At 34.0% G+C, this 72,089-nt stretch overlaps 2 long non-coding RNA genes across 3 annotated transcripts; one reads left to right on the top strand and one right to left on the bottom strand.

Annotated features, from left to right (window-relative positions):
• Positions 1-22,268: 22,268 nt before the first annotated feature.
• LOC144301602 (uncharacterized) lies at positions 22,269-51,029 on the bottom strand. Of its 2 annotated transcripts, none has more exons than XR_013368365.1 (6): positions 50,920-51,029; positions 48,687-48,894; positions 39,949-40,214; positions 32,514-32,643; positions 23,554-23,651; positions 22,269-22,350 (listed from the first exon to the last, which is right to left on the bottom strand). It is a non-coding gene; the product is annotated as an uncharacterized LOC144301602 (long non-coding RNA). The 2 variants fall into 2 exon arrangements; XR_013368364.1 differs by having other exon boundaries at positions 32,514-32,637.
• On the top strand, positions 50,820-61,677 carry LOC144301603 (uncharacterized). Its single transcript, XR_013368366.1, has 3 exons — positions 50,820-50,904; positions 56,582-56,707; positions 60,881-61,677. It is a non-coding gene; the product is annotated as an uncharacterized LOC144301603 (long non-coding RNA).
• Positions 61,678-72,089: the final 10,412 nt, after the last annotated feature.

Genomic DNA, 72,089 nt, shown 5'->3' with positions numbered 1-72,089 from the left:
TTCAATTTTGGCATGTGGTAAAGATTACCAGTTGATTCCCAGTTGACAGGTGGATAATCACATGTAAGGCTAGAAAGAGATAGCTGGGTTGGAAATATAGATTCCAAATCATACAATCATACATACATATAGGTGGAGCCATGAAAATGGAGAACATTTCTGAGGAAAAGTTTGCAGAGTGAAGTTGTAGAGATCTGTGCTAAGAATAATGGTGGTAAGCAAACGTAAAGGGTGGACAAAGAAAATTATTATCGTGAAGAAAATAGTTTTTAAGAATATATAGAAATATCTAATAATGCTGGAACTTGATTATGATATCCCTAATTTCCAATTCCCTCTTCTGCTGAGCATACAGTGGACTGTACTCCTTGTTCCCAATGAACCAAGGACAGTCAACAAACTTGGTTTGATCAGTGAAATGTGAATAATAAAGACATTTACTTCCAAGTTAAAGCTGGTAACTGTCCAACTTACCTCATCCCTCAACTTTGGTATGCTATTTACAGAAGTATTTCTTGAGATGAAGCCTCAAAAGCTTGCGATATTGTCTATTATGTATAGCCAATGAGTATTATTGTTTCAAGGGAATTTTTAATACTATAGCAAATCTTAGCTCATTAAGGAACTGTCAGTATTTATTAGAAAATTCATCATGATTCTGGCAGGACAGTTTTGGAAACTAGTAAGAGAAGTCAAACTTGAGTGCATCTAGGAGCTTAACAGGTATGATACAGTCAACATAATATGTGTAATTTGCTATTTTATGAACTTTGGAAGGGCAAGAGAGAAACTGGAAGGTATATCTAGGGAACTATAAAGACAGGATCCAGTTTGGCATGGATGAATGAATTGAAGAAATTCAGGCAATGTAGACACTGAGGGAAGGGAACCAGTTAAAATAGGAAAAACAAAACAAAACACACACACACACACGCACACACACACAAGGGAGCATTCAATGAAGCCTATTTTCTACAAGAGCCAGGAGATGATGGGGAAAAACAAAAACAAAAAAACAAAGAGGGAGAACGACTTAGGATGTTAAAGTGCACAGAAAGGTTTTAAACAGAAAGATAGTCTAGACAAGGAGCTATAGGAGATAGAAAGAAAGGAATTAAGGAAAGATGGAAAGATGCCACATTTAGTTACAGTAAACAAACAAAACAACACATAGGTGCTATGCCTCTGTGTTATGTGAGATATTGAGTGGTTGGTTGATATGAAATTATGTTTTCAGAGGATACAGTATAAATTTTGGAGATGGGGCAATAAGAAAAAAGATAGGAGAATACAGCTTAAGATCAGTTAGAGAATAATTAGAAGAAAACTGGCAGAAATGGATTCTTTCATTTACAAATTGATGATAGACATAAGGAACTTTTCACATCTTTTACTTTTGTCTGAAGTCATTTTAGTGATAAAACTACTCAGTATCCTAAGTAATAGCTGCTCTGGTGTTAGTGAATCTGCCATATGTTTTAAACATTATTATTTGACCAAAACATGTTGACTATGTGAGTTTTCTGAAGCCTTATAGTACCGTAATTATTCAACTGTAGAATAAACTAAAGCAATAACTCTATTAAACAAATGCATGTGCAGTATCTTAGGGTAATTTTCTTTGCCTAGTATCATAGTTTATACCTTAACAAATTGCATTCTCTCTATTGGTATGTATCAAATAACCACAACCTAAGGGGCTTAAAACAATCCAAATATATTATCTCACAGTTTTTATTGGTCAGGAGCCTGGCATGATCTGGCTAAGTGAGTTCTTTGCTCTTGTTCTGAAACAGAAGTGTTGGGTGGGGCTGCTAACTCATCTGAAGCTTAAAGTCCTCTTCCAAGCTCATTCTTATAAATAAATAATCAGTTTCTTTGGACCATTGGACTGATGTTCCGATTTTCTTACTGGCTGTTGGTTAGAGACCATTCTCAGCATTGAGAGGCTGCCTGCTGTTTCCTAAATCCTCTCTATAATATGGTAGTTGCTCCTTTAAAGCTTTGACTCTCATTTCTCTCACTCTTTCAGACCCAAATTTAAAAAGCTCATGTAAAGGGTGCCTGGGTGGCTCAGTTGGTTAGGTGTCTGCCTTTGACTCAGGTCATGATCCCAGGGTCCTGAGATTGAGCCCTGCATTGGGCTCCGTGCTTAGTGGAGTGTCTGCTTCTTCCTCTTCCTCCCCCAACTGTGCTCTCTATCCCAAATAAATAAATAAAATCTTTAATAAACAAAAAAATAAATAAAAATTTCATGTAAGTAGGTCCACTCATATAATTTCCCATTTGATCCACTCAAGGTAACTGACTGGTAACCTTAATTATATTTACATCTGTAAAATCTCCTTTGTCATCTAACATAACAAATCATGAGAGTGATATTCCATCAAATTCACAGGTTCTGAACATACTAAAGATGAGGGGATAACAGAGGCTTGCAAACCAAAGAATGGCAATCTTGGGAGCCATCTTGGAGTTGTAATTATGTGAAAAATACTGATATCAATCAATATACTTAATGTATGAATTATTGAATATAGTTCAAAAATATTAAAATATGGTATCTCTAGCCCACCTTGTTGTATTATCTAATACTATCATCTCTCTGGTAACTTTTCTTTCATGTTTTCTCCAACAATGAATCCAATGCATACTGTAGCTTGAAATCCATAAAAATCATTTTGAAAACTGATTTGGAAGAAATAGCATGAGAGCACAAAGACATGCATGGGAGAACATATTTTTTACATAAATGAAATTAATGATTCTGTGTGCTCCTATAAGAGACCTGAGTACTATTTTTTAATCTCTTGTAGCCGTGGGGCTGATACAAAGAAAAAGCAGAAAAAATTTTGATTTGCAAATAAAAGATTACAATGCAAATGAAATATACAGAAGAACTCTCTACAGCTCTTAAGTAGAGTGAGAAGGATGATTAGGAAAATGTATAATCCTAAAAATTAGAATGGCAGAATGTATATGCATTATTATAGATATTATAATTTATACCACCACTTCCAATCCTCTTTAATTATGCTTTTAAAAGAAAAAAAAAAAAAACAACAACTCTTATTCCAACTGAACTTGTTAGTGTTCCTTTGGTTGAAGACCCTTTAATAACCTCATTTGATACAGATGCCTTTCAAAGGTATGCTGATTATATCTAAGATTCACAAGTACCATCTCTCATGTCTTCTCAACCTAGAATTAAATGACCAGCATGCCCTCAGAATAATTAAGATGAATTATGACCTGAGAGATTGAGAAAAATCTGGCAAATCATTTGTGTGTGTTTTTTTAAAACAAAACCTGGGAGTTCACTTAAGAAAGAATTAAAAGAATTATGTATGTGTTATTTTAGGAAGGAAAAATGGTAACATTAGATGAAGTCAAATTATTTATATGAATCATAGCTTGAGCAGCAATAAGTGTCTCTAAAAAGTTACTTGGTGGATAACTAAAATCTAGACCCAGTATTGGCTTATATTAAATGAGGTTGAGATATTGAAACTCAATTGGTATATAATGCAGGGGGGAATGATAGTGCTTAGAGAGAAAGGCTATCTAAAGAGGATTCCTCATGGGTTATTCACTCATCCAAATTAATCATATTCCCAAGAGGGGCCCTTTAATTGCTTTCCCTTCTCCTTCAATCCTTTTATTTTCTCTGACTCTGAGCTATATGCATGGTATGTATGTTCAACACCATGACAAAGGGCCCTTGTTTCTGTAGAATGCAAGGCCAGAAGCAACAAGAAAAGGTATGATTTTCATTCTGTTCTGTGGTTCCAGCCTTCTTGTTATGTTCTCTTCCTGCCTATAGACTTCAGCCTCTAGCATTAGAAGCAGAAACACTCTTGAAAAAAAATAGTCAACTGTCTCATACTTACATAAACCATTTCCTATAATAAATACACCACTGATGCTGCTCCTCTGATTGAACCCTGACTAAAACAAAGGGAAATATAGTGGATTTTTCTTTAATATATAGAATAGAAAGATAAATTCTGACAAATCTAAGGGGAAGACACCTGAGGTGAGCCATCAAGTTGGAGAATCCAATGGGCTCTAACCTAATTTCCAGGCTAATTATAACCAATATGCAGACTCTGAGCTCCTGGAATAAAGCAGAAACTACAATCCTTTAAAGATGAGATGGATCCTGGCAACAAAAAATGAAAATATGCAATGGAATTAGTCTTTCCAGTTTTCCCAAGAGGGACCTGTGAACACTTTCAGGGTAACTTGCTTTGGACAAAGAGAAATATCCAGACCTTTTTAGTATTTCTCAGTGCAGAGCTCTGAACTGACATGAATTTTTGATCATCCAAAAAGCCACTGCACTCTTCTACTCAGAGTGCTTATGAAGGTCAGTTGAGAAATAAAACATTGGCCTGAATCCATTTCTTAGTGGGCTTGGTAAATCTTCAAAAATACTCTGTAGTTATCTCTCCAAATTCCAATGCATAGTTGAGATATCTGTACTCCAGAGGTGACTGAATCCCCACATTTGTTACCTGGCCCATGGGGTAAAGGCTTCTATGGTACAAAGGAAAAGTCAAGATCTCTGATCTCATTATATCTATAAAGGAAAAAAAAAAAGTACATCACCTGTGATGCAATCTCAAAGAATTATGCCACTACCAAAGGCTTTAGAAAGACAAGAAGTCTACTATATCCCCATTTAAAAAGCCACTTTTGTGAAGAAATGTCAGTGTTGGAGAATGAAAGGAAATTATTGTAGTGCAATTAGGAATTACTTCCAAAAGTAGCTGTGATTTTAGATGTGCTCTACAGATTGGCACAAATAGCATGAAGGTTGGTATAAAGCTATTACTATGGCAAATACTTGCACTTATGTATCAATTAGGAAGGACCCCCAGAGAATTTACTTTGACATGGCATGGAAGGCAGCACATTTTCACAGTATTAACTTAGAAATATCTAAGCTTTCTTGTGTCATTACATAGTACACAGGAACCTTGATTGTTTCACCATCTGAACATAGTACCCTCTGAATATAGTACCAGTCTACCATACTGATAACATTTTAGGACTTGGATATAGTGGTCAAGATCTAGCAAATAACCTCTGGGAATATTTGTAAGTGGTATGTGCCTAATGGTGGGAGATAAGTCCTATGAAAATTCAGAAAAGATAAATATTCATGAAACCAATAAGAAGGATTTCTCTTAAAGTAGGGTCTGTCTAGCTGAGTGACCAATCTCCAAATGCAAAGACCAATCCCAAATTCCTAATAGGATATCATTTTCCAAGAGGACCACTCTGATACCTGTTAAATTATGTTCAATCTCTTTCATCACATTAGGGAGGAGGATAGAGACAATAACTCATCTTCCTTAAAATGGCACTCTGGTTCTAAATATTTTTGCCTGTCCCAAATTCATTCAGCACCACCCACAATCGGACTTACTGAATACGTCACTCAAAATCATGGAATTCATACAACAGTGTTTCTGAACAAGGAAATCATTTTACATCCAAAGAAACAAGAGAATCAGCTTACTATCATAATATTCATTGCTCTTGATATTGATTCCCATTTCTAGAAGCAGCTGGACTAACACAAATTGAGATGACTTACCAAAAACTTAGTTAAAATGTTAGTTGGATAATAACTTGCTATGCTAACATGACTACTGTATCAGTGGAAAAGGGTTGCCCCCAAGAAGAACCCAGAGTTTAAAAGGTTACAATAAATATTTTAAATTTAATTAGTTTTACATAGAATGCTATTTAAAAAAAGGCATCCGGGGGATCCCTGGGTGGCGTGGCGGTTTGGCGCCTGCCTTTGGCCCAGGGTGCGATCCTGGAGACCCGGGATCGAATCCCACGTCGGGCTCCCGGTGCATGGAGCCTGCTTCTCCCTCTGCCTATGTCTCTGCCTCTCTCACTCTCTGTGTGTGCCTATCATAAATAAATAAAATTTAAAAAATAAAATAAAATAAAATAAATAAATAAATAAATAAATAAATAAATAAATAAAGGCATCCGGAAAAAAAAAAAAAGCATCTGAGAAACTTGTGAATATTAGGTGATTATGTATAGTTATTAGTGGCTATCAGCATAACTGTGATTTCACCTATCAATTACTTTATTTCTTATGTGAACATGTTTTACATTTTTACATGTTGACCTTTTAACCATTAAATCACTTTAATGTGTTTCATATATATATATATATATATATATATATATATATATATATATATATAAAGTGTTTCTGTTTTTATATATATAAACTTTTTGCTTATAATGGTCAAAGTTAGTAAAATTATTAACGGTTTGGGACAAATTTCATGTTTTGCAAAAGTTTTGAATAATTTTGAATTTACTAAACTTTAAAAGAACTTGATGATTGAAAAAATGATTAATATACAGTAAGATCCATGGTTCTAGTGAGTAATGAAAAATGAACTCTTCTTTCATTTACGGTTGATTAAGGTCTCAAAGTAATCCTCTATTTTTGGCATGCAGGTGAAAATCAGAGTTGAATAATTATGATGGCAAAAGAAACAGCAGCTAAACATTCCAAAGTGAACATTATAAACCTAATAAAATATCAAGCTTTGGAAGTTAATGCTGGTACAGGATTTTTACATTATTAGGAAAAACTACTAAATAAAATTACAGAATATTAAAAAAATGTATTCATAATGATTCTGGACAAAGGATAACTATAAGACAACCAAAAGCACCTGCTCTGAACATTATAAATCATACATTATTGGATTTTAATCATGACTGCCTTTGACAAGACTAAGTAAATGCTGATAAGTTCTCAAAAACAGATCAACCTTAACAATGTGGGTGAGACAATCATACATTTCATTTATCTTCTGCTCATAGATTAATCTCAATGGAATTGATATTTTTTGAAAATTGGCTCTCTGCCAAAATGTTTGTCATTCACTGGAATTTTGTTGTCACATCTAGAATACTAAGTATAGTATAAAAGTATAAAGTAAAAGTATAGTATTAACATATATAGATATAATTTCTTCCTTCCTAAAATTTAGATACCTCTAAAGAGACCTGCTATATTGAGAATTACAGTCTTTTAAAGAGAAATAATCCTGCTATCTGCTTGGTGAAAATTTTATGTGAACAATTTCCACATTTAAGAAATGAATACATATATAGAGGTGGTCACCGAGGTCATCAGACTAGCAGTTGGTTTTTTCACTTAAGAAAGTGAGTTTTTGGGTCAGTAAGGTAGTGATTTGCTAATTTCTTTATTTGAAGTGTTCTTTCTGGTGTTCTTCAAATTGCGATAGAAACAGAAATTCAAAGTTACTATGGCTGGAATTTGAATGGGAGCTCTGTAGCCTTCTGTAGTAAGTCCAATTCCCAACAGGTTCTTGACCACACGTAAGAAACTCCAAGGGCTTGACAGAGTAGCATGAGGAGCTTAAAGAATTTTTTAGTGCTAAGCAGTAAGCAGTCCTGTCTCTTGCTCCAAAGAGAGGTGCTTTATCCCCCAAGGCTCTAAACAAACCTGCTTCTGCTTTACTGGTCAAAGGGAGAGTCACTTCTTTATCATCCAGGCTGTTTGCTGTACAGACTTCCTTGAAAAGATAGATTAGAACAAAAGCAGTTGTGCCTTGGCTTACAAGACATTCACAAACACAAGAGACCCATGAACAATTGCCTCCCAGTGACAACATCACCTTTTTTTTTAAATGTTCTGAAGATATTATCAGAGAAAAGCAAAATTATAAGAGTAACTTAAAAAAAAAAAAAACACCACAACTAAATATCAACTGATGATAGCAAACCATTATATTGTAACACTATAGTGGAAACATTCAGAAGTGAGCCCAAGAGAAACATATTCTACATACACATGTGAACACATTTAATAAATTAAAAATCAAAATGTGTAATGTCTCTATTATATGTTGCTATTACAGTCTTTACTTCTCTTATCATTTCGTGCAGCGCTTACCATTGTGATAGTGTCACCAACTAGACCCCACGGCCTCGCCTTTACTCTCCACCTGCTTATACTCACCGAACTTTATCCCACATTTTTCCTTAAGCCCTCCTTTCCAGCTCATCTCCTGCCTCAGGCAAAAGACCCAAGAGGCATAGCATCCCATGATGGAAACCGACACTACCCCTCATGTAATAAAAACTGCCAGGACAGAGATCCAACTGGCCCAGACCACCCAGGCCAGTTTGAATTTAACTCCCAACTCATACCTGTGCAGATGGGCCATGGAGTGACCCATGAGTGACTGACAGCTACCTTTACCTCATTATAATAATAAGATCTCCATGCAAGGAGGAGCACAAGCCTCACTTATATAATATATATATATATATATATTTATATAATGTTTATGTATAGGCATGTTTCCCTAAAGTGCTTGTGTCACCTTATGCCACCTTTACATACAATGACAATCTTCCCTAATCTAAATATTCATCCTAATCCTAAATAAAAGAAATCCATTCACCATTCCTCTGGGAATCATGGCTTTGGAAGTTATTTCTCATAATATCCTCATTTGTTGAGAATAAAGTTTCCTTTGTGGGACAACTCCATCAGGTATAGTTTCTGTCTGTGACTCACCAAGGCACAAACTCACCTTAGTTTGGTTACAATAAGGCTCATAATTGTCTCTTTCCATCAGAATGGGAAGCTTCATGAGATGAAGCAGCATGTTGATGTTCATGATGATTGGATCCCAAGCACTTTGCACAGTGCCTGATGAGGGTTCAATTAATATCAATGTAAAACATAAATATGTCACATGCAGTAGTTTATAAAACAATTATGATATTTGTAGAGTTCTAAAATTACTGAATTGACATTTCTAAGAGATGTCTGGGACTATAAAAATTTTGAGTACCTGAGTCTATAAAATTTTAAATTCTTTGAGAACTACTCAGTCAGCTGCCCACAGTGCAGACCACAATACAGGACCTGACACACAGTAGTTACTCAATGACACTTTTATAGGCCCCAATTAGCTGTATGCAACCTCTTGAGGAAACTGAAAACAAAAAAACCCCACAAAATTTGGATTGCAATGTGTTACAGAATCAGAGAGCTAGTTAGTGGCTAAATCATAGATTCCACATTTCACACTTTGATTTATAGAGCCATTATATCTTTTCTTTTTTTAACTTCAAGGCAGTTGTGCCTTCTCAGTCAACATTATTCTGAGTGTTATAATAAATGTTAATAGGACTCTCATGCTAACCTTTCCACAGTTTGCTTGAAATATTTTTAAAAGTAATTTTGAAGTAAAATATGTGTAATACAAAATAAGAATAATGAAACAGTAATTAAAATAAAACCTACTAAAAGATAAAATAGTATCTTTACACAAAAGAGAGAAAACTTCAGAAGGATTGTGTAGGAAGAATTCCAACATCACAGATGATGGTCAAGCATGACAAGACTACAAAAATAATAATTAGGTACACAAGGTTGGCTTGACTCTATGATCTGGTTACTTCAAGAAAAGGGGACAATGAGACTTAATGGATTGTAGCCAGATAATTTATTACTCAAAGCTCAACCAACATCAGGGGCCTCAGCATAGTTGTACTTACTCCTTAGCCCCCGATTCCTAGGGAAATCAACAGGCCCAGATGGATGCTATGCACATAGTTCATGCAGGATGAGGAATGCAGGACCAAGATTTCAGTACTTTTTGATCACACAGCAAATATTGTAGCAAGCAACAAATAAACCCAGGGAAGGAGCAATTACAAGTCCCACTGTGGTCACTTTGAACTACTTTGCTGCCTTTCTAATTACGGAAACCGCTCAGCATCAGGAGATAAACCTTGCCCTGTGACACACTCTGGGAGACAATGCCAGGGATGCTCAGAGATCCTGGAGGACTGTCTCTCTCAACAAGGGATTTAACTATCACCCCTTTAAACAATGCAATGTTAACACTAAATATATTTCTATAACTGTTTGCCACAAAAGATTCATCTTCTGAATTATTTTAAAAGTAAGGCTTTGCTTTATTATAACAATCATCCTGATATTCTCAATTCACTTTGACAACTTAATCTCTTTATTTCACAATCCAGTAATGTTTTATTGGGTAAAATCATACAGCAATAAGCCATTGTAATCAATAGCCCCAATATTAGAAATATTAAGAAACATTAACATATATTTTTCAATACCTGCCTTTGCATTCCAGTCAATACTTGTATATATATAACAGAATCAAATATTTTATATATATTACTAAGTATATCCTCGCAATCTGAGGCAAGGATCACATTACTAAGCCAGCAAGTCTCAGCATCATTTTTTGTAGCAAATATTACAGAGCATCATAATGGCTGTAGATAATTTTCTTTTATAATTTTGGGGAATTCTCTCTAGCTTTGACTTTCAAGGTTAAGTAAAATATGTAAAAATCTGCAAATATATTTTTAAATGGAGTTCATAATTGATTTAGGCTAACATTAAAATCACCTAATTGTTAGCTTTATAACTGATTCTTAATTGCTCATATAAGTACCTTAATTGCTAATCATCATAATGATACCACATTATTAACAAATTACATATTATTACATTTTAAATTTCTCATAATACCATGATCTGTGTCTCATTTTACTTTTTATACAACACTTGTAGGATACGTAGGACTTTGTCATACCATTTTGGAAATGGTGGAGACTAGCATAGATCATAGTTTTGCCTATCATGTTGGCAGTTAATTGAAGACTTAATGGATATGAATCTAACAAAACAAATCAGCTGATTCAAACCTGGTGTTTATATGCTTCTGCCATTTCCAATGGACCTTATTCACCAGAGCCTAGGAAACATGCTAGTACTGAGTTAGCAGTGCAGTTCTCACTGGCAGGGAAATATGCAATAGTTGATTATTTTTTTAAGAGCTGGAAAATTTTAGGATTCAGGAAAATAAACCTTCAGGCTGAATGAAGGTTGTCATGTTCCATAGAGGGCTTATTACATTTAAGAAAATACCATCCTGGGGCACCTGGATAGTTCAGTCAGTTGGGCATTCAACTCTTAGTTTTGGCTCTGTATGATCTCAGGGTCATGGGATCAAACCTTTGTGAGGTTCTCCACTTAGCCAGTAGTCTGCTGGAGATTCTCTCTCTCCTCATCTCCCTCTACCTCTGCTCCCCAGCGCCCTATGCTTGCTCTCTCTCTCTCTCTCAAATAAATAAATAAATAAATAAATAAATAAATAAAATCTTTAAAAACCCAAAACCAAAACAAAGCAAAACAAATAAAAAATACCCTTCTTCCAAATAGCTAGAGACCAGGGGCCTATGGGGCTGTTAGGTACTATGAAGCAGATGATCTAAGCCCTCAACACAAGACCTGTTATTTTTAAACTTGCAAAACCAACACAGATTTATTTACTTCATAATGCTGACAGAAATTTGGCTCATTTCAGGAATTTGATTAAGCACCTGATTCAATTCTAATCAGAAATATATCCAATATAAAAATATTTAACTCAGATATTGTCTTAATTGTTGAAAAGACAAAGGAAAATACCTAGTTCTGATCTCCAGAACCTTATAGTATGGGGGAAAAATAGCAAGTAACTGGAAAACATTAAAATTGTCTATTATGTGGGCAAATTATCTTTCTTATATAAACTCACCAGTTTTGCCCACTTTAATTACTTGTAGAATGTCACCAAATTTTTATTTCTTTATTTCCAAACAATTTTTCAAGTTTTAAGATTAATGGTATTTTTCTAAAAGAATATGGGCTTTTTACCGTGAAAGCATCAACTAGGAAAAATTATATGCTGTCAGAAAAACAAAAGTTGTTGCAACTAAGTTTACTCTATTTTATAAATTGACGGAACAACAAGACATTCTAAAGAAATTTACTGATTGACAACTTGACTTCAACTTTTGCTTGCCCTCTCTCTCTGTTAGGACAACCTTGACATCCTGGTCAGAATACCATTATTTTCCCAGTTGACTTTGTTTCATTTATGATTGAGTCAGTCATAAGAGATTGAATAAATAGCAATGCTGAAATTAAATTAGTAAACTGCATGTTGGAGAAATCAGAATATAAGAGACTTCTGTGTAAGAAGTAAGCCATTGTAAAGATTTATCCATTGATAGGATATTTCAGCTTCCAATATCATTAATAACAGAATACGTATCCTAATTTATTAATTAGTGAGACAGATTTTATTATCTGTAGCCAAATAAGCCAAATAAATATACTTTTATTCTTGGAATAATCTCATTTATTACAAAAAATGAAATATGGTGATGGGGCTCAAAGCAGGCTCCCCCAAATATGCCACTTTGGCATACTGATTGTCTTGAACTGGAGTTACTTAAGAAACACCCAGTGGAAAAAGGACACTCTGAATTTCCTTTGTATCCCTGAAAGCAGGATATAAATCTCCCATGTGAAAGGTATGCTCTCTGTACCAGGAGATAAAGAGAGATCATTATCACCAGAGACAGAATTCAAGGCTAAAAAGACTATGTAAACAAACCCTGTTACTTTCTCACTAACCTATTACTCTAAGCCCAAACTTCTTGGTTTTGCTAATTCTTCACACATTTATTGTTTCTTTGTCTAAAACATATAAAAGCTTCCTTCTTGGTCACTTGTTTGTGTCTCATATTTCTATGAGCTACCATACATATGAAATTAAAATTTATGGGTTATTTCTCCTGTTCTTGCCTTGTGTCGATTAAATTATTAGATCAACCAAAGAAACTCGAAGGGAAGAGAGGAAAAGTTTTCCTCCCCTAAACTGGTGAAAATAAGCAATTTGATTGGTATCATTGTTTCTCCAGGAACATCATTGATATTAATAAAAGCTTTTAAAGCTGTAGTGAATTCAGGTTAATATTTTTGCTTCTACCACTAGTAAGATGTAATTATTCTCTGAATCTGACCTTTGGTTTATTGCAGTCTAAAATGTAGTTCTCAATGAAATTAAAAGTAAAAGAAATCTATAATGTACTTTTTAATTCAACACCACATAATCATTAGATTCTATCAAATAGTAAAATGAATCCAAATCATTCATTTTACAGTATTTTATTACAACATTATAGATTTCTAGAGAAGCTATTATATTAAAACAAAATCTAACTTTGACTTTTTATATATGCTTTTATTGTCCATAAAATTTTCAATTATTTTCATAGGGCTCTATTAATACAGTTCAAATTATTTTCTGGCTGTAAATGTTCAGATAATTTTGACTAAAAAGTCAACTTATTTAAAGCTCTGTCAAAACTTGAAATAATCAAATCTCACAAAATCACAAAAATAAAATAGAAAATTTATAGGGAAATTTAAACGATGATATCTGGAAGTGTTAAGAATCAGAACTCATAGATACTAGTGTTTTTTGAAAATGGTAATCATTAACTATCTTTTTACACGAGAAGTTATATTTACCATATGATTCTCACTTCTCTTTTGACCTTCAAGCAAATCAAAAATTGAATGTACATATTCTATAAACATTGATGATAATTCATGAAAATAATTGTTTACTTAATATCCTATACCCAGGTTAGCATTTCATAAGAATCAGCATAACAAATTTGGCACATACATAGGCACACATAAAGGGATGATAATTCTAACCCACTATAACTTAAATATTTAAGACAATTACACACTTGACTTTTTAATTGATGCCACCATAGCTCCTTATGGTAGGGGAATGATCACTGAGCCAGGAATAAAAAGGCTTGAACTCCCATCTATGCTGTATTATTTACTGACATGTGACTGTGAGATAAATTCTTAATAGGATTGATACAAAATAAAAGCTCACTGAGTATCTGTTGATTCAAAATGCGACCTGACTGATGGAGATAAATACAACAGAAATAGAAGTATTAGTGTATTAGTTTTCTATACTGCATAACAAATTACCTCAAATTCTGTAACTTAAAGTAGCATACTTTTTTTCCTCACAGTTTTGAAAGGTAGAAGTTGGGGCACAGCATCACTAGGTTCTCTGTTTCAGAGTCTCTCTCCTCAGTTTGAAACTCATGTGTTGATTGAGGCTGTGGTCTCATCAGAGGCTGAACTAGAGAAGAATCTACTTGCGAAGTCCTCACACTGTTGGCAGAACTCATATCTTTGTGGCTGGCATGATGTCCCTCTTTTCCTACTGACTGTTGGCCAGGGGCTCTCAGCTCACAGAGATCACCCACAGGTCTCTCACATGGCTCTCTCCATACGAACTCTCACAAGAGAAGCTTACTTCTTCAAAACCAGTAACACAGATTTTGTTTTTGAGACTCTTGCCTCAGAGATGGCCCATTTTTTTCTTTTAAGGTCCTTCCCCTCATGAAACCACTTAGATAATCTTCTGATTAATTCAAACTCGACTTATTTGAGACTTTAATTTTATCTGCAAAAATATTTTTATTTTTGCCATATCTTATTTGCTAGAACCAAGTCACATTCAATAGAGAGGATTTTTACAGGGTGCAAACACAAGGAAGGGGCAATTATTTTTTTAATTTTTTAATTTTTTTTTTTTAGATTTTTATTTATTTATTCATAGAGACAGAGAGAAGGAGAGGCAGAGACACAGGCAGAGGAAGAAGCAGGCATCATGCAGAGAGCCTGATGTGGGACTCGATCCAGGGTCTCCAGGATCACGCCCCGGGCTGCAGGTGGCGCCAAACCACTGCGCCACTGGGGCTGCCCAGGAGGGGGCAATTATTGAGATCCACTTCAAGACCATATGCCCAAGTTGGAATTGTGATGACCAAGTCCAGAAGACATCCAACTCATCATTGTTTACATATGAAAAAAATGAAGAAGAAATTCAATGAGGTCACAGGGTCCTAAAATAGAATGTAGAAAGTGCTGGGATAAAAGTAAGTCAAAATGGTTAAGACAACAATAGCAAGAATGGTGTTCATTAGTGTTCTCTAAACTTCATGAGATAGCTGCTAACATCCACCATCTATCACTTATTATAGAATATAAAATGGGAAATAGGAAGAGATGGAGGCTGCTCTAAGCAAATTCATATTGGTAAACCCTGCTTGGAATTTTTCTTTGAATCTCTTTCTTTCTTTTCCTAAGATGTTGGGCTCAGCTGGACCATAATGGCTTTTAGCATTCTTCTACAAGTGACATTTTCACCCCTATGGAATCAATTCAGGACAAATGAAAAAAAAATTTTTTTTGCATCAACCCATCCCCCAACTCTAAGTGAAAATAACACTATGAAGGCCCGCAAAGGAAAAAGTTCTTATAAATTAGATTTCCAACATTATTCAATTTATTTTTAGAAAGTCAACATAGTCTGGTGTTTTTCCTTACTACAATATAAAGATCTGAGAACACTGGAAAAGTAGCAAAGAGCTTTCAACTTTTTTAACCTGAAATGTGATCTCATGCCATATTTCCAAAACAGTGGGTTAACACATTTGAACCAAAGGTTGTTTACGACTCATCTTCCAGAGGGACAAGATAACCCAGTGGTCAGCAGCTAATTTTGCCTTTCCAGAGTTAGGGCCTATAGCAGGGCTGTATCTGTACTTGAAATCCTAACCTCTAAGATATAAGAGTAGGAAAGAAAATGATCTAATTGTATAATTCCCTTTATCTGCAATAATTTCTGTGATATTAATAAAAAATTATCAGGAAGTCAGATGAAAATTCATTATCTGTTTGAATCGTTAATTATAACAATGATCAATTAAATGAAAAGTCATTCCATTAAAATTTGTCTATTAAAGATTCAGCACCTGTTATGTACTAACAATATTCTAAATTTTGGGGAGAAATGGATAGAGTAGCCTACCCTAAATATTTAGCAATCAGAGATTGTTAGGCATATTATGGAATCTCCATATTATTAAATGTTGATCATTGCTATGATCTTTCTAAAGAATATCTAATAAGATTCCAAATAGGGATGCCTGGGTGATTCAGCAGTTGAGTGTCTGCCTTTGGCTCAAGGCATGATCCTGGAGTCCCTGGATTGAGTCCCATGTCAGGCTCCCTGCATGGAGCCTGCCTGTGTCTCCCTCTCCTGCCTGTGTCTCTTCCTCTCTCTTCGTGCATCTCTCACGAATAAATAAATACAATCTTTTTAAAAATGATTCTAAATAAATAAATTTTTAAAAGAATTAAAAATTCACAGAAGCATGGAAAAATTGTAGTATATTTACCTAATAGAACGTTATATAACAGTGGAAATGAGTGACCTAGAATGACATGTATCAACATAGATCAATCTCAAGTATAATGTTAAATAAAAAAAAAAAAAACCTGACAGAGGAATACTTACAGCATAATCACATAACACTATGTGGTAAAAGTACAGAGCAATATATGGAAACAATAAATACCAAATTCTGTCTAGTGTTTAACTATGTGGGAGAAAGAATGAAAAATAGTCTGGATAAGAACAAAAGGGGCTTCAATCATTCATGTGATGTTTTATTTCTTAAGCCTCAACCATTTGGGGCATGGTAATATTTTTCTTGAAACATGCTTGCATTCTGAATATTCTGCAACTATTTCAAAAAATAAACAGAAGTAAAACTAACAATAGAAAAAAAAAGCCAACATGTAATATATAATTCCATTTGTTGAATGTATGGTTTTCTATTTTTTTCATTTTTTGAATTTTGTGTTTCTCTCTTTCGATTCAATGTTCAAAATTAGAAAAAAAAATCTGTCACTCAAAATAGTTTATATAAGTCACGGTTCTACTTTTAAAGTTTATTCACTTATTACTGTATATTATTTTCTAGATTTTTATTTATTTTGTGAGTTGTTTCTATGAGTGATTTATGTTTACATGGTAAATGTAAGTTTTGAGACTCAAATTACTATGAATTGAAAACATATTTTATATTTCTATAATTTGAAAATACTCTCACAATTTGTATCATCTAAAATTCTATAGCTTAGGTTTATTTTTTTAAAGTATTATGGAGACAATATATTAACTTCTATCCTCTGAAGATAGGACTCTCTCCAACAGATACACAATACGTTATTTTGAACAGGGATTATATATCTGTGTGCAACATATCTAACCCCTCATATTTCCTTCTTTATCAAGAGATGTAATGCTAGAACTTGAAACTATAAATTATGCTTTTAGAATAATTTCTAAAATATGTCCTCATCTGGAATAATACTAAATTTTGTACACACTTATTTTTGACAGTGTCAAAACTAATTCAAAGTTCAGGTAGATTAAGTTTAGGTAGGTAGAGATTCAGAAATTTGTATTAAATCCTCATTGAAAGAAAGAGTGTTACTTGATTTTGTCTTTTCTTCTTACTGAACTTGATGAACAAGCGGGCTTCTGAAACTGACTCAGTTCTTCAAAGCTCTGAGAACAGAATGATTGAACGATTGTGGTTGCTTCAACCAACTTTAGTACTACTGCCAGACATGGCACCAAAGTTGGGCCTTAGATGCCCAAGAAGCACCTGAGATTTGCACTTGATCATGTGGACAAAATCCAATCTTTTTTTCTTTTTTCTTTTAAAGACTATTTATTCAGAGAGAGACAGAGAGAGCATGGTGGTGGGGGGGGAAGTACTGAGAGAGAGGGAGAGAGAGTCTTAAGCAGACTCCTCATTGAAAGTGGAGCCTAACCTGGGGCTTGATCCCATAACTCTGAGATCATGTCCTGAGCCCAAACCAAAAGTTGGATGCTTAACCAACTGAGCCACCTAGGCGACCCTCAGTTTTCTTGCTTCTGGTCGAGTTGAGTCATTTCAGTGATAGATCTCACTAGAAGGAGACCATGGTATTTTTCTTACTTTTTGAAGGGATTCTAATCTTCAAATCTCTGCTTCTCATAAATTCTAATAAATTACAAAAGCCTCCAAAAGCCAAATGTAATCCATGTAGATTTTTGAATTGTATTGCTATGTCAATAATATATTTCTATTTCTGCCTTCAGTGATACCAGCCCAAGTAATATCATTGGAAGTAGCTACCAGTAATTGAATATTTAATATGTATCAAGGATTTATATATATTATATTATTATAATAATTCTAATTCAACATTATTGATCATACTTTCTAGATGAAGAAATTGAAGTTCAATTTTATATAAAACATAGCCAATTCCATAAGTGAATATCCATTTTATCACAAATCTTCACTATTTACATTAAGATACAACATCTTCTATAAAAACCAAAATAACAGATATGGCCCCTACAGTGCTGTTTCTTTCTCATTTTTTTCCTTTTGACATTTTAGAGAGAGATAGAATGAATAGTGTAAGGCAAAAATAAGTCTAAAGAAGAGCAGAGAAAATAAAAATGATAAAAAATATTGAAAAGAACGTTAAAGAAATATCAGTGTTTTGGAGAGTACTTTTTAGAGGCCACAGATGTATGAAAATATATGTAATATATAATATCTATGCACATAATTTTTAAGAAATAGTCAACTGCATTCCTCAATTCCTTAGTAAATAATCCCCCAATTATTCTAAATTTGAGTATCACTATAAGCCTGAAATATGCCACATTTCTTAAAAGTATAATGGAGATTATATTCTGATAGCTGGCATTCCTAAGCAAAATCTTTGCTATAATTTTTATTTTCTGAACTATTTTCCATGCTTCTCCACAAAGAATTGAGAAATCATGAATTATATCCAGTTCCTACATGTTGACTAGCTTTAACTAAAAAACTCATGTGTGTCAGATTTCAAATAACAGAACTAGCAAAGTACATATCATTACTGTGTATAAAAGTCTTTTAAGATAAAACTATAAAAATACTCAGTAATTAAATCTCAACTATCACAGGATCCTTTCTACACAGGATTGGAATTAATCCTTTGGAGATGTATTTCTTATTTGAAATACATGAAATATTATTGGATACATTAGTACTTTTACCTGACTCTAGGAGAGACATGCCTGTGTCAATTAAATAAACCATTTAGTCGCTATTGCTTTTTTTTCTCTCATTTAAGCAACACACACAACTGATTATATAATTACTAGAATTGTAAGAGTGACGAATATTTAACCTGTATAAACCATTAGTCAATGGGACACCTGGGTGGCTCAGTGGTTGAGGGTCTGTCTTTGTCTCGGAGTGTGATCCCAGAGTCCTGGGATAGAGTACCACATCGGGCTTCCTGTATGTAGCCTGCTTCTCCTTCTGCCTATGTCTCTGCCCCTCTCTCTCTCCGTGTGTGTCTTCATGAATAAATAAATAAAATCTTTAAAAAAATTAGTCCATAAGCATTACCCATAAACATTTAAATCACAAGTGAAAGAATTTTAAATTTATCTGCTGGTTAACTAATAACCTTTACAAAGACATGAAATTGACCAAAACAAAGTCACTAACCAAAAATAGCATTCAACATCATCTTTATACATGACAAGTGACTTAAAACCTAGAATGAAGTTCAAAAGTATTAAATTCCTCAATTTTTTTTTACCTTACAAGAATAGTGTTTGATGATGGGACACCTGGGTGGCTCAGTGGTTGAACATCAGCCTTTGACTCCTGGCATGATCCCAGTGTCCTGGGATGGAGTCTCTCATTGGGCTCCCATGGGGAGCCTGCTTTTCCCAGTGCCTATGTTTCTGCCTCTCTTATGAGTAAAAAAATAAAGATCTAAAAAAAAAAAAAAAAAAAATGGTGTTTGATGATTTCTTTCTTTTTTCTTTTTCTTTTTCTTTTTTTTTTTTTTTTTTGATGATTTCATATACCACACAATTTCCTAATCTAATACGACTGGTATTTTCATTGTAAGAGAGAGGCAGAAGGGATGCACATGCAGAGACAAAAGATCATGCAAGGACACAGCAAGGAAGTGATCATATATAAGCCAAGAGAGTCCTCAAGAAAAACTAACCATACCAACACCTTGATCTAGGACTTCTAACCTCCAAAACTGTGAGTAATAAATTTCTTTTGCTTAAGCCACCCAGTCTGTGATATTTTGTTATGGCAGCTCTAGAAAATCAATACATTCACTTTTGTTTGTATTCCAGTGATGAACATGGCTATACCTAATTACAGTGAAGGCTGGGATACATATTCTCTGACTGAGCACCTACGGTTATCAAAATATGGACATTGTACTGCATTTCTATTTTATATGGTATATGAATCACCAGCTCTACAAAATAATGCCCATTTTTTACTCAAAGCAATTGTTCTATTTTGTACTCTGGTAAGTGTGTGAGAGAATCCACTGATTGTATCAACTGCAACATTTGAAATTTTCTGATATTTTATTTGTCAATTGAATGGGTATTAAAACATCTTATTGTAGGCTTTATTTTGACTTCCCTCAGGATCACTGAGTTTTGGTTTCTCTTTATATATATTAGACATATGTATTGACTATTCTGTGAAGAATATACTCATGTTTACTAATGCATATTCAATTAATGTTGTTTTTCTCATTGAATTGATAAAGTCTTTATAAAATTTATATTAATCCTCTAAGTTGGGGATCCTGGGGTGGCTCAGCAGTTTAGCATCTGCCTTCTGTCCAAGGCATGATCCTGGAGTCCCGGGATTGAGTCCTATCAGGCTCCCTGCATTGGGGCCTGCTTCTCCCTCTCTCTCTGCCTGTGTCTCTGCCCCTCTCTCTCTGTGTCACTCATGAATAAATAAATAAAACCTTTAAAAGAATCCTCTAAGTTATTGTAACACAAATAATTTCTGCTAATTTTCACTTTCATAAAGTGTCTTTGATAAACAGATGTCTTTTATTTTTAATATACTTTATCACTTTCATTTTTTGTAGTTATGTTGTACTGTAAGTTCAATTTTCAAAAAATATTTATCCATTTTTTTCAGTTCTATATTTGTAAATTGGTCATTAAATTCATAATCTATACCTAAAAGATAGGATATTATATAGAGGGTTCAGTGGGTTGAAAAGAGAATGAGTGAAAACTCATGTGAGTAGTATAAGACAGACACTTCACAAAGGAAGGGCCCTAAAACTAGGCCCTAAAACCAAATGCCTCGTGAGATCTTAATGTACAGAAAAGAGTCCCAAGCAATGCTCACCATGCTTTTATCCTTCCTTAACTGAAGGTCCTTGAGCTATTGGAAATATCAATTAGGTTTGAAAGTGTGTCAAAGGGGGGCACCGGGATCCCTGGGTGGCGCAGCGGTTTGGCGCCTGCCTTTGGCCCAGGGCGTGATCCTGGAGACCCGGGATCGAATCCCACGTCGGGCTCCCGGTGCATGGAGCCTGCTTCTCCCTCTGCCTGTGTCTCTGCCTTTCTCTCTCTCTCTCTCTGTGTGACTATCATAAAGAAAAAAAAAAAAGAAAAAAAATCTTAAAAAAAAAACAAACAAAGGGGGGCACCTGGGTAGCTCAGTTAGGTAAGCGCCTGAGAAAAATTCGTGATCTTGGGATCCTGGCATCACTGCCCCTGCTGGGCTCCCGGTTCAGCGGGGAGTTTGCTTTTTCCTCTCCCTCTGCCCCTCCCCTGTGCTTGTGCTTCTTTCTCTCTGTCTCAAATAAATAAATAAAATCTTAAAAAAAAAATAGGTGTCAAAAAGAATCCACTTGCCCTGCAGTTTTAAAAAAAAGAACCTGTAGAAGGCCATTTACGCTACCTATGATTATGAAGTGTCACAAAATATAAGTAAATCTATCACATAAAAGAGCAGTAACAATAACAAAACAAACAGCTAAAAAAGGGATACAGAAACTTCCTTAGAAGCACTGAGTTATTAAAAAATTCAATTCAGTTACATCAGTAAAATGAAAACAGTAAACAGATACCTAAAAGATAGGATATTATATAGAGGTAAATGACAGAATTAAATAAATAAACTAAATGCAGAACAATATTGGATTTATTAAATAAATTAGAAACTGAGGGAAGCAAAATAAATACAGTTGAAAACTAAATTGCTGTTATGGGAAAAAGGCTTCAGAAGTTGTAGTGAACATAGAAGAAAAGTCAAAGACATTAAATCAATACAAAGAAACTTATTTATATAAAGACACAGATGATGCAACATAAAATAATTGGTATCCCTTAAGTAAACAATACAAATAATATTCATAAGGGATACAATAGGAAAAAAATAAATTATATAGGAAATAAATTCACAGAAAAATTAGATGGAATAATACAAATAAAAAGCTATCAGAGTATACTATTTGGAAGAAAAGATGACACCAAAAGTAAAAATTGAGATTCATGGTGAATACACCAATACCTCTGAATTTCAAAGGTAATTTCTCATTCCATGAGTAGTAAGAAAAGTTACCTGTAAGAGTAAAATCACTTGCCTTATATTTTTCCACAGAAATGCTATTCATCAGAGGATAAGTAAAGCAGCCATTGTCAAGTCCTGAAGGAAAGTTAAGTATGATCTAAGAATGAGACTCATCTTAATAGTCATAAAAGAATTAAAGCAGCTGGCTGATTCTATGGTATAAAAGACTCAGGAAATAGAAAATGAGTACTTCTGAAGACATAACATTGGTAATTAAATTAAACAATGTAAAAGATAACATGACAACAAGGATGATCTCAGTGATTTATTGGTGATGACCATTGAATACATTTAGTCAGAACCAAGAATAAACCCTGGAGGGAATGTCACTGGAAAGCCAACAAAAACAGTGTAGGCAACAAAATTCTCAGTTGAGAAGATGTTGAAGAAATATAGCAAAATGGGATGCCTGGGTAACTCAGTTGGTTAAATGTCCAATTCAAACACACACATATATATAAATTAATATATAAAAAGAGCTGTATATTTAAATGTTCTTTCTAAATAGTATAATCATCAACCTTGATTTTAAGTTTTGTTTTTTCTGTTTTTCTAAAGTCACTAAATAATACTTTTAGTTGAAACAGTTTAAATATAATGTAAAGGTTATGGTAAAAATATCAAATAAAATATAAATAAAATCTTAAATAACAGTTAATTAAATCATAGAACATTAATCATTTTTTCCTGACTTAAAGGACCATAGAAATGCTGTACGGCTGTATATTTTATGATACAACATATGAATATTCTAGGCTGATAGAAACACTTTTGCCATGGTATTAATCGTTACATAATGAAAGTCAAGGGCATTGCATTGTGCTGGTACTAGCAATAGAAATGTCTCATTAATGTGTACCAGTGCTCCACACAAAAAACATCTCTTTGTCTGGTAAAGCTTCTTGGGGGCTGTTTGAAGCCTCAGTGGACAGGAACTACATTTGTTATTCAATCATAGTTCTGTAGTATTAAAGTAAGATCTGGTCTCTTAATACCTTCATTGTCTTTGATAAGCTAATGTACACAGGAAATTATTCACTTTAGGGAAAGGATTAACTAATTTGAGCCACAAAATTCAATTTAATAAGGCAAAGGTCCTTTGTAAACCTTATTCTGATCATCTGATTGAAAAAACCTGAGTCAGGTACCAACTAATCAAGACTAATCAAGAAACAGTTTTTATTATTATTACTTTTTAAAATAATAAATAGTTTTGGTGAGATATGCTATACATTATTTTCTTTTTGCATTTAACTACAGATATTCAAAGTTGCTTACCTAAGCTTTTGTTTATTCATGACACTAATGGATATGACACTCCATTTCTCTTGAATATTTATACTTCCTTTTGATTTTTTAAACCAAGCCAAAAAAATCTACAAATAAAGCAAAAGATGTTCCATAATTGTTACCACCTAAAAATGTCTTGTAAGCTCATATATACCAAGAATAATTTAATTTCCTTTCATTTTCAAAATCTCTCCCTTCTGCTAGTATCACAATATTCAAGGCAGTTGTGTGCCAACTTTTCCCCAGAACACCTGGTCAATCCTTTACTGCCAGATGGACCTGCTGATGTAGAACAAAACAGGGAATGGTTGTAATAAATATGTCTGTGGGGGATATTGTTGGTAACATTATTGGTTGAGACTGCCTTGACTGAAAATTGTAGCAATCCATAGCCTCCATTTATCTGTCTACAACTAGCAAATTATTCAGAGGTGTCAGAGACAGGATGATATAATGAAAGAGCACTGATCTGTAAATTGGTAGATTGTAAAATCTGTGCTACTCACTTTACTTTTTGAGGCATACTTTCCTATCTCTAAAATGAGTGAATTAAACACTGAGAGAATTGAGTGAGATGTTTCTTGTACTTTATTCAGGTTTGCAGTTCAAAGTCACAATGTGAACACTTAAATTGTGGCATCAGAAAAATAATAGACTTTTAATCACATATTTTTAAGTAAAAGTGTACTTTTTCACATCATTTGGATTTTTAATTTTTTAAATACTCCTGTTTTAACAAACTTATATTAATAAACTCTGATGAATAGCCACTGATTTTTTTTCCCATTTTATTGCTCTTAAACATCAACTCATACCATATGCCAGATACCATGGCATGAGTCGAGATCCTATTAAGTGCCACTAACTGGGACTGCTAAATGTAGGGTGAAAGAAATAGCAGAGGGACACCTGTACAATGGGTGAAGAAGAGAAGAAAGATAAATGGTTGGATGTGGAAGCAACTGGAAGCCTTCTAACAAGTTAAGCTGAGCAGGCTCTCACTTGGCAAAAGGGGAGGAGTAACATGAGAATGTAATGGAAAAGATGTTTCAAATGCCAGTAAATAGATACAGACAAGAATTATATTTCAAGAGCTTTTGTCAAATTCACCACAAAGTTAATAGCAGAAAGAGGAAATGCCACATAAAAAATTAAGTGCACAGTAGCACAAATTTTAAGAATAAAGCTAATACTTTATCAGTGAGTATTAATAGATTTCCAATTTCAGCTCCAATAGCTAAAGAGCTTGTAAGTCATTACTACCATCATAATAAGAAATGGTTGTACAAACTGAAAATCAATGATGTTTCTTGCACCTGTAAGAAAACCAACATTGCAAAGCAAACTGCTACCTCAAAATCTAGAGACATAAGCACATACAGAGAATCAGAGGTGATGTCTCTTGGCTTTCCAGGAGAAGCAGGAGACATAAACTGGTAAGAACATCAACATAGTAATATTAACAAATTGCTAGAAGCTGACTGTGAGTTAGTTTGAGAATAATAAACCACCAGAGGGTGGGGAAGGCTTTTGCAGTCTTGCGTGTGGGGTGGTGCACATTTTTATGGGTTTTCTTTCTAGGCACCCAATAAAGATCTAAGAAAGATCTCCTAGTGGTTCTGGCAGGGGTTAGAAAAGACAAATAGTTCTGAAATACACCCAGAGCTTTCTCCATAGCAAAGGACTCCAAGGAAAATACTTAAGAGTCTATCCTATCATGGAAAATGTCATTTACCCCACTCCGAAACCCTCTAGACTTGCTGTCTCATCTAAGAGTGGAAGAAAAGCTAAGAAGCACTTGTGAAAGTCACAGCACAGTGAAATAGACCCATTAAAATAATGAGATGCAATCATAATATTATAGAGTGCTTTCTCTGCCTTACTATTTATCTTTACATCAACAGAGTTCCAGTAGATTATAGCTAAACTAGCCACAAGACACAGAATCCCTAAGAACAGTACTTAGGGGAGCCCCAAATAAAAGGGGAGACAAAAATAAGGTCACTAGAGAAATCTGGAATCTGAAGACCCGAATCAGAGAATTTAAAACAACTATTATTAATATGAAAAAGGCACTAATGAAAAAGTAGACAACATGTAAGAGCAGATGGGTAATGCAAACAGAGAGGTGAAAATTCTAAGAATCAAAAGTAAATAATAAAAATTAAAATAAAGCATAGCAGAAAGAAAAAAAATGCCCTCAATAGTCTCATCAGTAGACAGGATATGGTCAAGGGAAGAATCAGTGAGCTTGAAGACAGGTCAGTTGAAACTTCCCAAGCTGAAAATAAAAGAAAAAAAAGGAAAAATACTATCCAAAAACTGATGGAGATTTTTTAAAGGTGTAATATATATATATATATATATATATATATATGATATCAGAAGGAGAAAAAAAGATTGAAGTAAAAATATTTGAAATAATAATGGTCAAGGATTTTCCAAAATTAATGACAGAAACTGTACCATGGATCTAGGAAGCTCAGATAACACCAATGAATATAAATACCAAGAAAATTATATGTAGGTATATCATATTTAAACTGTAATAAATGAAACACAGAAGAAATCTTGAGAAAAGCCAGAGTAAGAAATTCTTATCTATATAGTAACAAGGGTAAAAATTAGACATACTTCTCAGCAGAAACCACTCAAGCAAGAAACAAATAGAATGAAATGTAAAATTCTATATCAAATAAAATTATCCTTCAAAAGTGAAGAAGAAATAAAGAATGTCACACATGAAAAAAGGAATTCTCTGGCGAGCAGATCTGCTGTGTGAGAAATGCTTAAATAAGTTCTCCAAAGAGAAGGAAAATTTTATAGTGAGAAAATTGGATTTGCATAAAGAAAGAAAAAAAAGACTGGGAAAGGAATAAATAAGTGTAAAACAAAAATCTTATTTTTTATTCTTAATTGATCTAAAAGATCCCGGGGTTTTTAATGTACTAATAGTAGCAATGCTTTTGGATAGGTAAATTAATTATGACAATAATACAAGGGGCAGAAAGGAAGAATTGGTGATACTTTATTAGTAGCTACCTACATTATATGTAGCATAATGTTACTTGAAGATGGACTTAAGGTTAGTTAATTGTAAATCTAGGGCAGCCACTATTTGTTTGGAGGAAATATAATTGATGTAGTAAGTGTGGAAAGAAAATACCATTTTTTAAAAACAGGATTGAGCTGTAAATGTCTTCAATGTATTTAGATAGAAGTCCTTTAACAAATACATGACTTATAAATATTTTCTCTCATTCTGTGGTTTGTGTTTTCACTTTCTTTTTTTTTTAAGATTTGTATCTATTTATTCATGAGAGAGAGAGAGAGAGAGGCAGAGGGAGAAGCAGGCTCCATGCAGGGAGCCTGACGTGGGACTTGATCCCGGGTCTTAGGGATTCCATACTGGGCCAAAGGCAGTGCTAAACTGCTGAGCCACTGGGGCTGCCCAGTGTTTCCATTTTCTTAATATCTTTTGAAGCATAAAGGCTTAAGTTTTTATGAATTCCAATTCAACTTTTTATTTATTCTGTCATTTGTGCTTTGGTTATATATATATTATATATATATAAATATATATATAATATATATATTAAAAAACAACTATTTCCTAATCCAACATCACGAAATTTACTCCTATGCTTATTTCTAATTTATTTATAATTTTAATATTATACTTAAGTATATTTCCAACTTGAATTAATTTTTCTCTATGATGTGATATAAGGTCCCGACTTCATTGTTCTGAATATGGAAAAGACTAGCCCATTGGATTGTCTTGATATTCTTGTCAAAATCAATTGACTATAGTGTAAGGGTTTATTTCTAGATTCTTGATTACGTTCCATTGATCTTGATGTGTATATCTAGGGTTATGTAAATATGACAGTGTCTTGATTAGTGTGGCTTTATAGTAATATTCAAAATAGAGAAAAGTATTTGGTCCTCAAATTTTTTTTTTTTTCTTGAGCGTTTTGTCTATTCTGGGTATCTTTCATTTCCGTATGAAATCTAGAACCAACTTGTCAATGTCTGCCTAAAGATAGCAAGAATTTAGGCAAAGATTGACTCTATGGATCATTTTCACTAGTATTGCCATCCTAAGAATAGTAAGTCTTCCAAACCATTAATATAGGATCCCTTCTCTTTTATCTAGGTGCTCTGTAAATGCCAAAAATGTAGATTCTTATACCTCTTTCGATATTTTTTCTAAATATTTATTCTTTATAATGCTATTATAAATAAATATAATTCTTTAATTTTATTGGAATTTTTGTTTTCAGAAAATGCAATTAATTTGTGTGTATTTTTTTATCCTAAAACCATGCTGAAATCCTTCATTAGTTGTCCTAGTAGTTTTTGTGTTTTTTATACAATTTTGTATTTATACTATCATATCATCTGCTCATAGGGGCAATTTTATCTCTTCTTTCTACTCTGGATGCTTTTTATTTCTTTTTTTCTTATCTAATTTTCCAGGATAGGATCTCTAGGACAATGTCTAATAGAAGCAGTGAGAGCAAGTGTACTTATCTTGGTCCTCAACTTGAGGGGATAACCTTTAGTCTTTCACTGTAAGAATGTTTTTAGTTGTGAAATTTTTAATAGATGTTTTTATTAGGTTTAGAGAGTGCCATTCTGTTCCTATTTTTGGGGTGTTTTATGATAAGAATATGTTGGGGTTTTTTTTCAAATTTTTTGTGCATCTATTGAGATCATATGTTGTTATTTCTTTTGTCTTGTGGTGTAGTATATTGATTGACTTTAAATGTTAAATTCATCTTGCATTCCTGAGATAAATCCCATTGGGTTGTGATCTAAAATATTTTTATATGATGCCAGTTTTGTCTTGCTAATATTTTATGGAAAATATTAGCATATAACTTCATAAAGGATATTTTCTATAACTCTTCAGGTGATTTCTTTCACTGATTTGGGTCTAACAAATAATAACAGAATAACAATGGCTAATATTATAGAATTATAATATTATAATTATAAAATTATATAATATTTTATATGTAATATTATAATTCTATAATATATAATATTGATATATAATTTTATATTGTATAAGAATTATATAATAATTATATTGTTACAGAATAAGTTGGGAAGTATTCCCTCCTCTTTTTAATTTTCTTGGAAGATTTTGTGTAGAATTGATATTTATTCTTCTTTATATCTTTGGTAGAAGTAATTACTGAAAACATCTAACAATGAGTTTTTGTGTATGTGTTAAGTTTTAAATTACTAATTAAATTTCTTTGTTTATTATAGGTTTATTCAGATTTCCTTTTCCTTCTTGAGCTGATTTTGGTAGTTTGTGTCTTTCTAGAAATTTGTCCATTATATGTAGATTATCTAATTTGTTGGCACCCGTGTTTTTCATAGTCTGCTGTTATAATTTCTTTGCTTCTTTTAAAAGCATCATGTTTTCTCTTTCATCTCTGATTTTTAGTAATACAAATCTCTCTTTTGTTTTTCTGGGTAGGTAAAGGTTGGCCAACTTTGTGGATCCTTTGAAAGGACCAATTTTAACTTTGGTTGATTTTTTTCTATTGTCTCCTCTTTTCATTATAAAAGATTTTTTTTTTGTCTTTAGTAATAATGTTTATTCTATTTTGTCTGGTATTAGCATGCAAGTTTATATTGGTTTTTGTACTTTAAATCAATTTGTGTCTTAAATCCTAAATAGGGCTTTTGTAGGCAACATGTAGTTGGACTTTTCTTTTTCATCCACTATTTCAATACCCACCTTTTGATTGGAGTGTTAAATCAATTTACATTATTGTAATTACTGTAATTAGGCCTCGTGTCAAACATTTGGGATTTCTTTTGCACATTATATGTCTTTTTTGTTCCATTTTCTGCATCATTGTTTTCTTTTTGGGTTAAATATTTTCTTGCATATTATTGTAATTTTCTTGTTTTTTTTTTAATTTACTATATTATTAAATTGAATTTAGCGGTTTCCTTGGAATTCCCTTATATCCTTTCTTTTTCTCCTTTTTTTTTTTTTTCAATTGACACCTTAATTGAAACAATCTTATTTGGATTACTACCAACCTAATTTCAACATCATACAAAAATTTTGCTCCAATACAATTTTATCCCCCTCTCCTTCTGTTCTATTAAAATCATAAAGATTATGTCTTTATATCTTATAAGCTCATCAGCACAGTTCTATAATTATTGTTTCATGCAGTTTTGTTTTGTTTTGTTTTCAGTCAGGTAAGAAAAGAAAAGAGTAACAAAAAGATACATGTATACTATGGTTTATATTCATGTATGTAATGTCCCTTTCTGATGATCTTTATATGTATATGTATTTGAGTTACTATGTAGTGTCATTTCTTTTTAGCTTGAAGGATATTCTTCAATATTTCTTAAAAAGCAAGTCTTCTAGTGACATATTATCCTGGTTTTTGGTAGTCAGGGGCTATCTTCATTTCTTTTTCATTTTTAAAGAATTTGCTTTGCTAGATATAGAATTCTTGTTGAATTCTCTTTCTTTCAGCACTTTAACTGTATCATTCCACTGGCATCTTGTTTTTGTAGTTTCTGATTAGAAGTCAATTGTTAATCTTCTTGATGATCTCTTTTTAAAAAATATTTTATTTATTTGAGAAAGAGAGAAAGGGAGAGCACATCAGGGGAGGGGAGGGGCAGAAGGAGAGGAAGATGTAGACTTCTGCTAAGCAGGAAGATTGATGTGGGGCTCCATCCCAAGACCCTGGGATCACGACCTGAGCTGAAGGCATATGGGTGGTACTCTGATGATCCCTTTTATATGATAGTGTCTCGGTTTTTAAATTTCTCTTTCTTGGCTTTTGATAGTTTGACTACAATGTGTCTAGGTTATGGATTTCTTTGAGTTTATCTTTCAGTTTGTTGAATTGTGGGATGAATGGATCCATTTTTCATCAACTTTGGAAGGTTATCTTTGCTGTTTTTACAAATATTTTTTTCTGCTCCTTTTCTTTTGGGAGTGTTATGCATATGTTGGTATGCTTGATATTGTTCCGAAATCTCTGAGGTCATTTTATTTCATTTTTTTTCCTTTTTGTTCCTCAGGCTGTATAATCACAGTTAACTTATATCAGGTCTCCTGCCTTTTTTTCTGCCAGCAGAAATCTGCCATTGAGTAACTTTTTCGAATTTTTCATTTCAGTTACTGTACTTTCTCAATTCCAGAATTTTTATTTGGCTCTGGTTCTTTTTTGAAAAAAATATTTTGATCTCTTTATTGATATTCTGATTTTGAGAAATCCTTTTTATACTTCTGTTATAATTTTGACATGATATTGTTTAGGTTTTGAACATATTTCTAGTAACTGATTGAAAGTTGGAGTCCAATATGTCCAATGTCAGAGCTTCCCTAGCAAAAGTATTTATTAACCTCTTTCTTTTTTTAACTTTTATATTGATGAACCCATACCTTTCTGGTTCTTCAGTGTCATAATTCTTTGTTGAATACTAGACTTAAATAATATAATGTGATGAGTCTTGTATGCAAATCTGCCATCTCCCACCCCCAGCCAGTATCTATGGCTAGTATTTGTTGCTGCTTTTGCTGGTGGCTTCTTTAATGACTTTCTTAGAAAATTTTCTGAAATCAATGTTCTTTGTCCAGTGCTATTTTCTTGGCTTAGCTAAAGATTTCTTAACAGTTCTGAATCCCTAAGCCTCCCACACTTTACTAAGGAGCTCTGTGTTTAATCAGGGCTTGTGTTTAATCCTCTGGCTGTTCACAACAGAGACTTAGATGGAAGTTTCTCTTTGTCCAGAGTCCTAATATTGGCCTGAACAATAGGTAAAAACTGAGGTGAGGTGAGACAATAAGGTCTTGGTAGAACTTCTCTGGGCATGCTCAAAGTACTGTATATGTACCTGTCTTTCCCTAGATCACTAGGAATATATCCTGACTTATAAGCCCCTATTTTCATCTCACCACTCTGATTTTTCTGTAAGCTTTTGATTAGATTTTTTATTGCCCCAAATGACATCACTGCCTCAGGCACCTATGATGTTAAACAATTGCAACAGATTTTTTTTTTCTTTTGAAAAATGCCACAAGGAAAAGTTTGTTCTGAACAAGCATAAAGTTAGTTCAAATAAAGACAAAGCTTTGCGAATGGAATATTTCAGGGTTCTGCCATTATATGCTAGATAGGTCATGTAGTAATAATTCTCTGGGAATAGGACTTTTGGGGGCATTCCATTATCATTCTGTGCCCCCCTTTCAGTGGCTACAATTTTGCTAATATTCACAATGGTGTTGTGTAGATATCAGTTTTCAAGGCCACAAACAAGTTGAGGAGAAAATATTTAAGATATTATTCATTTATTGAAAAAGAGAGAGAGAGCACAAGCTAAGGATGGGGCAGGGAGTTGGGGAGGAGAGAATATTTAAGCATACTCCCCACTGAGTGCAGAGCTGGATTTGGGGATTGATCCCAAGACCCATGAGATCATGACTAAGAGTCAGATGCTCAACTGACTGAGCCATCCAGGTGCCAAAAGGAGAAAAATATTTAAATACAGAAAACAGAAATTCCCCCAAATCATTATTCTTACAAAGATTTAAACACTTTTCTTGCATAAACAGGATAGCTTTTGGTAAGAAAGCTTTTAGTTTTTGAAATCAAGTACTCTGAAAGAATGATTTTTAAAAGTTTTGCCAGGGTTCTCATTGCTTTTATGGAGAAATGGACTTTTAGATGCCTTTTTTTTTTTTTTTTTTCCTGCCATCCTGGAAATTCTACAATACAATAACAGGTTAATAACCATTCTGAGAAATTGGTTCAGAGACATTCTTGCCTACTCAAGTCTGGCACTGAAAGTAGTAAGGTGCTTTTGTTTAAAAATTTTTTGAGTTATACAAAAACCAAACATTTTTTTTCCCCTTTTGAGCTCTAGAAATGGGTTTTGTTAAGCATTACCTCACGACGCTTGGGTGGTTCAGTGGTTGATCATCTTCTTTTGGCTCAGGACATGATCACAGGATCGATTCCTGCATCTGGTTCCTTGCAGGGAGCCTGCTTCTCCCTCTGTCTGTGTCTCAGCCTGTGTCTCTCATGAATAAATAAATAAATATTTTTTAAAAAATAAAGCATTATCTCTATGATCTCCTTTTTGGTTCTCTATTGACAAATGGCCAGATACCCATTGACATAGAATATCTTATTCTGTTCGATGCTAATCTTTAGATTAGTATTGTGTCTTCTTCCTTCATCCATTTCTGTAAGAAGAAACTAAATTATGTTGAATCTGGATGTCTTGAAAATGATTTAATGTTGAAATTATCTCAAAAGTAATTAGCAATTTTAGAAGATGCTAGTCATGGGCAGATAAAAAAATAACCATTTTATTGAATTTCGCAGCCTTGACCTTTGAATCATAAACACACTGGGAAGAGAAAACCTGTCTCTCATTTATCTCTTCCTAGTGGTACTCTGCAAGAACAACTTCTAAAGAATTCTCAGGCTTTGTTTAATCATTTATTATTTTATTTATTTCACTTGTTGTTTAAAAAGATAAGTATCTTTTCTTCTCAAGGACAGAACTAGGTACCATTTTGCATTGCTAATATCTTTCCGAACATAGTAGTAAAATATAATGCACAAGTACACATATTCACTGATGATTTAATTTCACAGAACAAATACTCTTACAAATATGAAGATTCTTATGGACATTTTAAATTCTAAGGAAAAATTGCAAGCAAAATAACCCATGTTTCCAACTCTATCAATAAATGTTAAAATTTTAAAAGGAGGGATGCTTGGGTGGCTCAGTCAGTGGTTGAGTGTCTGCCTTCAGCCCAGGGTGAGATCCCGGGATCCTGGGATCGAGTCCCACTTCAGGCTCCCTGCATGGAGCCTGCTTCTCCTTCTGCCTCTCTCTCTCTCTCTCTGTCTCTCAAGAACAAATGGATAAAATCTTAAAAAAATAATAATAATAAAATAAAATTTTAAAAGGATCAGGTTGTTCCCAGTTGTCTGATCTTCATAGTTAACTAGAACATGTTCCTACAAAGAAATAAAGGACAAATATTTGTTTGTTTGCAAAGCAGTTAGGAAAAGATAAATGAAAGATAAACTAAACACAAATATCATTCATCTCATTTTTTCCAAAAAATTCTTGATTTTTCACATAGCGCAAAATGAACACACACCCAGAAATAGAAACAATTTTGTAAAGCATTAATAACATAACCAATGAAATATCACAAATGGCTAAAGTTCTGCTTAGTTTCCCAAGGCTTAATAACCAAATATCTGATATCAATAATCAAATACTTGGTATGTAAACTTTCTTTTTTAGAATGTAAATCACTTTCCTATTCACTACATTTTTTTAACTTTCATAGTCTGAATGAACTGTGTCATGTTGGCGAAGGAAACAAATATATGTATTTAAATAAATACATATATTTAACTAAATGCATATATAAATATATATATACTTATATAAACACACACATATATTTAACTAAATACCTTGTCATTGAGAAGAAAATAAACTAAAATATATCTTCCAATTTTAAAGGCCAATATTTTTTCCATTCTACTGTTTTACATTTCTTTCATTTATTTATTTCTTTAAAATATTTTTAAAGAGTTTATTTATTTACTTGACAGAGAGAGAGAGAGAGCACAAGCAGGGGGAGTGGCAGGCAGAGAAAGAGGGAGAAGCAGGAAGCTCAGCAGAGAGCTTGACATGGAGCTGAATCTCAGGACCCCAGGATCATGACCTGAGCTGAAGGCAGATGCCTAACCAACTGAGCCACCCAGGTACCCCTACATTTCTTTCGTTTAAATTTCAATAATATGAAGGCAAAAAAAAGACTATTACTTGAATTTTAGGCAAAACTTGAATGAGAAATTAAAATTTATGAGACACACTTCCTTCCATATATTTCCAAAATATAATAAATGCATTTAGGAGAAAAAAAGATGTTTTTCAAGAAATAAAATCTCCAAAAGTCATAACTTAATAGAAATATTTTGAATAAAATTTCTGAGCTTTATTTTTACTGATTTTTCTGTTATGAAGCTTAATGTTAAAAGCTGATACTGATTATGAGTGCATCTGAAGAAGAGCTCAAGTTACATTTAATAAGCTAAATGATAGTGTTATTTTTCCTAAAAAGAGAAGCTGTCTTCATAATAATGCAACATTTTTATTAGTATCATCAAGATTATATCAACAAAGCCTTGAATAACAGGCCTTGCATTATTATGCATTGTTATTTTCTAATGTCATCTGCACAGAATAAATGGTGTTATATGTTATTGTGACGATTTCTGGTTAAAGCAAACAAAATATGTAATTTCAATTAATATGGCTCTCAACAATGTGTGAAATTCCCATTTTGTGGACATCACTGCTAGATGTGAGAGATACTAAAGAGAAGAAGCTTCAATTTCTGCCGAACTTCAGAGCTTTAATTCGGGTGTGAAAGATGGCCTAGAAACATTGCTGTAAGAGACAAAGCAAGGGAAAGATAGATATTTAAGGTCTAAGTGTCTTGAAAATTCAGAGAAGGAAGAAATTCCAATCAGTTAGCAAATTTGTCTCACCCTGAGGGTGTTCTGATGTAAACAGTAGGCTTTAGTAGCTCACCAAGTGTACACCAGCAAAAATTAGCTACCTATAACCAAAGCACAGTGTCCTGGGCCCTCTTCTGTTATGAATTATTTAATGCACAAGCTCCAGCTAATGATCAAAGTCACAACAGAACAGTAGTATTAATGTAGTTACTTTCTAAGTGGCTCCTGTTTTGCCCTAGGCGGTGGAGCAGTATTACACCGTATTATATATACTCTTCTACCTTTTCCCCTTATGAGTGTACTCAGCTGTTGCTGGCTTTTGAAACTGATTTATTATTTTTATTAAAAAATTGAAAGAACTAATATGGAAGAAACTTCTTCTAATAGAGAAACCATAGTCTGTTGAATTAATCAAGACTGTTGAATCCTAATTCTAAAAAAGTTGAGCTAATAACATTCACTTATCTCACTCAACCTTGATTTCATCATGTCCAAAATGGAAATAATATCTATGTGATTATTACTGGTGCCTGTTTGTATGAAATGAGAAAAGAATAAATTAAGTGTCTGGTAAGTAATACTTGCCTCTCAGTATATACTTACCTCATTTGCTCCTTACTTCTAGTGAAATTCTCAGCTGATGTCTAGATACTTTTCCTCTTATAGGATGGAGTATAAAAGAGCACATTATTGGACCATGGCTCTGTTTTCTCCTAGGTCAACATTACTGACATTTCTGCCTTTATCTCCTCCCTGCCCTAGAACTGTGTTATCGAGTTGTTTTGGTGAAAAGAATATATATGCCAATATCATTAGTGTGTTTAAAATAAAGCAAAACAAAACAAAATAAAACCTTGAGGGATGATTAATTAACAAAATTTAAAGCATAGCTCTTAAATTGTATTTCATGACTACACTTTTAAACTATTGATTTAAAAAAACTATCAGATTTATTTATTCTATTAAAATAAATCATTTTGGTGAAAAACTTTGGCCAAATTAAAGTTTTATTTTCATTTTATTTATTTATATAAGGTCTATGGTATTAATAATACATACAATTAATGCAATCCAATGATATCTTTATTTGAAATGTTATAATTTTACTTATAATATTGTATGAAATAATTAAAAGTTATAATGATCTTTATTATTACATTATTTTCAATTTTTGAATTTAGTAATTATTCTTAATAGGATTTATTTATCTTTTCATTTAATTGTTTTTTTTCATTTTTATTACTATCATTCATTTATGTTAATTAAATTTAATTGTATATTTTTTTCATTTGTATGTTAAATACCAATGTTTGGGAAATCAGCAATGTTTGGGAAATCTACTTTTCTTACAAATGGCAAAATATTAAGTTTCTAAATGTCTAATCATTTGATTTAAAAAAGCTTTGAAATATAATTTCATGTTTCAGGTATATTTCAAAACTTTAGAAACTGTCATTAACGTCAGTGGTTGACATATTAGAGTTTAGAGTTTATTACTTCAATTACTGCTTGAGAATACCTATTTTAAAAAGGACTTATTTTGTGGTTGAAAAACACAATAAAGTATTGTTCTGTGATTGAATAACTAAATGGGCACTTGTCACCATAGAAACAGAAAGTTGAAAACAGGGAATTGCTAAAGAAATTTAAAAAGCTTTATAAAGAATTTGATTGATTAGTTTACTAATTTAAAGGAAACAAAATTGTGAATTTTCATAAGAATTATAGTGTTTTTTTCATCTAAATCTACTATATGTGTTAATACTATAAACTTACCTAATTTTTATTACTTGAAATATTTGTTTTTTTTTCCTCATGTTTCTTTCTCAATCAAAATATTTCAGTTAAAAGATAATATAAATCTAGTACAATTATTTAGTACCTTACCGTTGCATAATAAATTAATGATATTGTGATAAAACTATTATTATTTTCATTTTATTCATGACAAACCAGAGGCTCAAAGAAGCTAAATGATATAACCAGGATTATTCGGCTACTAAGTGGACAAGCAACAAATTGAACTTGAGTCTATGTATTCTTGCTAGTTAGATCTCATTGGAAGGAGGCTCTGAAATGGAGATTACTTAGCAGAAATTGTATTAGGGTTTAATCTTGCAATCATGTCCTGTTGGGGAAGAGGATAAAGTAAGGTGGGCATATAGAGAGGCTTGGTTCAACAAAGGTGTGGCGCCAATCACACAGGAAGTTCTGAAGTAAGTTCAGCCTTTCAGAATTGTTCTGAGTTAGAGAACATGAGGTCTTCTAAAAGTCATATTTCTTAGTTTGTGGGAAGTGTGAGACGGAATAAAAATTATCTCTTACTTTAGTGCAGAGCTTCTCAACTTTGGCATTATTGACTTCAGGCAAGTTAACTTTTGTTTTAGAGGTCTGCCCTATATATTGGTAGGTGCTTAGAAGCTTCCCTGGATTGTACCTATTAGATTCTAATATTTTACTTCCCCATTTATAGCATCTAAAAATGTTTCCAGATATCACCAAATGTCTGCTGAGGAACAAAAATCTCCCTTTCTCCCAGTTGAGAAATGTAGCTTCACAGGGCATGTGCTAACATAGTCTAGCTCATTAGCCTTTCGAAAATTTCATTGATTTGCAGTCCCTGAGGCTTCATAGGATTTATCCCTCACTCCCTGGAACAGTGAATGCATTAACCTTCAAGAACAGTGAATTCTGACTGCCTTTCTGATGTGAGTGCAAAGAATGCTTTTGTTAGACAAACATTCCCCAGTGTAAGAGTCTTACCCCACTGACTAAGGAGCTACAGGGCATTATACAAATCCCCAAGTATACCCATTACAATTATACACTTAGTGACAAAAAAAAAAAAAAAATCACCATGTGAGTCCATCAAACAAGTAGATCTATGGTAATGCAGACCTAGGTGAGGAGTCCATTTATTACTTGGCCACCATTCTAATGAAGGATCCACGTTAATGCTTTTCATGCAAGGCATAAAGGTTAGCTTGGATCCTATGTTCAATGGTCCCCAGATTTGAAGACATTTTTTTTTCCCTCACTATGAAATTATCTAAATAAATGGTTATAGATTCCCTGAGGGAAGGACTGGGGAGTTATTATCTTGTATAATAGCCATGGTGTTGTAGGCTCCTTCCTTCTGGAGACCTAGCCTCTTCTCTCTCAGTGGGATCTAGATTGGAAAGCTGGCTCAGATCTGAAAGTAGTATTATGAATATTACCCTGGCTCTTCTCACATTCCTCATTACTATATTCAATTTCTTTTGTTTGTAGAGAATAAACAGTATCAGTACTGGCTGCCCATCCATCTTACCCTTAAGGAATCTTTGTTCTAGGCATTCCCAAAGCTGTCTGGGTTAGGCTCCCTGGCTGTCACTCTGACCTTGACTCACATTATAGTAATTGTTACCACCTTGCTTTAAACAGTAAGGTACTGCCAGCTGGCCTCTACAGTTTTGGCATCCTATCATTGTCCCAGTTAGAATCTATGAGTTTAGAATTACAACAGCATTTTCTAAAGTCAGTTCTGGTCTACAGAGGAGAGCTAACACTGAGTTTCTTAGGGATATTTATGCTACTGCTTTGAGCACATTGCTTATTATTTTGGTAAATTCAGGCTATCTAAGGGAGCATAATCATTTGCTGGGTTTTCTGGTCCTACATTGTAGATTTACTCGCCCATTTCTCTAAACCTTTTAATTTCTTCTAGTGTCATCTGAGGTGGAAATTTTGCCAATTCTTTTGGTATGTTCTCACTCTTTCCAAAGCTTTAAAAGCCAGGCTAGTCACTTGTAGGTACCACATCCTGGCTACATACCATAATGTCCCATCACATACGTACACGATGATTTCCTACCAGAATATACTGGCTAGGTTCTGACACTCCTTTGTGGTGCCTGGTCTTCCTTAGCAGTGCGGCTTCCCTTGACAAGTTATGTTGTGAATCAACCCTAGTTTTTGGCCTAGTGGATAGGGAAGAAGATAATGGCGGATCCTGAGAGGTGTACATTATCTTGTCATTTACACTTTTTTTTTTTTTTTTTTTAAGTAGGGAAGAGTTCTGGCTGCTAACAGAATTTGGCTATTTCTGAAGGTACAGGAGAATCTGGGATGTCAAGATTTTCTTTTTTCCCTTCTTTTAAAAGATTTTATTCATTTATTCATGAGAGACACAGAAAGAGAGAGTCAGGCTCCATGCAGGGAGCCCAATGTGGGACTCCGTCCCAGAACTCCAAGATCACACCCTGACCCAAAGACAGACACTCAACTGCTGAGCCACCCAGGCATCCCAAATGTCAAGATTTTCAAATGTATGACTAGGGCACTAATCTTGGAATAGCAGATACCCCATATTGAGAAATAAACCTTTTCTCTAGCTCTCTTGTTATGTAAGTCCTGAGCCTGTTCCTCAGCTTTATTTGCCCTCTGCATGAAGTGGGAGTCTCTTTGTGTACTGCCAAAAAAGCCTCCTAATTGTCTCACCTAGTCTTCAGATGATAATTAGCCACTGTCATGCTTTCACTAACTTTTCCCAAAATATCAATTGCCTTGCAACAGCTACTCAATTCTATTATCCTTATAATTATGACTCCTTACATATATAATAAAGGCATGATAATCTAAAGCATGTATACCATGCAAGACCTTCACCTGTGTAAATTTAAACAAATGCACTGTTTGTGGGCTTCCTATTGTTATCTGGCCAATGAGTAACCAGCTGGAAAATTCCAATTTATGTATTACTTCTTTTCTCCCACTTCTACCAAGTGGTACAAGAGTTTACCAGGAAGCAAACACTAAGAAGATTAACACTAGGAATGCTCACCTGTGGAATAAGAAAAAGGAGTAATATTAGGCCAAGGGATAATTTGAAATGTGTTACAACATCAGAAAGGTGTCAGCCAAACTGAAATAGCCCTTCAGCGACGTTCTGAAATGAGGCAACGATGCAATCACTTGCATTAAGTAATATTTAAAAACACACTATCCTTGGTAAAGAAGCAAGATGCAGCCAAAGTATCTCCTTATGGCCAAGGCAATCTTCTTAGAGGGCTGCCAGCTGAGGGTTATCAACCAGATATATTCTGGAAACTAAAAAAAAAATAAATTATTCACACTTGAAAGGATATATGTATATCCAGTACATCACAAAATCCGCTACATCGTGCTCCCAACTATTCAATTCCTGTAGTGCCACACAGTCAACTAGACTATCAGTTTCATCACATATGACTGCTGCAATTGTTAAGATAATAGATTTTCTATTTGCAGGAGAGTTATCCTTTCATTATTGGTCATCTACAGCCCAATCCATCTACCAAATTAGTGTGAAAAATAAAAGAGATTATTTAAAGTTTAGCAGTATAAAACGGTTTTCAAGCCTAAATCTACAGAACATCTTCCAGATGAATTTGTCTAAAAACATATAAATACCTTCATTCTTTTAAAATTTTATTTTAAAGTTATAATTTCAATTTTATTACAGATTGAATTGCATAATGTGGAAAAGATCAACCAAATTCTTTTTTCCTCTGACATCATTGTTAAACTATATTTTACAGATTGACCTACAGTTGGATTGGCCATGTGAGGGAGTTCTGGAATGTGTTCCTAACTGATGTATACTACTTCTAGACATGACTCATAATAAAAAGCCATGCACATTATTTCTCCATGGTTTTTCTTCCTGCATTGAAAATGATGTAGTAGAAGATAGACACAGTTTGGGTTTTTAAAATACTTTGTGTAATAAAGCTCTTCTCAGATCAAGAGGAGCTGTTTTGGACTTTTCATGAGTAGGACATCAACTTCTATTTTCTTAAAACACTAAACTTTTATCTGTTAAGCTACTAGTGCAATCTTGATTGACACAAATAACATTTAAAATTTGTTTTATGTCAGCCAAGTATTTTTAACTTTCTATTATTCTTCTTAAATATATTTAAATTTTTATAATGTGATATTTAGCTTCTACTTTGAATTTCATTTATTGATATTCTTTTAAGAAAAACAACACCAAAATCTTATATTCATTTTACTTAATATTAGCTATACATTTTTTTTTTACTTCTGTGTTTTTTAAGTAGGTTCTATGTCACATAGGGCTTGAACTCATGACATTGAGATCGAGAGTTGTATGCTCTACATACTGAACCAGCCAGACACTCCCAATTTTACTTTTTAAAAAGTATTTTATTCTTCCTATTTTATTTATGAAACATATTTTCATCATATCATTTTATTGGCTAATTAATTACATACTTTCGATTAATAAATTTCTTTAAGCAATCTTCAGTTTTGTAATGAATCATGATGAGTGTTTCTTTGAAAGTTAATTTCTTTGAAAGCTAATTAATGTACAGGAGAGAGGAGGATTAATTACATATTTTGGGGAAGCTGGGGTGGCTCAGCAGTTTAGGGCCACCTTCAGCCCAGGGCCTGATCCTGAAGACCTGGGATTGAGTCCCACGTCAGGCTCCCTGCATGGAGCCTGCTTCTCCCTCTGCCTGTGTCTCTCTCTCTCTCTCTCTGTCTCTCTCTCCGTCTCTCTCTCTGTGTGTGTCTCTCATGAATGAATAAATAAAATCTTTTAAAAAATTACATGTTTTGTTTTACTTGAAAATGATTTTTGTGTGGTCATTTTCCCTAAAATATCATAAAGCATTAAGTTCCCTATTTCAGTACCCTTTATCCATTAAGGGTCTCTCTAAGTCAATAAACAGCATTTCAGATCCTGATCTCTCCCATTTTTCTATCTCCCACTCCAGGGAGGACATGGGATGCTTCCAATACAGCTCATATTAAGCTATGTGGGCTGTTTGCAAGATTAAATCTACGTTTGTATTTTAGGGAACTAACATTTGAGATACTCTTTGAAGAGGGAAAAATAAACCAGATAGATAAATAAGTTAGTGTGTTTATGGCAGTGAGAGTGCCATGAGATAAGTCAATGGTATCCATCCCTCCAAAAGCATAGAGTTGAGATGTTACACAATTTGTTTAGAGAATTAAGAATAGAACATGGTGGTCAGGATGGACAGCATGCTAGAGTAAGAGATGGGTGAGGGAATTTGTGAGAGACTCTCACTTTCCACCGTTAAAATTTGGATGTTATATATCAATTTAAATGATTTGTTTCAGTAGTTCTCTCTTCCTCTTGCCCTCTCTCTTGTCTTTCCTTTCTAATAAGAAAAAATCGATGAAATCATATTCGTATTATTGAATATAATAGATGAATTGGTGGTGGTACTAAAGAAATTCTGTTTATTTAACCCTGATAAAAGATCTGAATGATTTAATAAGGGTAAAAATAAACAAGAATACTTTGAATTAACTTAAAAATACTTTCGCATGGTGAATTTCTTTTTATCCTTAAATTTTTCAGTGTTTTCCTATAGTCATCAGTAAAAGAAAATCTATATATTTTTCAAAGAATATGCTGGAGAAATTATCCATAGCTACGTGGCCTTCTGTTTGTTTAGGATGACCACATAATTTATTGTTCTTTTGCTATTTTGAGAGGAGCTATTTATAATTAAACTAGGACAATAGAGATAAACAACTCTCCTGAGAAAATAGGATACATATGAGAATAGAATGAAAATAAAAAAATGGGATTATGAACACAAAGACACAGATCAATGACTCCTAAAATACTAGTGTCAAAGATTTTTCCCTTTGAAGTTTTATAGGTTTTTAAACTAAAGATAAATACAATAAAGTCCATTATATTTTTCCTTCTTTTCTTACTCCTTCATTCTTTCTTTTCTAATTGCCTTTCCATTTTTTTAAAGATTTTATTTATTCATTCATGAGAGACACAAAGAGAGAGAGAGAGAGAGAAAGAGAGAGAGGCAGAGACACAGGCAGAGGGAGAAGCAGGCTCCATCCAGCAAGCCTGATGCGGGATTCGATCCCTGGTCTCCAGGATCACACCCTGGCCAAAGGCGGTGCCAAACCGCTGAGCCACCTGGACTGCCCCATCTTCCGTTTTTACTTTCTTTTTCTTCTTTCTTGATTGGTCAGAATGCTTATAGATAGGTTAAGTGATCAATTTTGAATGTGTATTTTCATTTCCCAGTCTTGTGACAATTAACTCTTTTACTGAGAAATAAATTTTAATATTCTTTTTTATTCTTAACAATACAGTGCTAGTGTATGTGTGATTGTGTTATGCTGTCTCAGTTGTTTTTGAAGAGGTCATAAATTATGCATAATAAAGGTGTTCATATGTATGTTGATTTGTATCAACAAATATATGTTAATTTATACATATGTATAAATTATGTATGTTATTGCATGTATGTTAATTTATACATAATATTAATTATGAGACAGTATATATGCTAAAGCTTGGAAGTTCACATTGCAAGATTTTTCTCACTTTGAAAATGTTCTGGAGTTACTATAACTTCAAATCTCACTATTTTTAAAAATCTGTTCTAATCTCAGAGTATTAAAAAAATTTCATAAAGCAAAGTTGTGATATATAGAATGTGCACAAATATGAGGTAGAAGCTTTTGTTAAATCAGTGCTAACATGACCAGAATATTTAGCTAACACATTAAATCATTGGCCCTCTAATAGATCTATATTTAAGCACAATACAGATGGCTATCCATTTACTACCAGATTAAGATATGAAATGAGTGATTTATTCCATCACTGGAAATAACTGAATATTATTTAGATATTTAGATATTACTTACCTTACTTAGAAATAGCATACATCTGTTATTAGGTTGATTTTGTATAAGCTAGATGGAAGAATTATAAAGTCACCTCTCTTTGATAATTTAAATAAGAGCAGTAAAATGCAGGCATTGACTTCCTGAGGTAAATTCTATTAACATGGTACAAACTGGCATCAGGTAACAATAGTCAAAATACAAAGGGATAAAATATCAAGTCACAGAAAAAAGTGGTGTCAAAAGAATTATATAACAAAATTCTAGGGTATTAGTCACTTTAATATCTTTTGACATTTTTCTTGCATAGTTATTCTTTTCATTTTAAAATAAATAATCACAGAGATTTTTATTTTCAAGTAGATGCCTTCTGGAGCTCAGAACCTAGGCAATCACGTTTGCCCATTTATTTTTAAAAGATTAAATCTAATTCTTTATGAAATTTCTATTGGAGATAAATATAAGAAATTTCTAGAGTAATAGAAGAATGAATTGTGTCAGCATGATAACTATTCACAATATATAATTCCCTAGTCTATATATTAAGATAAATCTTAAAGTTCATACTTAATATTCTTACTATTTCAGTTGACATACAAATAATGGACTATTTCTATTTAACATAAATTTTTGTGCACTATTTTCTTTTGCCTTGCACCAAAAAATAAAGCTTGTATTTCATCTTTACTTAAATTGTTACCACATCACTTTGGGTTTAATAGAATTATATAAGAGAATACATCACTTTTAGACTTAATTGTAAGATGAATCCATTGGGTCTCATGATATTTTTATATTCATCTTCATTCAAAATGTTGTGTAGTTTCAAGATTGTAGAGAACCTATAAAAATCCAATACTTAACTGGGAAGGCCAGGTGCAAACCCTTGCAAGATATCCAACTATGGTGATAAAATAATCTTTCTGTGCATTCTCCTTTGATATCTATTACATTTAATTTATAAATTTATACCAAGATAATAATACTCTAATTTGTAATTTTCTTGATTACAGTAAACTAGGCTTAAAAAAAGAAATATCTTCAAGAATGTCATTTTTAAGTAGTATTTGTCATGTCTATAAAAAAATTGTAAAAATGGAATGATAGGTTTTCTTTTTTTAAAAAGATATTTTAAAAATTTTAAATAATCTCTATACCCAACATGAGGCTTGAATTCACAATCTCAAGATCAAGAGTTGCATACTACACCAACTGAGTCAGCCAAGCACCCCTTTAATACAAAATACAAAGAGTCTAAGAGGGGAAAAAGTAACCGGACCTATGTATTATAACAGACCGATGGCAACATAATGTGGGATTCCATGATACGTATTAGTGTCTAATTTCTTGTTACCACAGGGAAATAACAGAAGTAAATAATATGATTACATGATATTCTCATATTTTAAACATCTTGAAAAACATATCCCATAATAGCACTTCTTATCTGAAAGGGGAGAAGACTATTATCATTCAGAAAATGAATGAGTAAACTGAAAATGCAATAGAGTAATGCTTTTTGAGATGTTTGGAGTGGAAATATCTCATAATGCTCAACAAAATTTGGAGAATATTAAAAATTTGTAGTGTATGTCATAACTGTGGTGTATTCAATCATAGATGTCAAATAATAAAAGGCAGTAAGATTCTCTTTATTTTTTTAAAGACTGATGCAATTTTATTATTTTTTAAAGATTTTATTCATTTATTCATGATAGACATAGAGAGAGAGAGAGAGAGAGAGGCAGAGACACAGGCAGAGGGAGAAGCAGGCTCCATGCAGGGAACCCAATGTGGGACTCAATCCCAGGACTCCAGGATCACGCCCTGGGCCAAAGGCAGGCGCCGAACCGCTGAGCCACCAGGGATCCCCAAGATTCTCTTTATTGGTTTTTACTGCCTCTACTTCCTAGACAATGCATCAACCAACAAGCCATTTATTTTTTAAAAATTTCAGATATTGAAATAAAATCTTGATCAATTTGAAAAAATATTTCATTCTTTTTTTTTTTTTGTTTAACATAACTTGAACATTATGAAAGAAGTTCACCACCGTTAAGGAACTTCTCTTTTATAACTGGTCTAAATGTTAAGAATTAGAACTTTACTAGCTTGAAGCTTATTTCAGAGGGAGTTTAAAAAGAGTTTCACAAATCATTTTCTTAGTTTCAACAAAACCTTGAAGGCTTGAATTTAATTGAAAATGTTAAAGTTTCATTTCAGGCTTCAGAGATCAAATCTTCTGAGAAAAGGAGGGCAATTTAAAGACAATTACGTTCTTGGGAATGTAATATGAAATCATCCTTATTTTCAAATTAAGGATTTCCATATTAAGATCACCTCTAGATTGGTGGCTGGTAAATAGTACATTGCTGACATGAGTACCTGAGGGTACCTTTAAAGCAGCTATAAGTTAATCAGTTCCTACCACATGCTGGCTCTCCACTGAAGAACAATGTTTTGTCTAAATTTAAAGGGACTCTACATTCTACTCTTCAAATTAATTGCAGCTATGCTTACACTTCTCTCTACTGCACAGCTGTGGTGATGTGGTAAATGTCTTAGACTCGTAATCAGAAGTCTGAACTTCAAGTCTCAGTTCTACTAATTTACTGGATATTTTATCTTGCACATCTTTTTTAAACCAAGTGAGTCTTATCATCTCTAAAATGTGTAAGGGTATGTCTCCACTACGTATTCCTTAATTCGTCCTATACATTTTTAGTCTTCTTTCTCTTCAGAGTATAGTTTTAAAGATAAAATTTAATTATCTACATAATTAAGCCTTTTTTAAAAGATTTTTTTAAATTTATTTATTCATGAGAGACACAGAGACACAGGCAGAGGGAGAAGCAGGCTCCATGCAGGGAGCCTGATGTGGGACTCGACCCTGGGTCTCCAAGGTCAGGCCCTGGGCTGAAGGCAGCGCTAAACTGCAGAGCCACTGGGCTGCCCTACATATTTAATCCTATGCAGTGTTTAAAGATGGCAATTTTCTGATGTATACATAAACTACAAAATTCAGGGATGATCAATGGTTGTAGACCAATTCTACTATACGATGGTTAATTTTATATGTCAACTTGATGGGCCGCAGTGCCCAGATATATGGTCAAATATTATTCTGAATATTTCTGTGAGAGTTTTTGGAGATGAGATTAACATTTAAATTGTTGGAATTTGAGTAAAGCAAATTGCCCTCCATAATGTGGTGTGCCTCATGCAAATCAATTGACGATCTGAATAGAACAAGAGACTGATCTCCCCTAAGTAATCAGGAATCCTACAGCAGAAAGCCCTCAGATTTGATCTGTAGCATGGACTCCTCCCTGATCTCCACCCTGTTGGCCCATCCTGCAGATTTTGGACTTTTCTGCCTCTATAATTGTGTGATCCAATTTATTAGAATCTATTTAGATATCTATCTATCTATCTATCATCTATCATCTATCTATCATCATCTATCTATCACCTATCTCCTATTTGTTCTGTTTCTCTCAAGAACCTTGACTAGTACATACTGCAAAATTAAACACTAAAACTGATAGAAATTGCATTATATAATGTTGAAGTGTTATTACTTAAAAATATTGCCTTTCAATTAATTTTTATTTTCTTATTTATGATATATGGTAGATGATACTCACTTCCTCAGATAAGCATCATTCTTATGATATGCTCTTGATTGAAACAGATTCCTAACCCCAATCTTAGGACAGAGGTCTAGATCTTTTTTTTAAGTTTAAGCAGATCATTCACTTAAAGCAATACTCTGTCTACTCTTGAATACCTTGACATATTCCTTGTACTAAAAAGCGGTATGTCTACTGTTTTATTAAGTTTCCTCCATTAGAATAGAACATTCCTGGTAAGAGTATGGATATTGTCACTCATTTGTACCATTCAGCAGGCCAGATATTATTTGAGATCAACTCTGTTCCCACAATGACTTCCATCAGAATTATAATATTTGAATCCAGTCACATTTAAAAATGTCCCCATCCTTTTATTCCTTGGGGAGATATCCCTTCTATCCTCAACAAATTCTTATGCTCTCTTATTTTCTCATCTTCTTGCAGCACTGAAAACCTCAGAGACTTCCCAGTAGTGATTTCCCTTGGCTCTTAGGAACCCTTGCAAAGTTGTAAATAAACTTGCCCAGTCACTCCCCCCCACCCCTCACCCTTCACACAAAGCTCGGCCAACTGCTTGCTCTGATTGAAACATTGATCTCTCCTGAGAGCACATTCTCCTATGGTCCTCCACTGTGGAATTACTACCATCAAACATGATCCACACAGCAAGGAGTGGATTTTGAGGTTCGCTCCATCATCATTTCTTCTTCTGTTTTCTGCACATGCTCTTATGAGTTTCCAGCAGTCTGGCTGTAAACCTTTTGTCTTCTATAATCCAGTAGGTACACTTCATTCCAGGACATCTCTCAGGTAATCAGAAACATTCTCCTGTCATGTCTCTGAATGTCTATGATAGCTTAGGGACAGTTTAACAACCAATTTAGGTCTATCACAAAACTATTTTCAAAACTCATGGATTACATGCACTGCTATGGAAGTTGCTTATATTATCACAGCATCTTCTGACCTTTCCTCCCTCCTACAATCTATTGGGATTATCTAAACTTCCCTGAACCAATGCTATAACTAATTTCTCTGCTACTAGCCCTGGGAGGTTAATCACTATTGGAGGAAAATATATGGTTATGTAGACTCGTGAAAAAACAAATATGTGGACTAACTACAGCCAGAATTTTAGGACCACTAAAATTTATTTTATTGTTTAAGTGCCTCAATCTCTTATTCCCACCAAGACTATATTACAAATATTTACCATGATCCACAATACTTTGATCATTACCTTGCCTCATGCCTTATAGGGAAAATTGGAGCTCTTAGGTGAAATCTATCACAAGAGAAAAACTTCACTAACACTTGAATACATATTTCCTTTCCCTTAGCCTTAGAAGATAAAGTTTACTTGGTGGTTCAGGATAATTTATATCTTCAATACACCCATTTGGCCTCACTCCTTTTTGTCTGTGTTGAAGTACGTTTAAGTCTTTATCCTTAGGAAGACAGGAAAACAAAACAAAATTAAATCTTCCCTTTACCCTCAGCCTCCTCCTAGTACTGTTCTGCCTCTTATTATTCTCATGCAGCTGTTCACAATCTATATTTACATTTATTGATCTCAAGTCTTCACTTCCCCCTAATGCTCTAAACCCTCCAATCTAATACCAACCCTCATCACTTTACTAAAAATGTTGTTAGAGGCACCAATGTTTACCCACTATAAATTTAGGTTACATTTTCAACTTATGATCTGAGACTTTTTTTTATGCTCTTGGGTCTATTCATTTCATCCTCTGTCTCTCTTTACCCGAACAAATATATTTGTTGGCAATATCTTAGTGAAAATTACTGTGCCTGCCAGTAAAGATTAACCCTAGTTGCTGCCCTCAGAAAATTTATTCTCAGTATCTATGTGGCTCAGTCAGTTAAGTGTCTGACTCTTGATTTCATCTCAGGTCATGATCTCAGTCACAAGATCCAGCCTTGCATTGGGCTCTGTGCTCAGCAAGGGATCTACTTGACATTCTCTCCTTCTCTCTCTCCCCCTCTATCCTTCCCTCCGCTCACATGCATGTGCTCTCCCTCTCTCTCTAAAATAAATAAATAAATAAATCTTTTTTAAAAAGAAAATGTATTTCCTAGGAAGGAAAAACTGTAATTGTAGTAATTTTAAAATATAGTATTAGAGAAGGATGTAATTAACTACAGGATTCAGTAGTGCACCTAGAGAAATTTGCATGTAGTTGGTGACCTAAGGAATAGGAGGGCATGGCTTGAAACATTCTTTTTTATATATATTAAGCCCATACATTCTACATTCAAATTCTCTGACGTTCTCAATCTCTTGCAAGATTGTTAGTCTCATCTTCTAATTACTGGTATTCCTTTAAATCTCAGTTCACTCCTCATCATTCTGTGCCTGGTTTCTTACTTTTATCCTCCTATGGTTTTACCTGTCACTAATTACAGTAACCAGACTGTTACCCAGACTGCCTATTATCTTTCCAACTGGCCAACTTCCTTTAAAAGAAAGGCCAAGGTGCACTTAACTCTTCTTGTCTAGATAAGTTGCAGATAGTCAATGTTCCACAAAGTCCTGTATACAATACATACCTATTTCTACATTTTTTCATAATTACCGATTCATTAAACTATTTGTCATCTCAACTGTGAGTTTCTTGAGGGAAAAGATGTATTTTATTTGATTTTGTAGCTTTAAATTTCTTTAAAAGATTTAGTTTATTTATTCATGAGAGACAGAGAGAGAGGGGCAGAGACATAGGCAGAGGGAGAAGCAGGTTCCGAGTGGGGAGCCTGATATAGGACTTGATCCCAGGACCCCAGGATCATGCCTTGAGCTGAAGGCAGATGCTCAACCACCGAGCCATCCAGGTGTCCCATAAATATTTTAAGTGATATCTAAATGTTGGGTACTTCATAAATTTTTCTTACATAAAATAAATTAATATGTGGACAAGCAAGGAATTGGAGAATCCTTTTTGCTAGATACACTTACAGTTAATTTATAGGCTTGTTTACATGAATAATGTCAGTATTGGTGAATATTTAGAATTTTTAATATAGCTGGAGAATGTGATTGTCTGGAAGTAGACATGAAAAAATAGATTTTGAAAAAAGATCCAGTGTATTTTTAATTTGCAGTAATTCTTGCTGCCTTACAATCTGGGACCATATAGATGGAGGCATCTTTTGCAGTATTTTGGGAAAAGAGGTGAAGGAGGTTGCTTTGGCAGAAAATTAAGTGTTTGATGTCTAGTTAAGTCTTTTAAAATTGTCTCTGACAGGAATACTTGTGAAAGCCAAAGTTCTTATTTACAAAACTCTGTTGGGGTTGATGGAGGCAAGTATCAAAGTTTGGTAAACAGAACACAGAGTTCTACCACAAAGCATAGAATAAGAGACAATTTCCTAGCAGGCTGGGAAAGCCTTTCCGGACTTGGGGAGAAGCCTAGAGAGAAAGAATATAAGTGACTGAGAGAGTGGTGAGTGGTTCTTACCCTCCACTGCTCTGGTGATGACACACAGATCATTGGGTAGATATGAATATCCCAGTGTAAAGTGGAATTACTCCAATTCTCTTGATTGGAATTCTGAGAAGGGAATGTCTTGCAGAGTTTTTCACTGTAACCTGGGAAAAGTGAATTAGAGATGGTAACCTTGTGTGGTTTCATGGTAGAGAGTGGAAACTGCTTATGGTCTATAGGAATCATAGCCATTCTTTAGAAAAGAGGTTAAGCCAATATTGTGCTAAAGGACCAGGGTACTGGAATAAATCCATGATTTACTGGAGTTTAGAGCCTTATAACTTCAGTACACAAGGTAACAAGACCAGGACAGTATATGTCTGGACATGCCCATGTATGTAGTGAGAACAGATATTAGTACCCAAAGGAAAATAATACTATAGCAGTGGACTCTGTTGAACTCAAGAAGAGAAGGATATGTTATCCCCTTCACCATAACTCTGGTATTACTTAAATCATGAAATTAGAGTATATTAGCAATGCATCACGATGCTTATAGTTTGTCCATCTATATTATTGCCTGTTTTTTTTCTTCCTATTTTCCTTCCTTTCTTTTTTTCTCTCATAGTATATTACAGTACATTTTAGATGTCATAGCACTGCTTCCTGTTATGGACATTCTGGGAGGCCTCTCATTCAAAATTTGATTCAGATATTGAGACTGAAGACAGCATACACACTCACACACACATCAAAAGCATATGAAAAGTTGGGTGGCTCAGTTGATTAGGTGTCTGACTCCTGGCTTTGGCTCAGGAGGTGATCTCAGGGTCCTGTGTTGGACTCCATGCTCAGCTCAGAGTCTGCTTGTCCCTCTCCCTCCCCTCCTCCCACTGCCTCTACTCTTGTGCTCAATATACATAAATAAATAAATAAATAAATAAATAAATAAATAAATAAATAAAATCTTTTTAAAAAGTGTATGAAAATTTATTAATCACATGATAAGGCATTTGGAAAGAACACATATGTTCTGAGTTGGCCTGGATATGGCTTGAGGGAACAAGGACAAAAGACTAGCTTGTGATTTTTATTGTAACCAGGGATATGGGGGCTGGGGTAGGTTTCCCACCAGTATTCATGGGCTTACATGTTTTGAATCTCCCACCACCACCAAAGAGGAGGTACTTGGGCTTTCTTATCAGTAAACTCAGAAGTGAAACCCAAAAGGAAGAAGTGAGACCCAAAAGGAAGAAGGAGCAGTGAGGCCTAGAAGATATCAGTAGTCAAACATTCCAAAATGGAGATAGGCTTTTTATTACAAAAATTATTATTATTATTTTTATTATTAAAATTATTATTATTATTACTTCACATTTTATACCACAATCAGTCCATGATTAAACCCAACAACAGAAAGAGCTTTAAAAAAATAGCTCTTTCTATCACCCATATTCACTCTATACTCCAATCTTTTCAAGTCTTTCATTTTTTCATGCTTGTTTAAAAAAGTCAGGATCCAAACAAGGTCTACAAGTTGCATTTTTATGTGTCTTAAGCCTATTTTATTCTTGAGTACCCTTTTACCCTTTATATCAATGTCATAGAATTATTACTGATATCAAATGTTTTGTAGAATGCTCCATTAAAAAAAAATCCCTAATTGTTTCATTATGTTGTCATTTAATCTATTCTTTTAATTCCAGTATTTCTGCAAACTGTCAGTTATATCTAGAAGCTTGATTAATTTGGATTCAACTTTGTGGCTAGAATATTATATACTACTTTATTGATAACATCAACTCATGGGAACATGCTACTGTTAGCTCCATTTTCAGTGATGCTAAGATTGACTGATGGGTTCTAGTGGTTAAGTCTGATCTCTCTGTTGCAATTTGAACTATGATCTTCATGTAATCTGTGGGATATAATCTGACATAGTGAAAATATCCAGATTCCCACACTACTCTACCAAGAGTGTTCTTGATAAGATTTCCAGTCATCTGGATGTCCCTAAAACAATTGGCAAGTCTTATCTCAGTCATTGCTTAACCAAACCACAGCTTTTGACACAGTTTTCTTCTCTTCTTGTGGCAAATTCTTCACTTGCCTTTCAGAGGACTGTTCCTAATTGAATCTTCTTTTTCCTTTCTGGTCTCTATGCAGATACTTTGCAGGTTTCTCCAGGTCTCCCTAACTCATAAATATTGGAGGATCCTAAAAATTTTTGGAGTCTTTTGTTTTTTGTTTTGCTTTGTTTTTACCTAGAGCAGTGATTCTAAGTGGGAGACAATGGTGCTTCCAGGGAAATTGGCAATATCTGATAACATTTTGGATTGCCACAACTATGGATTGCTCCTAGAATATTGTGGGTAGAGACCAGGGATGTTGATAAAAACCCATGATGAACAGGACACCCTTCCAAAACAAAGATTTATCCAGTTTGCCATATAAGTATTACCAAAGTTGAGAAATCCTGATCTAGACTCACTCTTTTATGATCTAACCAATCACATGGTTTTAATTATTATTAAATTATTTAATTTAATTATTATTTAAATTATTAAAGGCTGATGGCTCTAAAATTTAAATCTCCCTTGGACTCTGACTCATAAATCCACTGTCCACTCTGTGTCTCAACTTAGATGCCTAATAATAATTCTAAGCCTAATATGTACAAAAGAAATTTGATTCCCTCTAAACACACCCCAAGCCTTCTCAAGTTCAGTAAAAGACAATATACTTTAAAGATAAAAAGAAAAAAAGAAAAAAAAAAACAATTTTTGATTCTCTTTCACTTAAATCCATATGCATTCCTTCAGTGTTTCCTATTTGTTCAACCTTCAGAATCAAACCAGTTTTCATCACCATTTCTAGTCTAAGCCATTGTCATAACTTGTTTAGAATATGGCAGTGGTCACCACCTGAGCTCCATCCTTTTGACCTCAAATATATTATTTGAAATGTATCCTCCTCTAACCCACCCGGTACCTTTTAACTCTTCTCAGCTTCTGAGATTCCTGTCATGCTTTTATGTGTTTCATTTATAATGGAACATAGATATGACTTGCCTTTCATATTCATTTATTGAGGGAAGATTTGTATTAATGTATCTGGATACAACAGAATGTCCAATATATAATATATGATTGATAAGTTAGCATTTTCCTTACAATGATTATGAAGGTAAATTCTGCTTCCTAGGGAAAAAAAAGGTTATAAAACATAAAATTAAAGTTTAAAGTAAAAAAAAAGACCCTTCTATTTAGAAAGTGATATGTAAAAAATTAAAAATATTAATTTATTATATTGGGTGAAATTATGGCAAGTTGAATTCAGTATTTACATCTAAATTTAGGGGAAAAAAATCACCCTATATTTTTTTCTAATTTATTTTAATAGGCTGTTATCAGCAACAAAATATTTTAGAGGCTTTGGATATTTGTAGATGCACTAAACAACATAAAAGTTATAAAGGTTTATTTGTGCTTACCAGTTAAAGCTGATCATGTGTGACTTTAATTAAAAGTGGGAAAATGTGTTTTCTTAATGCTGCAGGGTAATTGGAAAAGATAAGAAGAAAGTTTGATAATGAAATGTGCCCTTTTTCTTACCCAGAGACAAATGCAATATATTATGAATCATATTTTTAATAAGTTTAATTCATTTGAATAGAAAATACAACCTCAGTGCTTCTTTAGTTCCCCAAATACTATTATTTTATGTCCTATTAGATATATTACATTCTGATAATCAGTAATTATTTCTATTACTTGTATAATAGCTGCTCTAATTCACAGTTTATTTTTAAAAATGCAGCTAAAATTCTTCATAATCATTCATTTAAAAGTATACCATTTGACATCTGTGCCTCTAGCAAGCTGCTAAGCTCTAAGCTCTTTTTATACAAATATATTTAGATTTTATAGACTTAATAAAAGAAACACATATTAAAAGATTGATTATAGGTAAAAAGCAGTTTAGAGGCAAATAATATTTAAAGACATCACGTTGAATTATTTCCATTTAAAGTAAACAGATCTTTCATCAAAATGGAATAAATTGGCATGCCCCACTTACTGGTATTTTATTATTTAAGTATATTTCTTCACTGAATGTGAAGTCACTAAGAATTTTAATCTTTGTTTTTTTTCACACATTTTGTTCTTCCTGAGATACATGACTTAGAAAGTATAAGAAATTTATTTTAACTTTACTTGTGAAAACATTGGATAATAAATTTACTGTTCATAGTCTCAAATTAAACTAAATTTTATTACATGAGATATTAGTTTCCTAGTGCTGCCATAACAAAATACCTCAAACCAAGTGACTTAAAACAACAGAAATTTCCTCTCTCACATACCAGGCCAGAAGTCTGAAATTAAAGGGTATGTAATGACGGTTCTCTGAAGGTTCAGAGGGTAACTCTGGTCCATGCCTCTCTTTAAGATTCTGATGGTTGCCAGCAATACTTGGCATTCTGTGGCATTCTGTGACTCCAGTCTCTGCCATTATCTTCATATGGCCATCTTCCCTGTGTGTGTTTCCAAAGTTCCCTCCCCATTTAAGGTCATTGGTCAACTGGATTTAGAGCCTACTCTAAACGAATATAAACTTATCTTTAGGAACATGGGTGACTCAGTTGTTGAGTGTTGAACTCTTGTTTCAGCTCAGGACCTAACCTCAGGGTCGTGAGGTTGAGCCCCATGTCTAGCTCTGTGCTCAGTGAGGAGTCAGCTTGGGATTCTCTCTCTTCCTCTCCCTTTTCCTCTACCCCACCTCTCTTTCTCTCAAAACAAGCAAGCAAACAAACAAACAAATTTATGTTAAGTAATTACAACTACAAGAACTCCATTTCCAAAAAAAGGTGACATTCTGGGGTTCTGGGTAAACATGAGTTCTGGAAAACCTTATTAGATATATGGAGATGCTATTTAATTCAGAATAGTTTTCCTTCTGCTCCCTATCTGAAATTCATGTCTGTCCCACATGAAGAGGTCATTTAGCCTATCCCAATATCCCCCCAAATCTTAACCTAATCCAGCACAGCAGTCTACCCACCCCCTAGGTATTTCCCCCAGGACAGACATTCACCTCTTTTGCAATGCAGATAGGCTGAGAGTTTTCCAAATCATTGAGTTCCAGTTCTTTTTTGATTTGCAGTTTCTTCTATTTTTTAAAAGATTTTATTTATTTATTTATTTATTTATTTATTTATTTATTTGACAGAGAGAGAGAGAGAGAGAGAGAGCAAGAGAGAGAGAGCGTGCACATAAGCAAGGGAGTAGGAAAAGGAGAAGCAGGCTCCCTGATGAGCAGGGAGCCCAATGCAGGGCTTGATCTCAGGACCCTGCAATCATGAACGAGCCAAAGGCATACATTTAACTGACTGAGCCACCCAGGTACCCCATAATAGTTTCTTCTTAAATTCAACCCTTTCTTTTTGCACTTTACTATAAGCAGCAAGGAGTAACCAAGTCACATCTTCTATACTTTGCTTGGAAATCTCAGCTAAAAATCAAACTGGTTATAAGTTCTACTTTTCACCCAATACTAGAACACAATTTAGCCTTTTTTTTTTTTTTGCTATTTATTAAAAAGAGTCGTTTTCCTTTAATGTCTATCAACATGCATCTCATTTCTATGTGAGACATCACCAGAAGCACCTTTAATTTTATACTTCTACCAACAGTCTGTCCCTGACGATGTATGTGTTCTTAAAGATGGATGCTTATTTGCAACTCTCCTCACTTTTTTTTCTGAGCTCTCAGCAGGATGGCCTTTAATGTCTACGTTTCTACCAACAGTCTTTTTTAAGGTAACCTAGGCAATTTTATCATCTACCTCAAAACTCTTCCAGCCCTTACCCATTATCCAATTCCAAAGTCATAAGGCCTTCAACTGATTGGAGGAAAACTACCCATATTATGGAGGGTAATCTATTTTACTTGAAGTCAAGTGATAGTATAATTTTATGTTTTGGAAAAAACTCAAGTCTTCTTCCTGTGTTTCTCCATTATTCTCACTACTACTACACTCACATCTGATACCAGATGTGTGTGAGGTTTCCTTCAGCAAGCACTTTTCTGCAACACCAGACTAGTGTCCTACAATTTAACTCCATTGTGAGACTATTTACCTGGCTAAGGTGTCAGATCCCACAGGTTTAATGAATTTGACCCACAAGGCTGCTCTCACCCCAGTTGTGCTTCTGACCTACTGGCTATAAATGAAGTTCCCATGTGGTTCCCATGAGCCACCCCTCACTCTCAAGTAATTTGCAAGACTAGCTCACAGAATTTAGGAATACACTTACATTTACCAGTTTATTAAAGCATATGGTAGAGGGTAGAGATGAATAGCCCCATGAAGTGATACATAAGGCAATGTCTAGGAGGGTTCCAAGCTCAGAAACTTCTCTTTCTGTGGAATTCAGGTACATCACTCTGCTGGTATAAGGATGTATTTATCAATCTGGAAAGCACTTTTTAGATTTTTATGGAGGCTTTGTCGTGTAGGCCTAATTGATCATTACCTCCATTTCTAGCCTTTCTCCCTTTCCAAGACAATAGAGGTGAGGCTTAAAATTCCTAGCTCCTAATTATGACTTGGTCTTTCCAGGGACCAGCCCTCATCTAGGAGCCATCCAGGAGCCCACCTATAGTTGCTTCATTAGAACAAAGACACTCCAATCACCCAGGGAATTACAAGGATTATAGGAGCCCTGGATCAAAAACAAAGTAAAAGGGATGCCTGGGTGGCTCAGTGGTTGAGTGTCTGCCTTCAGCTTGGGGTGTGATCCCCAAATCCTGGGATGGAGTCCCACATCAGCCTGCATCTTCCTCTACCTATGTCTCTGCCTTTCTCTCATGAATAAATAAAGTTAAAAAAAAAAAAAAAACAGGTCAAAGACCAAATATTAGAATAAAAGATATTCCCAGTTCTCTTATCACTTAGGAAATTATAAGAGGCAGGAGCCCTGTGACAGGAACTGGGGGGGGGGGGGGGGCAGAAATCAATAAATACTATTATATCATACCACACCTACAAAATACCTTCATAGCAGCAATCAGATTAGTGATGATTAAATAAATGACTGAATACTGTAGTCTAGCCATGTGGACACATAAAGTTGGCCATTACACATGATACACAACTTCTGTTATTTATTTTATTTATTTATTAAAGATTTTATTTATACATGAGAGACACACAGAGAGAGAGAGGCAGAGACATAGGCAGAGGGAGAAGCAGGCTCCAGGCAAGGAGCCCAATCCCCAGACTCAATCCCCAGACCCTCGGATCAGACCCTGAGCTGAAGGCAGACACTCAACCGCTGAGCCACCCAGGTGTCCCACAAGTTCTGTTGTTTAAATGTACACATTAAAGCTTTATTGTAAAATGATTTCATGTTCAAAATAAGTTTTTGAGAAAAAAACAGAATTTTGTAAGCCACTCATATTGAGGTAAATTTTAAAAATGTTATAAAATTAAAGCTAACGACACAGAATGTATTTACTATTGTGTCTAAAATTGAGGTTATTTGTAACACTACATTCTTTTGTCACCTACACAACTTTGTATCACATTTTAAACTTAATTTACTTTAAACTTAAATTAAATTAAGGCTAAGAATTTTATAAAATGCATTTTGTCCTTAACTTTTATGTTGTTAATGGTCCCAATTTCTGTTTTGCTACTAGAATCATTCCTTTGTTTTAGGATTTGATTCTAGCTAGCTCTAAAGTATTTCAATTATTCTGTTTACAAAATAAACAAAATAAACTCATGAGGGGCTTACATTCCATGACAAACACTGGAAGACTGATGAGTGGTTCTATAATTACTTACTCTACATACATATTCTAACTCTATCCTCTATATCCTATGGGTAAAATAGCATAATATTTTCTGAATCTATAAAATTATAGAAGTTTTAATTTAAAATCAAGCTAGTCAACTAGGAAAACCTTTGATAATAGGAAGTTATTCTCTTACTATGGACTCTCATTTCATAGATTTAAAGACACTCATTTTTTACTTAATTCATGTTCATTTGCAAATATAACTTACAAAATAAACAATTTAGCAAGACTGAGTTTATGTATGCATTCCAAAGGATAAATATCGTTTGAATCATTTTGTAAGGTGCAAATGAGTGCACAATAAATGGATTTCCTTTTGACCTTGTTACTTTTCTAATTACTGTACCTGAATTGGTCATCCAGGAAGTAAATGATAATCATTTTGCAGGCCAGGTGCCCCCATGCATTACATGAACTGCTTACTGTTTGGCAAGCAAAAGATATGGGATGTGCAGGGAGAGTTTCTAGCAGCATAGCTGGACAGGGACATTAGAGCAGCACTATTGTTGCATTTTAAATGATATAATGAGAAAATAAATGTAAACATAATAAATAAACATAAGGAATCACTAGACCTTGGGATAAATACTCAAGAATTCTCATTATTATTCTGTTCCTTGTGAGTGATTCTGATGATATTATAATGCTTATATCAATATTTTGTTGTTAATAACTTCCATATATTTATGTGGTCTCCTAATCAGAGGAACTAAAACATTCATAAAGAGCAAACATTTATTAAATCCTTTCTAATATCCTCAAGATGGTATTAACTCTTATTACAGATATAGAAACAAGGCTTTTGTGTTAAGTGAGAAGGAAATTCATCCTAGTAGTTGTCTAAGTAGTTCCTATGGGAAAAAGAAAACAAAACAAAATGTTTGATTCCTCTGGGAAATCCACTTGACTTAGAATCTTTTTCATTTGGAACAAGTTAACTTACTCCTTTGCCTGTTTCTATACTATAATACGGGAATAATAATAACATCTATTCTTAAGAAATAATAATGAAATAATTAAGATAATATAGATGAAACATTCTTAATATTGTCTGGCATGAAATACTCGGTAGATATTAGCTTCTAAATGTCAACATTCAGAAAATCTGGTGGCAACCCTGTCGGGTCACTTTCCTCTTCAGGAGCTTTGTAGTATCATTCAATAAGCTCTGCTATCACTCAATCAACCTTGCTGTGCACCACTCTTCATTTGGTCTACCTCCTCATTCTTTGAAGTGCTGTGACCAAGAACCACAGGCAATAAAAGAAAAGAATTCCAGTCACTTGCTGACACTATCCACAATATAAATACATGAATGATTTAAAAACAAATTTGCAAACAGATTGAACCAACCTGTGATATTAACTGATAAATATTAACAAATGGTGTTTCCACTCATGTAGACATTATGAGCTTCATTTTTGTGACAGGAATATTTCTGCCAATTAATAAAAAATAAGTGTCAGAGTAGAGTGGTGTAGAGAGATGCAAAAGGAATGCATATACCTTTGAACTAATCCTAGCATGAAATTCATGTTAGCCTCAAAGAAGTTGCATGCTCAGATCCACCCTGCAGGATATACAACAAGAGAACAGCTGGTTACCTACAAGGACTAAAACTGACAACCACTGAGCAACACAACTCTGGCAAAAATATAGATAATATGCAAAGGGAACCCTGATTAAAACTCAATTTATAGTTTCAGAATGATTGCAAATACTACTCCATGGAAGGGAAACAAAAGTCTAATTTTCTTAACTAGACTTTCAAAATAATTTCATAATTATGCATTTACTCATTTACTTGATGTATTAATAGGAAGAAAGTGTCATGGATAAAAAAATTAAATATTTATAGATTACCTAACAAATACAAAAATGATTAAAAATAAATCAAATTAGACACATTTTGTCAAAATCTAGAAAGAAATATCACATTTTTGACCCTCAAGATGCTCTGGATTTCCAGATGTTTACCAATTTTTTTGCCTTCTAGCCTTAAAAATAATTGAAATGTCTATAGTTTATCATTCAGTAGATAACTAGCTGCTTTTTTTTTATTACTCAAATTGTCAGGGTGAATCATGTGATAAAATATCTTGTTGACTACTTGCTTTTCTTTTCAGCTGATTGTGTTGGTGCTGTCAAGTCTTCAGTTAGCAAACTATGAAGAAGCAAGAGGACCTCTTTGCAAACTCTAATTCCTAAACAAAGGCCTTGTATAAAAAGAAAGCTCAATGCTCTTCTGTTACTGAGAACATTGGTAGTCAAAACTATTTCCATGATGTCAGTTCAGCTCCATGTAAAGCAAAACATTTAATTAATTACATAAAAAATTTCTTTTCCCATATAGATATCCCTCATTTCAGGACTGAAGGTGTATGGTGAAACTTCACTTTGTGTTTTGCAATCACCAAAAACTTTTGAGTACCCTTTCTACATTTATGGAAAGAATGATCTGTCCCCATGTGTTCTGAAATACACACCAGAAAGTACTTTTAGCCTTCTCTTGTACTAGATCATAAGCACTGTGGCCTGGCTCCTTTTATCAGGCTGATGGGTAAGATTTTGATTTAGAAGTAAGACGAGTTCATTCCAGCAAGGGTAGGGTCAGAGACCTGTCTTTCAACTCAGCAATGACAGAGGCAGAATTGGTGCTATTTGATCCCAGGCCTGATTGCTGCTCTCAATAGCTACAGCAAAAATGTCTTTGGGGTTGCAGTGGAGTATTCTTGGATGGTCAGGGGTAAAGCCTAATCTTATGTCTTCCTGGAGATAAGGTAGACTACATAACATCTTTCAATGTTTCTTTTTCCCTTAAACTAGATCAGATCTTATTGCTTGTAACTAAGTACTGGATAGAGTAAATGGACATGGAGTCATCAAATACATCATTCTCATTGTGCCTGGCAAAATGTAATGTTCAGAGACTGGTTTTATTTCTCCAAGTTTCATAGCCAGGTAGGAATACAGCCTATGTTTTTCAAATGTAAACATTGTGCGCACATGATTTTTTTAAAAATCCAGATTCTTTTAAATATCTGAAAATATGGGTATTTTAGTAAATACTCCAAAGGAAAACAACTATGTGATTCTATTTTGTCTTATCAACATAGTTAAAATTGATCAAAAAATAAATTCTTTTGTGGGATTAGAGTGACAGAGAAAGAAACCCATCACATCTTATGCCAATGAAAGCTCCTCAGATTTTTAATCATTTGTTACAAAAAGAACTGGCTAGATTTGCTTAACTATCAACTCAATAGACAGATAAGGGGCAAAGCAAGGCAGGGAGTGCTATCTACTTTCCATTACTCTCTGGGCCTTTTAAAAACTATTATAGTAAAGCGATACGAAAAAATGTTTCCTTTGGGTCCACAGTTACTACACTTTAAACCTATTATTTCTTTAAAGAGAAATGATAAACTGCAGGAAATTATTTATAGGCTCAGATCGTCCTTCTCTATAATATGTGACTTGCTCCCCTGACCTGAAGGTCGGTTGTCTTGGGTCTTTTTAAAGCTATGGATGAATGAATTTTTGAGCTAAGAATCATATTATGGTAAGCATCTTTCTCCTTGAATACTTTTCATTCAGCTCTCAGCTCTCTAAATCAGGATGTATTAGATTAGAAATGCTTTAGAAATTCTCAAAGGTTATAACTGCATATGTGAAGAAAAATGATCTTAAAGATAGCTAAGGACTAAGCCACATATCAAAACCAACACTTGCACTGCTCTGAGAAGCAAAATGGCTGCCCCCGCACTCTATAGAGCAAGTAATATAACTCACAGGGGAGACACGATTAAAGAAATCACATATATCATGAGCATAGAAGTCCAAAATGTCCTCTTAGGGTTGCTCAGAAGTATATATTGTAGGAATTTATTCTTGAGATTTAAGTCACAAAAGAAATGTAGATTTTTATCTCTTAAATTTATAAAGCATAGTTCATATTTATACATGTGTAATATTCATGCTTATTTATTTCTTTTTAAAAAGTTATTTCCTTTACAAATATTTATCACGGCATGAATGCTCAAATTGCTATGTCAGCAGCAAGGGCGTCTAGGTGAAATGATACAGACAAAGATCTATCACTTATGGATCTTATATCTTAGTGAGAAGGAGAAAAAAATGGAAAGTAATAATTATTCTACTAAATTTTCAGAAAAAGGTAAGAGAGAAATGCACAAAAGGACGCCTAATATAGGCTATTGTATTTAAGAAGACCTTCAAATCAGATATAGTTGAACTAAAGCCTAAGTCATCAGTCAGATTTTGCTAGATGAAGGAATGAGAAAAATGTTTCAGGAAAAAAAGTATATTTAAATTGGACCTGACATTAGCAAATCTTGAAATTCGGTAATCGATTTTGTAACATGCCAAGTCACATGCCTTTTGTCTGCCCTAGTTTATTTCCTATCATTTATTTTATTGTAGTAACTCAATTTACATTTTCCCTTTCAATATTTCTAAAATCCTGTCACTTTTCCCTTCCCATTGCCATTGCTTATAATTAAGACTTTATGATTTCCTGTTGCGATTACTGCATTAACCTTTCTTTTTTTTGTTTTTTTAATTTATTTATGATAGTCACACAGAAAGAGAGAGAGAGGCAGAGACACAGGTGGAGGGAGGCAGGCTCCATGCACCAGGTGGGATTTGATCTCGGGTCTCCAGGATCACACCCTGGGCCAAAGGCAGGCGCTGAACTGCTGTGCCACCCAGGGATCCCTGCATTAACCTTTCTAATTGTTCTCGCTGATCTGGGCTGTCTGTTCCCAGTTCCCCACTCTCTTCATCCTAGACTTAGCTCTCACACTGAAGCTAGTGACAATATTTTTAAAATTTATGTAATCAATATCCTCCATTACTTAAAAATCTCTTATTGTCAATCTATTAAAAGTATTTGGTTAGAATTTGAAGACCATAATACAACGCTCTTGGCCATGTTTTGTGACCACCAAAAAGCTTTGAACACCTTTTCTCCATTTGAGAAATTAGCAACGCTCTTTATGATGTGGTCTTTCCTGCCTTCTTACCCAGTACCATCTTATAAACTCCCTCTTTGTTCCAACAATAAAAAAACAATTTTAGTAATCCCTTAAAATGCTGTGCTTTGCTTAGAGGTTTTCCTATGGACTACATTTCCTTGTATCCATCCTCATCCCATCTCTTCCTGAAAAAAGTTTATGTGCCTGTTTGTATATAGTTGCTATTTACTCCACTAATTATGGATATATTTATTTGCCCTGTCTCTGTACTATACCTTGATCCTGCTCATTTCATCCTTTTTCATAGTATTTATATATGTCTCTGCCAGTTCAAACTGTGTTCATTGAGCACAGAACCATTCTCAATACTTGTATCATACGTGGAGAATTCTATAGAAGTGTGGGCACTCAATAAATAATGGTAAAATGAATGACTTTAATATTTCACATTGTCTCAATTATTTTCTAAAACTAAGACTATGAATTCTAAAGACAATATTTCAAATTTTCAATGATAATTTTTTCTGTTTTGATTATCATAATTATTTATAATTAAAAAGGATACATATCATAAATATATATATTTTATTCTTATAGTGATTTTTAATGATGTCACCAAACATATGCACACTTTCCCAATAAGTATGAGTTTCTTTTTAATGTGTGTATTGGACTTTTGAAATATCATTTGAAACAAACTAAAATGCATTGGATACTGTTCACAAATATGATTCAAGCATATCAGTTTATAGACCATGCTCAGCATGTACACAACTAAATTGTTAAATAATTTATACCAGCAGCTAGGTGGTGAAAATAACTGGGAAATGAAGACTGTTTTCCCATTCAGATTGCATCTACTGTGGCAGAGAAAAGAACTGTTGATGCAAGGATCTGGTAATATTTCCTTTTCCACTTATAATTCCTTCCCTCCACCCCCCACATTTTTCTATTCCTTTCTTAGTTCTTGCTTCTAAATGCAAGAAAAATTCATCCTCAAAACAGTAGCTAAGGCTTTTATAATCTTAGAAATGCTTTGTAATATATAAAACAAAGTCCTACATATGTATCTATAAATCTATATTATATATGTATATACATGTACACACGAAAATATATATATATTTCATGAAATAAGAAGGTATCTCACTAATAATTTGCTCAAACTCTTTAGTTACAGTACTTTTGTCACAAATCATATCATCGGTATTTGTTCATTGAATTTCCTAGGCTTATAGACACTGTTCCAACTAAATTAGAACTATCTATTTCTAATACCTGTTTGAAGGATTCTGATCCTACTTAGCCGATTCCCAAGCTCTGTTCAGAAAATACTTATCCACTTGATATTCAGAAAACCTTCTCTGGGGAAGTTAGTCTGTCTTCAGTTCGTAGGGTAATGTGAAGGGCACTAAAGAAAATACTCTGGGGAAAAGTAAAAAAATAAATCGTAGATTTCTTTTACCATTTCTTTTACCATTGTGCTTTTAAGCACAATGGAGTAATAGGGTCTAAACTTAAACTCAGTCTACTGAAAAACAAACAAAAGCTTCAGAACAAATATATAAAACAATGCTTTTTTTGTTTTTGTTTTTTTTAAGTTTTCAGACATTGGATAGCAGGTAGTACGGGTCTGTGATCCTCAAGAGAAGGCAAATGAGTTAGAAAGGTCCTATAACCTCATTGGATGTCTGTCTACAGACACATTTTGGATCCCAGGCCAGAGAGGGCAACCCTAAACAAAGCCTAGCAGTCTCTTTAGTTAAAATGTCAGAGATGAAAGTTCAATAAGGCTGAAGTGTCTGAATGTTGAAAGAGAAGTTCTGGAAAAAAGGGAACTGCACAGAAAATGAGCTTCAGATATTTGCACATACATCTCCTTGTGTGTTCTTGTTGAGCATTAAGCTCTGTGTCTGTAAGATGAAACTCCATGAGGCCAGACAAAAATGATGGAGAACTCTAAGATGAACAATTTTTCAGATGTCATAGAGAGCATGGAGACATCCAAGATGATCATCCAAGATCCAATATCCAAAACCAACTCAATTTCTGACTTCTCTCCTTTGTCTATCCCTGTTTCTCTCATGGTCTGATAAAACATGGCAAAGTACTTATTTGACATTTCCACTTGAATATATAACAAACTCAAACTTGGGAATACAACAAAGTCATGATCTATACTTCTGCTCTCAAATTTCTCCTTCTCTTCTCAGTTAAAGGTAATTTTATCTTTCAGTTTTTCAGACCTAGAAACACGATTCTTAGCTCCTTCTTTTCCTTTTTTCTTCCATAGCTCACATGCTCTCTATTAGCAAATCCTCTAGGTTCTAGTTTTAAGATAGTTCCAAACGCCAATTCATTTCCATCATCTCCATTCTTCCTACCCTGGCTCAAGCACAGTAATCCCTTCATTATTCTCATAGACTCCTGAATGGTCTCCTTTCTTCCACTTTTGATCTCATAAAGCCTACTCTCCAGGAAGCAAGTAGTAAGATCCTATTAAATTGTCAGTCAGAACACGTCACTCCTCTGCCCAAAATCAGTCAATAGCTTCCATTTCATTCAGTGTAAAACCTGAATTTCTGACCGTGGCTCACAAAGCCTTTCAGTATTATATTCCCTGTGAAGTCTGTGATCTTATACCCTAATACTCTCCCCTTTGCTCATGCTGTACAAGCCTCACAGGCTCTTGGACCTGTTAGTATTTCTTGAATGTATTAAACATACTCTCACCTCAGAATTTTACTTGTTATTCTCTGTGTCTGGAAATTTTTCCTTCAATATCTGCCTTTTCAATTATTTACCTTTTGAGTTCTCTCCGAAATTTTATCAGTGATGCTTTTTATGACCTTGTATAAAATAATCTCCAATCTCAGATGCTTTCTAATGATCTCATTATTATGTATTTTCTTTATACTTTTTAAAAATATATATAGTCATAATTGTACTAGGATATAATCTTGAAAATAAAGAGTTTGTTTGCTGCTATAAACAGAGTATCTAGGAAAATATCCATCATACATTTGGTGCTTTATAATTAGTGAATGAAGTCTCCACATATGATGTGAACAATATATCTACATTTGTTTATCTAATTGCTTGACTCCAAACTTTATTATTAAATCTACTTAAAATTCCTAACCCTATGGGAGAATATAGGAAGAAAAGATACTAGATACTTTTGATTTCTATTCCTCTCTTACTTTTGTTTCTTCTGTATCTCCTTTCATGAAAGTGTTGCTAATTCCAGGATGTTTATTTTTTTCTTCCAATCAGCAAACTCTGTGGTATGTTCTATATTGTATTGAGCCATGAACTTGATGATAAAATCTTCCAGCTAAGTATACACATTTCCTCATGCCTTTATACAAGTTGCAATGTTTATATAGTCTGAATACAAAGACAATGATATCAATATAATCAGTGGAATTTGGTTAAAAAGGGAACAATAATTTAATTAAAAAAGGAACAAAACTTTTGTTGGCTCATTTTTCATTCCTCCATTCATTAAATATTGACTGAGCTCTCCTGTGTGTTAGACCCTATGTGGGGTACTGGGATACAACATAAAATGAAACCTAGAGTTTCATGAAGATGAAGGATTTTAGATCAATAAATACAGAAAGATAAATTAAGTAATTATGCAGAAAAATGCAGAGGGTCCTATGGAAATATAGAGGATCCCTTGTGACATGGAATAAATGCAGAATATGAGACACACTCTCACATGTGTGACAAAGGCACAGGTAAATGTGGCAACATGATTTGGTACATGACAAAGATGGGAAAGTTAAAGCTGATTTCAAAATAAAATTTCTTCACAACTTGTGATCAAGAAATCTATCAATGGAACAGCCAAAACAGCAGTGTTGTCAAATTACATAAAAGAGCTCTAACTGAAATTTATATTTTTATAAGTAATCACAGGAAATACAACTTATAGTCAATTATGTTAACACATTTTTTCCCGCTAGAAAATATACTACAAAAGTATTTTGAAGGTTCAGTATCAAGTAGATAGTTTGTCAGTGTTTTTACACCACACAGAATAAATCTTATCTTTGCCAGACAAGAATAAATGTGCTAGTTCTTTTGTATTTTGACTTTTAAGTTTGTGCCAGAAGTGCCACTGAAATTATCTTCTGACTAGAGGAGATAAAATAAACTCTCCAAAGAGCTGAGCCTGTCAAAGTACATGAAAAAAACATCTCTCTCGGATGCTCAAATAATGGATGCTGCATACATAAGTAAAATTCAAGAGAAACTTCAGTTCTTCTCACATTTAAATTAAGTTTTCTTGTTCAAGCCTATGCTGGATTTCAGCATCTTTACTTAGTCACCCTAGACAGAAAAATGTATTTGGATCTATAAATATTAGAGTTTTCATTGATGTGACACTGAATTTCTTTTCACCATAATGAGGTAGAAAAGAAATGAATGAAGAATACTCAGGACTTGGTTGCTAAGGAAACGAGCAATATCTTATCCTCATGATTAGACATTGAAGTAACTGATTTTCATTTTCTTTTTCTTTATTTCTTTTTCTTTTTTTTTAATTTTTATTTATTTATGATAGTCACACAGAGAGAGAGAGAGAGAGAGGCAGAGACACAGGCAGAGGAAGAAGCAGGCTCCATGAACCGGGACCCTGACGTGGGATTCGATCCCGGGTCTCCAGGATCACGCCCCCGGCCAAAGGCAGGCGCTAAACCACTGCACCACCCAGGGATCCCTTCTCTTTTCTTTTTTAGTGCAGAGGAATGTATCCTGATTTTTTTAACTTCTAAACTAATAATCTACAGTGTTTTCCTTTCATATTCAATTCCATTTGTTTTATCCCAAGAGTCTCTCAATTACTATCAGTTACAGACTAAACCAACTTGAAACCCTTTTGTTAGTCAATTGTATGAAAAATAAAAACTCTGGATTGTCATCTAACCCCAAAGTTGATCTGAAAACTTCTGTTTTAAGAGATGACATGAAAATCTTTGGCTTCAAAAGGAATAATTTCTGCTTATTGTAGCTAATCAGTGTGTTTTTATATGTAGGCCTGCACATGGGTGTGTACAGTGTATGTGGTAAGGTGCATTTCTGGAAATATGCACTTTTACAAAGAATTAAACTGACATGTCAGTAATTTCCAGATTTCTGAGTACCAATATGAAAAATCTCCAAAACTCTGTTATTAAAGCATTACTACCAGAAAACTGGCAGAAGGGACCTCATATGCATAGAATAATCTAGTACTGCCTTTTTAAAATAAATATTAATGTAAAATAGTTTATGTCAGTTAAATTTTTCATACATTAAATATTTGGTATTTAGTCTTTGAAATGTGGGAACATCAATGGTACAGACTCTTGGAGGCTGAAAATTTCATCAACAAATTTGAAAACATTTTTTTTCCTCCATAAATATTTCTCTGTGGATTCAGCATATCTTCCTGCATAAAAAAAAAAAAAAAAAAAAAAAAAAAAAAGCAAGTTCACTTGTTCTCATCTAGTATTTTTTCCCTATATGGTCATACATCTTCAAACTCGTCCTAGGATATGTACTACAAAATTTATTTGGTTATAGATTTCTATGTGAATCTGGACACGTTTAGAATATTTTTCAAGCATAAACAAACTTCTAGTTAATGTATTCTTTATTTACTGCCTACAAATGTAATACGCACTTTGGTTAGAATAATGGTAAATGACTTAAAAGTGGAATAAAGGATAAAGTTGTATCTTCATGTTATTCATTCTTTTTATTTTAGATTAAATTTTTCATAGTAGTAATGCATATGAAAGGGACTAAATAATATGACTTCAAAAAGCTCTCTTTCTCATTCCCCCTGCTCCATCTTTAACCCTACTTCCAAGAAACAAACTCGTATTAGCTTCTTCTTTTAGTTGGAATGCGACCAGCTCTAGTTGGGCTGAATCTACAACTCATTTCAATATTTGTTTAAGTGTGAGAGTTGGTACTGTCAGCTGTGTAGTGGATAAAAGAGAATGAGTAGTTCCTTATCTTGGTGACAATAATAATTGGCCAGTCTGGAAACTTCAGACCTATTCAAAATCCCACTCTTACCAAACCTCATGTCCAGTCCACCACTGAATTACACCTTATTCAAATTCATTCTTTTTTTTTTTATTCCTATGACCAATGTCAGAGATGAAAACTCATGTTCTCTCCCTTAGATTACTGCAATAGTCAACTGTTTTTCATCATGCTAGTCCCTTAGCTAATCTACTGCCAGGACAGGACAGACTGTGGTTCAGTCTTTGGTAAAAAGGAGAAATATTATTTGTTCAAATAAGCGTAAATGTGGGCAGCCTGGGTGGCTCAGTGGTTTAGTGCTGCCTTTGGCCCAGGGCGTGATCCTGGGGTCCCGGGATTGAGTCCCGCATCGGGCTCCCTGCATGGAGCCTGCTTCTCCCTCTGCCTGTGTTTTTGCTTCTCTCTCTCTCTGTGTCTCTCATGAATAGATAAATAAAATATTTTAAAAAACAAATAAACATAAATGTATTAAAATGATCTTAATTCAACACTTTCCGTTTTCCTAGCAAGCTTTCTTGGCATCTTTAAAACTTGAAATATGTATGCAACATCTTCCCTTCGTCTTTAAACAAATAATACTTTTCCATCTTCTATATGTGTGTGTATATATATAATTCCATTCAATAAGGGATTTCTTTACCAAAGAGTTGGTGAGGGGTGGAATGCAATCTCCCAAATAATGTCTTCTCCCAAGCTGACACGTCCATATACATATTGTTTCTCACCTCTCCACCTTCATCTTTTCCAATTTGCTACATTATATTCTCACCACTTAAAGTTTTAGTTTTTAATAAAAGTTTAGTTTTATTAATAAAGTTAATTAATTTTACACAATTATCTCATGCCTGAAAGCCTTTATTTATTGTTGTAAAATGTAATAAAAATAAAGAGGGGAAAAGAGGGAGATTGGAGGTGAAGGAAAGAGATTGTTATGGTTATGTCAAATTTACAGTAGGTTTTTTTTTTTTTTTTAAAGATTTTATTTATTTATTCATGATAGTCAGAGAGAGAGAGGCGGGGGGCGGGCAGAGACACAGGCAGAGAGAGAAGCAGGCTCCATGCACCGGAAGCCCGACGTGGGATTCGATCCCGGGTCTCCAGGATCGCGCCCTGGGCCAAAGGCAGGCGCCAAGCCGCTGCGCCACCCAGGGATCCCTACAGTAGGGGTTTTTATAACATAAATCTTAATAGCCCATTTTCTAACCACGTCATCTTGAACTCAGCTTGTGATCGTTGCATTCCTAGAATACAATCCATTAATGCTAAGCCAACTCTGGAAAGGAAAAGCAAAGAGCCCATTGACAGATCCAGTAAAATAGTCCCATTTTCATAATGACTGTCCATCTCTTCTCCAGCATGGATTAATATTTACCCAGTAGATCATACTGTCACCACACTACTGAATGGACGAAAGGAAAGAGAGGAAATCAATTGGATGTGGCACTTATTATTGTTGAGTGTGACAGGGTCTCAAAGACTTCAGACTAGATAAAGCCGGCTATCACCAGAGGAAAGACTGACACTGACAAGGCACCTGAAGCAGGCGTTGGGGTGACTTCCCTGGGTTCCAATGGCAGATTGGGGAAGACACAGGGCAAAAGATGCCTGCAGCTGCCCCTGAAACTTTCTGGTGCTATAGACCAGAAGCAGTAATGTGGTTGGAATATGGATGTAACAGAGCTGAATCACAGCTCACACGTGGCTCAAGTCCAAGAGTCAGGAATAGACTGTAGTCCAGAATTCTGTGGTCCAGAATTTGATTCTGACTTGCCTGAGAGTCACTCCGAATCACCAGGACAATGTCATCCCAGTGATCCATTGTCATGCAAACCCACAGAAAAAGTACCTTACTGACCACACTGGTCATACTGACTTAAGTCTCAGAACTGCTTGATATATATGTATATATTAGTGAGCTGTGGCTTGGGAAAGAGGCCAGGGAATATCCTCCTTGGGGCCCAAGGCAAATGGATCTAGTCTTAGTCATGGCTGAGTCATCCTGTCCAGGGCCCAGCTTCCTATGCACTAGAAGTAGACAGAAATTTTAAGACAGGAATCTCAAAAGGATGATATTCTAAGCAACATACCCAGGTACTGTTTGGGGTTCATTTGGGCATTTTGGTTGAAAGTTTATGACTTTTTATTGTTATCAGATTAAAAAGAATATCAATTGTTTATTTTCCTCTCTTCTTTTGGTTGTTCTTTCTGAAATCCCTATTTGATTTAGAGAGCTAGAATAATTCTCTTTTCCCTCTCTCCTCTATTAGCATGTCTGAACTTCTTGCAGAAG

Source organism: Canis aureus, chromosome 30 (assembly GCF_053574225.1).
Source record: "Canis aureus isolate CA01 chromosome 30, VMU_Caureus_v.1.0, whole genome shotgun sequence".
Lineage (NCBI taxonomy): Eukaryota > Metazoa > Chordata > Mammalia > Carnivora > Canidae > Canis > Canis aureus.
Note: the sequence above shows the minus strand (reverse complement) of the source record. Positions and strands in the feature narration are given on the sequence as shown.